Source organism: Ixodes scapularis, unplaced genomic scaffold (genome assembly GCF_016920785.2).
Source record: "Ixodes scapularis isolate PalLabHiFi unplaced genomic scaffold, ASM1692078v2 PGA_scaffold4__175_contigs__length_147842914, whole genome shotgun sequence".
NCBI classification, from domain to species: Eukaryota; Metazoa; Arthropoda; class Arachnida; order Ixodida; family Ixodidae; genus Ixodes; species Ixodes scapularis.
In genome coordinates, this window is record NW_024609879.1 from 142,855,815 (window position 1) to 142,923,941 (window position 68,127).

General features: G+C 45.0%; 1 protein-coding gene and 1 non-coding gene across 2 annotated transcripts; one reads left to right on the forward strand and one right to left on the reverse strand.

Annotated features, from left to right (window-relative positions):
• Positions 1 to 1,055: 1,055 nt before the first annotated feature.
• On the forward strand, positions 1,056 to 1,128 carry Trnas-gga. The gene has a single exon. It is a non-coding gene; the product is annotated as a tRNA-Ser (tRNA).
• A 1,046-nt stretch (positions 1,129 to 2,174) lies between these two features.
• On the reverse strand, positions 2,175 to 52,111 carry LOC120844278. The gene is made up of 4 exons (XM_040215978.1): positions 52,063 to 52,111; positions 35,343 to 35,497; positions 21,765 to 21,887; positions 2,175 to 2,303 (listed from the first exon to the last, which is right to left on the reverse strand). Exons 1-4 carry the CDS (start codon positions 52,109 to 52,111, stop codon positions 2,175 to 2,177), a joined length of 456 nt encoding a protein of 151 aa, XP_040071912.1.
• Between the last annotated feature and the right edge of the window lie 16,016 nt (positions 52,112 to 68,127).

The window sequence follows — 68,127 nt, forward strand, 5'->3', positions numbered from 1 at the left end:
AGAGGACGGGCTTAGCGGAGCGGGAAACACAGTCTACTAAAACTCGCTAATATCAACGCAATGCAAAAGTCACCTCTATGACCTCTAGCTTATCTCTGCGTAGTCTTGCCTCACGCCCAAAGGTAGCCCGTTTGTGTCTTTTCATGAAGTGTTTCACACTAACTTCTTCCACTGTCAACGTCTCCTCGCACCACCTCTCTATGTTTCATCTCGTCTTGATCATCCTCATAAAGTAGGTGCACCACTACGTAGCACGAACACATTTCAACAATCTTTCATTCCCAAAACTTCTTTGGATTGGATCCGCCTTCCCACCACCATCGCCATAATCCAGGCGGATGATTTATTTAAAACTGCTGTTTCTAACTTATATTGTTCATAACTAATATGTGCTTTGCCTTTAAGTTGCTCATTGCATACTTTCTTTTGTTGAATACAACCCACTCCCCTCTTTAATGTCGTTGGCCTTGAGGGTATTGAAATAAATAAATAAATAATTAAATAAACGTATTAGACTGTAATAGCCAGACAAAAAGGATAAAACATTGACTCGCCTAACTGCACTATGGATTGTGAAACAAATATAACATCTGTGGAATAGGTATAGTTAAAAAAGCTACGCATTTCCAGCGGGAGAGCCATGAAAACTATAAGAATATAAATAAATATATGCAATAGAGTGTGACATTTATGAAGCTGCTGTCAGACCTAAGAGGAGAAGAGAAGAATTCGAGATATGTTTGAGGCACACAGACTCACACACCATGTTGTATTTAAGAGCTAGAAAAGGTTGAAAGACCAGCAGTGTAATTAGCAAATAGAGTGAGTAGGCAGGCGAGCTGGTTGATGTTTATAAGGCAATTAAATGCAAAGGTGCGAGCGAGCTCGACAAAAAATGACGAAAGTAATCCCTGGAGAAGGGGAAAAAGAGGGACAAAGGACAAATATAAATCTCCAAACACAGCTAGGCGACTGGTGCGCAACCGAAACGCCTTTCACCTTTTTTTTTTGGTTTTAGGCTGGTGGCAGCTGATTTTGCTTTACTGACGTCTAACCCCTGGTTAGCTCAGTTGGTAGAGCGCTCCACTGGAAATGGAGAGGTCCCGGGTTCGATACCCGGACCAGGCGGAGTTTTTCGGTCGCGCACCAGTCACCTATAGCTGTGTTTGGAAATTTTGTTTGTCCTCTGTCCCTCTTGTTCCCCTTCTCCAGGCCTCATTTTCGTCATTGTGGTTGATGTTACACATTTTTGAAAAACCGAAGACAACGAACGGAAAAGGGATTAAACAGGGAAATTTTGTGTTGTCCCCTTTTTCGTCCGTCGTCTCCGGTTTCTTAAAAATATGCTATTTTCGTTTAACATGTACTCATCTTATGCGTCACCTACTCAACTTTGTATTGATGCGGACTTGGAAACCTTTCAGGAATAGAGGAGAGCTAATCGTTTTAAATTCCTTTATCTAATTTTCTATGATAAGCTTGAAGTACATATAGATAATTGTTTTCAATATGTTCGGCCTCAGGTCTACCAGATATTCTCACAGCAGAACAATAAAGCCAGAGACTTATATAAAAAAAAAGAAAACGCATTCAAGTTTTTACTTTCTTTCTCGAACAATGTTGACTGGAATAAATTAACACCCGATGTTGTGAAGACCACACATTTTTAAACGTTTTTCAATGTTATCGCGGCAAATGCCGCCTTTTTGATATAGTTTCTGACTCCTGTTTTGGAACAATTTACAAAGAGATTAACCGTATTATTAAAACAAGGTAAGAAAATACTGATTTTTGCAGCTTTGTTGGAGGATCTAATGCGGGTGACAACGAATACATAATCTTTTTTTTCCCCCACGGACAACGATATAGGTGAGGAATGGCTTCAGCGAAGCACAGGTAACAATTCATGGAGGAGGCGGCTAATGGTTTATAAAACAATAGTGGAAATTTCATTTATAATATTATCCAGAATAACTCGATGTCGTGAGTTCAGATCGACAAGTCCTGCACACTTAAGCTGAGCCAATACATGTTTTAGAAAAGTGCATCGTATTGAGTGCCCACAACTTGTTGCATCTTCAACACATAAGTGAACCCTCTAGTAATTGATCTTGAATGTGTTTGTTGCAATGCTAATTTTAACGCCAGTGTTATGGTATATTTATTTTTTGTGTTTACTTTTTCGAAGGGCCAGAAACCCACTCAGTATGATTTACAAAATTGTTCCAGTCACGTGTAACTGTTTCTTCTATTTCTATTGTTCCGTTGGGCTTCGGAATGCACATTTGTTTCTTGTCACAAATCTGTAAAAGGAAACGTGACTTCGTAAATAAAAATATTAAGCGCCCGTGAGAAGCTTATCATTGTTTCAGTTTTAAAATTGTTTCGTCCTCATTTGGTTTCTCATACATACTCGTTCAAATTAACATGACAGTATGCATGTGGTGGGTGCCGTAGTAACATAAACCACAAGCCCCATTAATGAACTTGCCTGAATTTCATAATGACCCTAAAACACCCCTATAGGCATTCACGGCGTCTTTTTTTATAAAATGAACTACAGTGAATACGAAAGGGACATGACATTCACCCGCAAAAGCACTTTTAATGTGGTTCTACATAGGTTCTAGTTAAATTACCGTTAAATATGTTCTTTCTGAAATAAGTCAAATTTTTATGTGGATTGGGTATTGTATGCAGACCGCCGGTGCTCTTTCCGTTATTTATGCCTCTTCTATTTGAAACATACTGGTGCTGCATAGATTGTAGTTCCACTTGCATGCCGTTCCACTTATCCTATTTCAATTAACCGACAATATGCTTCAGTTAAAACTTCCAGAACGATTTTTGTCTAATTATTGTTTTTAGAACCCTCAATTATTTGAAACACTACAATGTACACACTACAAAATGCTTCGAACTTTCTGAAGACTGCTCTGTTTAAGAAGTTACGTAGAACTGTGTTCGTCCTGGTTAAGTGGAACGTTTTGGAAAATGTTTTTTGGTTATAACGGAAACCTAAGTGAAACCAGAGTTGAATGACGTTCAACACGTCATGGGGAGGGGGGATATCCGAAGCCAGATCGCGTCTTTAAGAGCCCACTATTTTTGAGGTTTACCTCCCATTTGCTTCGCGTTTGTAAAAAAGCACACGCCTAGATTCTCGAAAAAAAGATGTGGTTACGCCTTTTATCGTAACTGCGGTTACTTATTACAAAAAATGTAAGGTAGCAGAAATGACGCTCTAGGGCGTGGCAGTGTGAGCTGGTTCAACAGCATTCAGGCTGGGGCAGCGCACAAGTCATGCAGGGAGCACCGGGTGCGTTAACCTGTAAAAAAAGATTAGCCGGGACTGCCACCATTTTTTTTGTCGTATAGTTTAGCATGCCGGTGTCAACATTTACGGCATTTCATGATAACACTAATGCGGGCCAACTCATTTTGCCGCTGAAGGTACAACTGTTCGCAGATAATTATAAAATTTTCCTAACAGTGAAACGTGAGCCGCGTCTTACAATCGCTTTAGTTGCTGAGTGTAGTTTTTTGTAGAAAAAAAATTATAACCTAAAGCAAGTCTTACATGTAACATCCTGCATACAAAACATTCTAAACTTTCGAGGCTATAAATCCCCTTGTTTTAGGAATTATACCCTGAAGATATGAGAGCAGCACCATTAGGAAGCTTGTGGACGCCCTAAAAATAGGATTCTGGCAATCTTGGCGGCCTCCCAAGGAGCGCGCTTCAGTAGTCCGACCTTGAATCAGCCTACAAGGGAAGTCATTGAAGCTGAAAACATTGCAGTTCCGTTCACCCTTAAGCTGAGATGAGAAGCTCCGCCATTAGCGCGAGCTCGCTTGCTTCCGCAGGGCTTTGCATGCGCGTGCCTGCGCATTCACATCTGTGTTAGCAAGGGCAGAAAGCTCGCGCCGAAGTCGGAACTTTTGGTCTCTGCTTAAGGGGGAACCGAATATAGGCGATAGATGTGTCAGCCCTCGTCTGTAAGCTTATCAAAACATTACACGCACGTTCCTTTGACCAAACGCAATAAAATATTGTAGCTTTACAGGAACATTGTTAGTGAAAGAATTAGAAAAGGAAATGGCTGTAATATACCGTGCAGACATCATGGACGACTTCCTGGAGGACGACGTCAAGAACGATGTCTAGGACTATACGACAGCCACAAGGAATACGTCCTATAGAACGACGTCTAAGACGACTTCTAGAACGACGTTGAGGGCGACGTCAAGGACGGCGTCTAGGATGGCGTCTAGAACGACATCTAAATCGGCCTTTAGGGCGGCATCAAGGACGACGTCGAGAATGACGTTCTAGAGAAGGACGTCAAGAACGACGTCAAAGACGACATCAAGGACGACTTCAATAAGGACGTCTAAGAAAATGTCTAGGGCGATGTCGAGGACGACGTTTAGCACGGCGTCTAGAACCTCCTTGAGGACGACCTCTAGGAGGATGCCAAAAACAACGGAAAGGACGACTTCTATGACGAACTTGAGGGTGACGCCTAGGACGGCGTCAAAGACGACCTCTAGAACGAATTTGAGGACGTCAGGACACGTCATCTTTAGCTAAGTAGTGATGGCCTCGAGCTGAGCCGGTTGGTTAGACATGCTTACTTGAATACCAGCTGAACGTTAGGAAAAGCGACGGAGAGAAGAGAACAAAGAACCACACTGCTGGACTATCAACCTTTTAATAAAACTTCCTTTTCCTCAACCTTATCCTAAAAGGTATCTTCTTCATCAGTCAGAGCTTAGATCTTAGACAGAAACTTCCTTTTCTCCACACTAACCGTGGAGTTTACCTCTTCTTCAGCTGTCGGATCTTACAAAACTTCTTTTTTTTCCTCTATACTCCCGGCAGCGACAACTTCTTTTTACTCTGTCGGATCTCGGACTCAAATAGTCCCGACTTGGTTGCTCCGAGGGTCCGCTCTCCTCAGATGCATTTTTTCTTTGGGCAAGAGTGCAATGGAGGCAACACTTACGCATTCCGCCTCCCTCTCCTCAATGGCCAGCGACTCGAGAATCTCCCTTCCAAGCTGCTTCCGGTGTCGTGCGACGACGCCTCATGAAGCAACCTCACAAATCATCAATGAGGGTCTTGAGTGTTTGGCAGGCATACAAAGCTCGGGAACTCCAAAGATGAGCTTCGCCTCAACGGTGGAGGAATTTCGTCACGAAGACCTTCGAGTTTGTCTCTCGGACAAGGAGGGAGGGTCTGTAGTTCTGGACTCTGGGTCGTTTGGGGACAGAGCAAGACAAACCTTAGCGAAGAATTTCAAGCAAGTGAATCCAATACAAGTTAAACCAGCCACACGAGCCCTACTCAGAATATTCGAAAAGGAACAATGCCGTGGCCTTGTCACAAAAATCAGAGGATCACAACGAGGGAACCTAGGGGTTTTCTTCTCGGCAAAAACACATAAAGAAGGGGTCCCTTTTCGTGCCATTTTCTCAGAGAGACACACCTGGCAAGGGCAAGTGTCACCTTGTTTGGCGAAATTTCTATCACAAGTTGAAGTAAAAGATTCTTTCAGGATACCAAACTCCGAAGCAGTGATTGGCCTTCTTCAGGAAAAGGGATCTGATATTGTATCAGGTTTTTCCTTGGACATCCAAGACCTTTACTATTCAATTCCCCATGCGGCTCTCCTCAAGATCCTCCGAGAAACCATAGGGGAGCAAGGTCTTCAAAGCTTTCAAAATTCGACAGGAATGAGCCTCGACAGCTTCTTGGAGCTCCAGACGGCTTATATTTCTGCGATGGTGGTGTCACACCAGGAACAGCAATTTTTACAGAAAAGTGGAGTGTGCATCGGTTCTCGAGTGGCCCCATACTTGAGCGATTTGTACCTAGCATCGTGCGGGAGGAACATTCAACACCAGTTAAAGGATCAACGCATCGGGGCCATCTTTCGATATGTTGACGACTTCCTCATACTATGCAACTCTGATGCAGATGAGGAGAGTAACTGGTGCTTAGAAGTGGTCATGCGCAGCTTCGAACAAAGCTGCCATGGATTGCCTTTTACCCATGAACTTCCCGTAAACAGATCCATACGTTTTCTGGATCTCTCATTGGAGTTTCAACCTTCCCACGTGTGCTGGATTTATGAACCCCGTTCATGTAAGGGGTTCCTTCCGAGTAACTCGGAGCATTCCAAAAATGTAAAACGGGGGCTGGCCATCAAAGCTCTCGTCTCGGCGGTACAGAAGTCCTGCCCTCATAAGGTGGGATGCAGCTTTCAAAGACTGCTTTGTAGACTCCAGGATTCCGGTACTCGAGTACCCTCCTCATACCGATATGTGAGAAGCTTTGTAAGCAAGTGCGACATAATCCTGAGAAAAATCAAACAACAAAAAAGAAACCCCCAAAGCCTTTCGTAGCGGTACCATATATACACGGCATCACTCATCGTTTAAAAAAAGATCGCCGGCCGACAAGGCATCCACGTTTTGTGCTCCGCCCCCAACAAGGCGTACGCCATGTGCCGTAGGGTGAACCGGGAAACCGACCATAACGGGACGACGACCTGCGGCACTGCGCATCGAACACCCTACGCCCCATGCGAAAAAGGAGTCGTATACAAGATCCCTATGTCATGTGGCAAAAGCTACATAGGGCAAACAGTGAGGTGTATAAACGACGGCACCAGAGAACATGCAGCCTCTGTGGCCGCACTAACGTCGGCGGGCCACCTTTCGGCCCTTTGTCGGGACTGCAAATGTGCTCCTGATTTCACAAACATTACCGGCGTCGCACGACACCGAAAACAGCTTGGAAGGGAGATTCTAGAGTCGCTGGCCATTGAGGAGAGGGAGGAGGAATGCGTAAGTGTTGCCTCCATTGCGCTCTTGCCCAAAGAAAAAATGTATCTGAAGAGAGCGGCCCCTCGGAGCGACCAAGTCGGGACTATTTGACTCCAAGATCCTAAAGAGTAAAAAGAAGTTGACGCTGCCGGAAGTATAGAGCAAAAAAAGGAAATTTTGTAAGATCCGACAGCTGAAGAAGAGGTAAACTCCACGGTTAGTGTGGAGAAAAGGGAAGTTTCTGTCTAAGATCTAAGCTCTGACTGATGAAAAAGAAGATACCTTCTAGGATAAGGTTGAGGAAAAGGAAGTTTTATTAAAAGGTTGACAGTCCAGCAGTGTGGTTCTTTGTTCTCTTCTCTCCGTCGCTTTCCCTAACGTTCAGCCGGTATTCAAGTAAGCACCTTCAGCTACCAGCGCTTACGCTTCAGTTACGGGCATTACGTGACCTTGATTACATGACCTTGCACTTAATTCATGGGCGTTCATGACCTTGATTACTTAACTGGACCTATAAAGCGACCGCTTTAAAAATAAGTACAATACCCTGGCTAATGGTAATTTAGTTTCGGCATACAAGTACAGGGTGTCACAAAAGAAAATTTGCACGGTCTTTTTTACCGCAAAAATAAACTAGGCATCGCCGAACGCTCATTCTCCGCCCAAAGGTAGAGCTAGAGGTCACACTCAGATGCCAAAGTTTCAGCCCAATCCGATAACTTAATCAAAAGGTATAAGTGATTTTCTGAAAATTTCAATGGAAAAATAGAGCCCATCTTCGCTCGTTTTCGGTTTCTGGTGCCATAGAGCCCCGTGTGTTTGAAAACTCCGTCGGCCTCCATTTTCCCATCAAAATTTTCTGAAAATCACTTATAACTTTTGATTAAGTTGTCGGATCAGGCTGAAACTTTGGCATCTGGTTGTGATCTTTAGCGCTACCTTTGGACGGATAATGAGCGTTCGGCGATGCCTAGTTTATTTTTGCGGTAAAAAAGACCGCGTAAATTTTCTTTTGTGGCACCCTGTACATAAAAACTAAAAAAGAAACTGTCAGCTTTTCCACTCTGGTGAAGAAGGACGATCAGAGGAGCTGTACAATGTGCTGCCATCTATGAGCTTTGGCGATAGCTTTCCAGAAGGTTGTGACGAGATTTATTTGTCCACGGACACGAAACTGGGGAAACTAGCCCTTAACAGCTCCGCCGTAAAAATACATTTACTTAATCTGGCTCCTGGTCCATACAAGTAAAACTTTAAAACGTAGAAAACACTAATACTCCATGCACACGACCAGGAAGGTCCACTGATCTCCACTAGAGGGGGCTGGATGGCGCATTGAGCAAACAGGTTTGAAGCCACCGTTAGTGAGCGGCTTGTCCCGGAAGTGAGCGCTTGGCAGGCTTTGTAACCCTTCCGAGTGCTGGTTCGAAAAGCGTCGAGGGTGCTGGGTTTTCGCTTGTTCCCTCAAGAGAAACTGCTTGTTGCGCAGTAAGAGCGCATGCGGACCCGAGAGTATCATGGGAAACCAGTCAATGTAAACATTTTGAGATTCTAGTTGATTAAGTTGTGAATATGTCCCAAGTTCAAATGCCTTATTCTCGGGATTTAATCCAGAACGGGAGTATTAAAACCCAATCAAAGACACAAAAAAAAATGAAAGCTGTTTACAACTCCCTGTAACACCGAATTGGAGCGCAGCTCTTGAGGAGGAGGAGGGAAGGATGCTGAGGGTTACCTGTTCTCGGGGCGGGGGGTCATGTGACCTTGGGGGGTTACGTGACCCCCCAGAAAAATTTTTCCGCTAGATTTAGCGGGGAATTTTTTCCGTTAGATTTAGCGGGGAAATTTTTCCGCTAGTTTTAACGAAAAATTTTTTCCGGTAGACAGCGGGTAATTTTTTCCGCTAAATCTAGCGGGGAAAATTTTCCACTAGATTTAGCGCGGAATTTTTTCCGCTAGATTTAGCGGGAATTTTTTCCGCTAAATCTAGTGGGGAAAATTTTCCGCTAGATATAGCGGGGAAAATTTTCCGGGAAAATTTTTCCGCTAGATTTAGCGGGGAATATTTTCCGCTAGATTTAGCGGAGAAATTTTTCCGCTAGATTTAGCGGGGAAATTTTTTCGCTAGATTTAGCGGGGTAATTTACCCATAATGCACCGCGCAGTTACGCCGACGGCGACGGCGACGGCGACGCCGACGCCGCTCAAGCCGGAAACGGGCCCCTAAGAGCTGCGCTCTAAAAACATGGTCCAAAAAATCAACTGAATGCACTAGGAAGCCCAGCGCACGCCCGACTTCCGGGACAAGCATCGAACTTTAGGTGGCTTCATTTGCGCCAGGCTCGGAGAGCAGCTAAGCGTCACCCAGCCCCTTATAGTAGAGATCAGTGGGAAGGTCCCTTTAGCGAAAGAACCTTCATTGCCAGCGGCGAATCAGTTGGCGATCTTCAACGCTTGGAATATGCTCGTGACCCAAGAGCGCGGGCTTATTAGCCGATTGCAATGGGACCTGTGTTAAAGATACCTTTATGCTACCCGTGTTAATAGAAGTTCTAGTCAGCGCTGTACGTATTAATACGAAAGCATTAAAGGGATACTTCAACAAAATTTGAAATATTCCCGTCGTGTTCAAAAATAGGTTGAATATGATCCATAATATCCGTAAATGACAATCGCACGTTTGTATTTTTAGCCTGGTGGCTGTAGTTTTCGTTATAAACGGCCCACTCTGGCAAGCACTCAGAGAAGGCCCAGCTTAGAGCACGTGACATCCGACGCAATCGTGACGTAGGTCGTCTCGGGACGAGCAAAGCTACGGCGAGGCTGATGTCGAGGGGATGGCCTAGTCGTTCCAGCCACCGAAGCGGCTGCTTTTGTACGAATTTTGAGTGACGGGTTAATCTTTTATAATCTTGTAGGGGGACAATAGCGACTTCTGGAACACACAAAAGGGATTCTCGGGAAAACGGGAGTTTAACCTTCTTCTCATCTCTAGTCGTGGCCGGATGCGAGACACCGTCACTAGCTGTCAAGGTTCCTAGACGGGCATTACAAGCGAGGCGTTAGCGACATCCACTAGGCGCTCTTTGCTAATCATTTAATACGTATTAAAATTCCTTTTCGTGACTTTTTTAACAAGATATTGGTGTGTTCAATGTGATACTTTTCCTTTGAACACATATAGACCATAAAATAAGCGCCGAAATTTGGTTGTAGTATCCCTTTAACTGTCCCATGGAGTAAAGCTGGCGAAAAACATCACCTAAATTTCCATTGGCTGAGTGTAACGAGACCTAAATTCTCTTTGGGTGCAACGCGTTATGTGGTTTCATAGCAACGGCGTCATCGTTGCTAAGGGGTCAACCGAACTGCTGGCGGCGCAGCGGGAGTCAGGGACGCACGTAGGCTAACGTCGCCAACCGGTACGCGCAGCTGAGCTGTTTCACCGGGGGGGGGGGGGGGGGGGGGGAGTGGGGAGGGGACGTGTTTATGCGCTTACCGGACGCTACGCATTGACGTCTAACGTCGTCAACCGGTATTTTGACGTCGTCCTAGACGTCGTTCTCTAAACGACGTCTTTGAGGTCGTCCTAGAGGTCGTCATAGACGTCGTCCTCTAGGCGCTGTTCTCGACGTCGCCCTAGACATCGTCCTTGCAGCCGCCCTAGAGGTCATCCTAGACGTCGTCCTAGACTTCATCATCTAGGTGTCGTTCTCGACGTCGTCCTACGCGCCGTCCTTCAGGTCGGCGTAAGGGTCGTCCTCGAAGTCGTCTTAGACTTCGTCGTAGAAGTCGCTTAGGCTTCGTCCTCGGCGTCGTCCATGAGGTCGTCCTCGGCGTCGCCCTTGACGTTGTACTTGACGTCGTCCTAGAGGTCGTTCTTAACGCCGTAATACCTCCTTCTACCCCCCCCCCCCCCCCCAAGGGGCGAGCAGAACATCCCTCGAGCGGGATGTTCCACGTTGCTTCACGTCACTATAGATTAGTTGCCGCGAATGCTACAAGTCCAGTGCTCACCGGAGAAAGCCGCGCGCTCCCCGTGTTATGCAGAAGTGCGATTACAACTGTACATGCTTGTTAACAATCAGTACACCGCACAATTGCTCGGGTGGCCGAAACGCAATATTTTAGAGCGCAGCTCTTAGGCACCCGTTTCCGGCTTAAGCGGCGTCGCCGTCGCCGTCACCGTCGGCGTAACCGCGCGTTGCATTGTGGGACGTTTCCCATTATGACGTCACGTGCGACGTCATCAAGGTCACTCGTAAAGGTCACGGCATTCACTGTGACCTCCATGAGGCCTTCACGAGTGACGTCACGATGGTCATTAGGGTCATAAGGTCACTCGTGGAGGTCACAATAAAGGCCACGACCTTCACAGTGACCTTTACGAGTGACCTTCACGAGGGTCACTAGGGTCACGAGTGACGTCACTAGAGAGGAGGGAGGGATTTGGAGGGAGGGAGGAGGCGGAGGAGGGGGCAAAAGGAGGGGAGGAGAAGGAGAGTAGAAGGAGAGGAGGAGGAGATGAGGAGGAGGGGAGGAGAGGAAGAGAGGAAGAGGGGGTGCGGAGGACGAGGGGCATATCTTCCTCTCCGTACCCTCCTTACTCATCCTCAAGAGCTGCGCTCCATTACGGCATTACAGAGAATTGTAAACGTCTTTCATTTTAGAGCGCAGCTCTTAGGGGCCCGTTTCCAGCCAGAGCGGCGTCGGCGTCGGCGTAACCGGGGGGGGGGGGGGTCACGTGACCCCCGAGGTCACGTGACCCCCCTCCCCCGAGATCACGAAACCCCCCGGGGTCCCGTGACTACCCGCACGTGACGTGACCCCCCTCAGTACCCTTCCCTACTCCTCCTCAAAAGCTGCGCTCCAATTCGGCGTTACAGGGATTTGTAAACGGCTTTCATTTTAGAGCGCAGCTCTTAGGGGCCCGTTCCCGGCTTGAGCGGCGTCGCCGTCGGCGTCGGCGTCGGCGTAACCAAGGTCACCCCAAGGTCACGCGACCCGCCAAGGTCATCCCAAGGTCACCCCAAGGTCACGTGACCCCCAGAGGTCACGTGACCCTTTCCCCAGGGTCACGTGACCCCCAAGGTCACGTGACACCCAAAGTCACGTGACCCCCTAGGTCACGTGACCCCCCAGGTCACGTGACCACCCCCTAGGGTCACGTGACCCCCTCGCCGAGGTCACGTGACCTCCCCGATGACGTCATCGTCACTGATGATGTCACCGGCATCCACATCGTCATCGTCATCATCACTGATGACGTCATCAGTGACGTCACTGATGACCTCACCGGCATCCGCATCGTCATCGTCATCATCACTGATGACGTCATCAGTTACGTCACTGATGACGTCACCGGCATCCGCATCGTCATCGTCATCATCGCGGATTACGTCATCAGTGACGCCACTGATGACGTCATCGACATCCGCATTGTCATCGTCATCATCGCTGACGACGTCATCGGAGTCCGCATTGTCATCGTCACTGATGACGTCATCAGTGACGTCACTGATGACGTCACCGGCATCCGCATCGTCATCGTCATCATCACTGATGACGTCATCAGTGACGTCACGGATGACGTCACCGGCATCCGCATCGTCATCGCCATCATCACGGATGACGTCATCAGTGACGTCACTGACCATCATCGGCATCGTCACGTGACCCCCCCAAGGTCACGTGACCCCCAAGGTCACGTGACCCCCCCCCCAGGTCACTTCACCCCAGTACCCTTCCTCCTCCTCCTCAAGAGCTGCGCTCTAAATCGGTGTTACAGGGAGTTGTAAACGGCTTTCACTTTTTTTTAATCAAACAAAAAAGTCAATGTCCCCATCGAGCGTCTAAAAATGAAACATCTCATACTCCGTTCCACATCAAGTCAGACCGAAGCCAAACCCTACGGCCTAATGGAGGCAATCAGGTACTGCCAAAAGTGCTTCGTCACGGCGCTCGTCTCGTCGGTACGTTTTCTACCACCGGCTAAACCAATCACGGCGCGCAAAGAAAAGCGTAGGTTCACGCTGCATTCACTGCGAGCGATTGGTTTAGCCGGAGACAGCAAACGCACAAGGACGACACGAGCGCCATGACGATGCACTTTAGGTATTGCATGATCAGTAATATCTGGCTCCTCCAGATACGCCGGAATGCGCCAAAAAACGCTGCGTTTCGTCCCGGCGCCGGAAGTGACGTCAAAGCGTAGGCGCAGACGCGGAGAAAAGCGCGCCATGTGGGCTAGCCTTTACACTCTCAGAAAAAAAGGAGCCAAATGAGCAAAAAAGGGTTCTTTTCGCTAAACAAGAACCGATTTCGGGGAAGATCCTTTAGAAGCGTGCTTTCTCAACCAAAAGCACCCCTCGCAAAGTAAAAAAAGAAATGCAGAGCTAGTTTCCGGCCTGGAGAGAGCGAAAAGGGTTCTTGTTGCAGCCAGGAAAGAGATAAAGCGATCTTTGGAAAAAGGAGGTCACTTAAGTCTTCTACCGGATAGAGGGACACAATGACCAGGCTCGAAAGGCTTTGCACGCGAGAAATTGGGTGCGCCATTCTGTGGAAACAAAGCTGCCCGTGCGAGCTGTCAAGTCCTTGAAAGCTTAGAGAGGTGGAATGTCGTAGTTATTTACCAAGTCGCGTTGTGTTGTTTACCACACCGAGATAATCTTCGCCTCGGACCACAGATGAAACAGGCTTCGATGCCTTTGACTCCCGGGCCACCTGCTTCAGCGGTTTGAACACTGGCGTTCGTTTGCAAGCGTAACTGCTCGCCGTGTTTTATTTAGTAAGAAATGTTAGTATAAAGCTACTCTTAGGTACTCATTTGTATAAACCAAACGGGTCATTGAATTAAAGTTTATTTGAAGAAATCTGTACCTCCGGAAATCGATTGTGTAGTTTATTTCCCCCAACCCCCAAAAAATGCGTACAAATTTTCAAAGGTGCAAAACTTCGATGAATGAGCAACACACACAAAAAAGTGCATGTTGCGATGAATGAGTGATACGGTGATTAAGCGGTGTCGTGTTTTTTTTTTGTAACAAAAGCTATTTTTTAACTTGCTTTCGTGTTTAAACAATATACGTGTAACTGCGCGTGTGAATGAAAAAAAAAATAGACCAGAGGAACGTTTTTTGTTTTTTTTGTTTTAGTATAGAATGCAGTTGTCCTAGCTTGTGGTCATGAGTCATGACACCACCCGTCTCCCAATACGGCGCCTCTGATTGTTTCGCGGCACGCGTCGAGCCGCAAAAATAGAGTTGGGACCCATCCGCGAGGGGCATCAAAAATCCTGCTGCGCGGAAGGTTCAAGTGATGTGTTGCAGTCATCTTTATCTTCAAAAATAAATCAGTCTGTAAATGGTGGTTTTTCGATTTCAAGGAGCAGTTATGTCTAGAAGGATACCCCGAAATAATCCCATAGGCATATTCTAGAAGTGCGTTTTGAGTGAAGCAAAACTAAACTTCGATATGCTGTGCGTTCAAATTTATGTGCAGTGTAAGAAATGAGTGCTCCGTCCGCCGTTGAACCCCGCTCGCTACTTTGAGGTCGCCCACCAAGAGTTAGGAGAATGGGATGGCATGAGGAAAAAACAACAACACAGAAACGTGGTCGTTACTGTTCTCGTAGTTTTCGCGAGCAATATGGCATGATAGGATGCAGAACAGATGGCCTCGGACGAAATGGCCCTGGACGAAACGGCCCCGGACAAAATGGTCCCAAGTGCAATCCCGGAGAGAATGGTCCCAAGTGATTTTTAGACACTCATCTTTTAATAAGGTGCTACTCTGAAGTTCTGTTAAGTACATTCAATGCTCTTATAATGCAACTTTTGTAGAGACTATAAAAAAAAAAAAGAAGCTCAATATAGACGCGACAATGTTGGAGAAACACACACACAGGGCAGGCACCTGTCTCGTGCGTGTTTTTCTTCGACTTTGTACCGTTTATTTTGCATTCTTTTTCATTATGCCGATCAACCAACTAGCCCAACAATCTATTTTACTGTTTGATACAACTCTTTCCGATCTCCCGCTCAAAGCTTTAAATTGATGCCGTACAGTTACATTTTGTGAACTTGATGTTTTACTTTAAAGGAGTTCCCTCTTCTAGCTCTGTTGAAAAGAGCTACAAGAAGACGTTTTGAGTGAAGCCAAACGTAGCACACATTTACAACTAGTTTCTTTGTGTAATGAAATGTTTATTTCACAAAAAAATGTATTGCATTATACGAATATTTATCTTTTTATATGTTGGGATTGTACCAATTAAAGTTAATAAAAATAAGGAGCGAGAAAAAATACGAAAAAAATTTATTTGAACCATTTTGTCCGAGTTTTCTATTCGAAAAATTTTGTCCGGGGCCATTTTTCGGGTTTTTGGGCTGGTTCTATGTTTTCGATTCCCATTTCTAGTGTAAAAGGGATAAGCGCCGCCTGCACGCCCAGCATTTCCGTGACGTGGCGCTTAACTGAGCGAATATTTGTTCAGAAATGGCAATCGACGGTTCGGAGGTGGCTCCGATTGGAAGAAAAATTCTTTGTCAGCGACATCAATTCGCTCTCTCTGATTGATTTATTATCACTTCTCCTTCGAGTTCCAAAATAGGCTCGATTATCATTCAATCTTGTTTCCAAGCCCTCTATTTTGATAAATTCCTATAAAAAACACGTCACTGACCGGACACTGAATCATCGAATCTAGGTGCGTTGTCGTACTGCCGGCACAAAAGTCGCTCAGCCACCAAATAGGCCAACACGCGTTGCTCAACACAGTGTGTTGATTGTTTCCCTTGCCGGAAGGTGTCACGCCGAATCGAGAATTTCGCTCTTGTTTATTTTGTGTTTATTTTTGGCAAGAGAGTGAACTGCCAACAATTTTACCGGCGGCTGACGGACATGCTTGGTGACGTGATCGCCGTGTTTCCTGGCAGACAAGGACGGAAAAGCGATGACATCTGCATATTATCTTCGCCAGCGAACCATGGTTCAGGCAGCTCAACGGCACCCCAGAAGATAAGCCGTAATGTGTTCAAAAGCGACGTTTCGGGGGCTAATCTGCTCACCACTAGGCTGACAGTTCGTTGGGAACGTCATGCTCGTTTGACCAGTGAACCTTCTGCCTTGCACCATGTGATCACAACCGCAGAGAAAGGTGTCAGGTGATAAAAACCAGGCGACTAATTGGTCCGGCAAGCACGTAGCTTCCACCGCGCTGTCAGCTTAGCGGTGAACAGGAATGGGTCGCTGAAGGTCACTGGAGCCAACAGGATCTAGTTGTTGTTGTTTTGTCCGTTTTTTTATTTTTCCGTGTCTCCGGTTTACGATGGAAGTTCTTCACCAGCTCGCCTGTGCTTTTACCCTTTCTTCGGTAGGATCTAGTTTCGTTGCTCGAGGGAGTGCCACACTCGCTCGTACGAGTGGCGGATCGGAACAATGTTTGACCTCCTCTCCCTTTGGGTTTGAAGCTCTAGAAGGAAGTACCTTCCTCCCTTTCCTCTTAGCCATCACTTGCAACATGTCAGCGGACATGAGCACATGGACGATTGGAGACGTCTGCTGGTGGCTTTTTGAAAACGAACTGCAATCGGCCTGTTCATCATTTCAAGGTAAAACTTCTTCTAATCAGGCAATATTTATAATTTATCTTGAAAATTGCTATAAGTACAGTAGTGCTCAAAATGGCCGGAAATTGCTTGATGCATAGGCAGAATAAGTAGGACAGGGGGCGGCTTCTTATTAATTAAGCTACTTGTCGTTTGAAATTTGTTTTTATGCTATTTTAACTTGGAGTTGTCCAAACAAGCACGTTGCAAAAAAAAAAAACATTATTTTACAGTCTTGTATGTTGAACTACACAAGAAAAAAACGTTTTTGAAGCGAACACTGATTTCATTACTACAATACTGACTATATATAATATGACAAAATGCTGAGTTCAAGCTTTCCGCCAGAAAGATCTCAAGAACAGAACTTCGAATTTACAGCGCGAATGAAATGAGCAATGATATCTCTTCGTAAATGTAACAACGTATGTTACCGGGCTTTAATTAGCTAATGTATCCGTATTTATGGCCCCAATAAACGTGAGCGAATAGGTGCTGTAAACGTTTTTGTTTTTTGACCGGCCAGGGACATGGCACTCTGAGAGCCAATCACTGCAATTTACGGCACCGCTCAACTAATGAGGATGCCGAACATTTGGTTAGACCCAAAGATGCTGTCTGCGACATCAGGGAATGCAAAACGTCCCGCTTGCTTTGCTTAATGTAACAGCGCAGATTGCATTTCTTGGTCTAAACGTATGTTCCGCGTCGTCATTCGCTGAGAGGACTTCGCAGGTTGCAACGATTGGCTCTCGGAGTGTTGTGCGGAAATCGACAGGCGCGAACTTTTTGTGCATTTTGTGTTTGCACAAATGTGGATGTATGTTTGATAAAAATAACTGTTATATTTGGTCCTATATTCAGTGCTGCAACTATTATGTAAATAGCTTACATGCGTAAACGGCGCATCAACGTAACAAATTGTTTTTGTTTTAGGGATTCGTTGATACTCACAAATGTGAAGACGCCGTGAGTGCTCGCCGTCATGTTTTGCTCATGAACGAAGAGATAACTAAAGCGCCCCTGAACGTCGACTTGATACAAGACCGCATGATGCAGACGTTTCAGTCTTGCCAAGAATGGATCCTCAGCGATGCTGGAGCCCTCACAGTCCTTGAGGAATTTCCGGCAATGACGATTCCCGGAATGGTAACTCAATATTATCTTCTTTATATTTAGTCTTAAAGTTTCGAGATTTTTACAGATCATCAGGACTTCAAAAGTTTCTTACTACCCGTTTTATCGCCTGTGAATGAGATATGGGCTTTTGATACGTGCTAAATTAAATAATTTTACCTCGTAATAAGGCTAGGCAATCAATTAGTTAACATTCCGATTAATTAACTATTGTTTTACTCTGAATCAAGTGAGTTTAACAGGCATATTGGTTGGATTTAGAGTTACGAAGTCTTATAAACAAAAAAGTAAAAAGAATATTCATTTAATTCTTTTTTTGTGTTTATAACACAATTGTCTCTCATGGCTACTTAAGTGTTTTATATGATTATTATCTAGAGTGGTTTTGAAGTTTAAATAATAACGTACAAATATTTTATTTTAAATGTTTTCCATGCTTTTCTTGTGTATGAGCACAACGACAAGTTGATATTTGAACTTGTTATTGTACAAATATGTACATATATTTTATTTTAAATGTTAGCCATGCCTTACTTCTGTATGAGGCACAATGACAAGTTGTTATGTACTAAGCCTTATAAGACGTAGTAAAAACTTGTCAAAGAAAAAATCGGTTGTTCTAGGCCCTTTCTGGATACAATATCTTTCCTCGAGATCAGCGCGACCTATAAATTGATTAACTAGTCAATATAAAAGAAAACGTAAATCGAAATTATTTTAATTGACGCCAAGCCCTACTCCACTATAGTGACAGTAAGTGGTAATTTAGTTAATATATATATATATATATGTGTGTGTGTGTGTGTGTGTGTGTGTGTGTGTGTGTGTGTGTGTGTGTGTGTGTGTGTAAACAATCATTGTGTACAAATTCATAGCGCATAAATGTACTTTTGTAAACCAGCAACACTGTCCATTCGTTGTTTATTTTTCAGTTACTACAAGACGTTAAACTGCCGTTCGGCAAAGACATCCGGAGGACATGGGAGCCAAGATTGAGGCATTTACAGCTTCTACACAGGTGCTCCTCAAAGGAAAAGAACGTCACTCTGAACCTCGAAGAGCTGCTTGAAGGTATACTTTAGTTGGTGTTTTTGTAATCTAGCACAAGTTTCAGACTGCGACGACGCAGAGGTTTACCTTCGTCCACCATAAATATGCTGGGTTAACTTACTACATCATTACGAACTGATGACCGCTTATCGGGGCCATTCGCTTAAGACAGGGTTAACTTATACTCAGAAACAACTTCTGTGGCGTTTCTGAAGTGAAGAGTGCGTGTGCATAGCCTTGATTGCTTAAGATGCGCGGGCGTTTTTAACTTCGACTACACATTGCCAAAAAGGTTGCCCAAGTCACCCCCGAGTATAGTGCATTGCCACAGATGGTAATGCAAACTTGTCAGGGTTATATCTTCAATATACGAGCCAGTAATATAAAACATATCCTTGCTTTATTTTTTAAAAATAATATAGAGGAAATATAAGCGACTAAAGTCAATGACAGGTTAAGAAAAATCTAAAAGAAGAAAGCCGATGGACGCTTGAAATGGAGAGAAGGTTTCTCCTCTCCCCTACAAGCTTCTGTCCGCTTCCTCCTCTCCAGCTCGTAGATTTTTTCTTAACCTGTTACTGACTGTAGGGCAAGAAGGATTAAATATGGGTAGAACCAACGTTTCTAGAAATATGCTTAAAATTCCTGTGCATCTACTTCCCGCAGAACACTCGAGAAGCCAATCACACCAATCCACATAGAGAGCTCGGCGAATAAAAAGGCCAAAGCATGTTTAGACATATGAATGAAGCGAGAGATGTCACTGAGCATGGCGGTTCACGTACTGACTTCATGCTCAGTGTCACGTTACAGACTTCATTTTTAAGTCAAACATATTTTCAGCTTCTCCATTGGCCGAGTTTTCTTCGTAGATTGCATTGATCGGCCCCTCGAGTGGACGCACGGGCATTTTTAAAAGCAGAGAAAATTCGGTGGCACGTTGGGCATTGTTTTACGTGTGTACTGCACATATATTGTAATTCATTGACTTCCGATCTTCTTCCTTTACTACTTCTTGGATGGAAAGGGAACGCTTGATGCTGCGTACCATTTTTCGCTTTTACACATTGTTGTAGCGAAGGGGGCTTCGAAGGGGACGCTTCGTCATCCGCTGGTAGCGCTCTCTAGATCGCACTGATTGACCCACTAAATGTTTTGAAGGAAATCATATCTGCGGGTATGTTTTAGAGCGTAAGGCTAAACGAGAAATAAAATGCTTAGTGAAACCTATACAATTATAATTGATCTGAAAGCGCGGCGAATGAGCAACTCGCAGCATAATAATACAGAGGAAAATACATGTGTTCATATTCTTGCTTTCTTGTTGTAGGAAGTCCGGACACTGATGCCACTCATCCATCTCCAGGAAAATGAATTTGACAACTTTTTGGACGGTGTCCTGACAGTGAGCGACATCAGAACGACAGTAGAAGCTGTGTGCACATTGCTGGCAGTGATACCCGTCTCGTCTTGAAACTGTTTCGAATTTTGTTAGCTTTTTTACTGCGAACAGAAGAATCAATTTTTGCTACTCCAATAAAGTATATGATTGGACATGATGTTTACTGTTCTGTCTGTCACCTAGTTAATTACGTACAGGAATGAAGTGTGTTGACTCTGGCCAGACTGATGTTTGTCAACCTGTCGAAAAGGCCCAGTGCTAGCGATTAATGAACAATCTAAAGACACTTTGGTTGGTAGAAAAAAATGCACCTTGTAAAGCAAGAAATACGAAATACGATTTACTAAAAACTAACTAGGAATGTAAAAAAAACTCATTTGTCATAAGAGAGGGTTAGAAGTACAAAATATGGTTTACTAAAATAACGCCAACATAATCTAAAGAACTCGGGATTTATTAAAAGAACCAAGGAGGGTTCCAAATAAAACATGAAATAGGGTTCATAAAGAAAAACCAAAGAAGGAACCGTAAAGAACCTCGAAATAAGGTTCATTAAGAGCACGAAAAAGGGTTCTGGAGAGAACCCAAATGGGGTTCAATAAGAAGAACCAATAAAGGATACGAAAAGAACCCTGAAATAGGGTTTATTTAGAGCACCAGAAACGGTTCTGGAAAGAACCTGAAATAGGGTTCATTAAGAGCACCAGAAACGGTTCTAGAAAGAACCCGAAATGGGGTTCATCAAGAGCACCAAAAAGGGTTCGGGAAAGAACCCGAAATAGGGTTGATTAGGAAGAACCAAAAAAGGATCCTAGAAGAACCCCTAAATAGGGTTCGTTAAATAGAACCCAGAAGCGTTCTGAAAAGAACCAAAAATAGGGTTCATTAAAAGAACCAATAAACGATCCGAAAAGAACCCCGAAATAGGGTTCATTAGAAAGAACCCTTTTTGTGGGTTCTTTTCTGCACCTTTAAGGGTGCCGCCCATTGGACAAGCGAAAGAACCCTAAAAGGTGCTAGTTGGCACGCTTTTTTCTTAGAGTGTATAGGACAAGGAACGCCGGCGTCGGGCGTTTGGCTTACGTATTCGAACACGTTTAACGAGTGCAGAGGAGTCAAAAGCAGCTAGCTTTATGTCTATCCACCAATCATTTGAATCAGAGCACTGCGTTCTGAAGTCCCGGCGCGCTCTCGTCTCCTCCTCTCCTTCACTTTCTCGGCGCATAGTGAGCGTCGTACTGGCGTGTGCTCCTGTAATCAATTTTGTGCAATGCACGTTAAGTACCCCAGGCTAGCTGTGACACTGCTCTGGTAAAATAGACCGTTTTCGAAATGATGCATAGATTATGCGTTTCCGCCATTAGTTGGATCATCCACTACCAGCACGCATTGGACAAGAGCGCTTCTTCAGCATTCAGAGTGTACTTGGCTCGAAACGCATTCCTCACAAGAAGCGCGTCAGTGTTCGCTGCGAACTCGGAACCAATCACGGGCTTTCCGTCGCCAGAAGGGATGAGACCAACTAATGGCGGTTGCGCATAATCTATGAATCATTTCACAATTTCGTAAAGGGTCTATTTCTCAGCTGCAGCAAAAACTCCTGATGCCCATTCAGGTTGATAACTCCCCGCCGTCTAAACAAGCACACAACGCAGTTACTTTTTAATAGGTGGCCAGACCTGTGTTAATATTCGCGCCCTTTAATTTTGTTCCTAATTCCGTTTATAGCACACCTTGTTATCACCACACGGAAATCCATACGGTGCTTTCTGGTCAAAGAGGAGGTGCTTTGCGTAAGGTGGGAGATACACGGTTATGTTGCAACACACCCTGCAGCACTTGTTTTCCTTGAGGGCCTGAAAGTTCGAAAGGAGATATGGAGTTCAGTGAGCAATCACAAAAAAGAATGAAAAAGCGGCTGGTTTGATAGCAAGCGAGTAATTATGAGAAAAACGGAACGATGGAAAAAATGGAGATGACACGGGTATGGTTCTAAATACGTTACTTTACGAAAATACATTCTGCTCAGCTCATTTGAGTTAGACAGGGCACCTAGAGCGACTACTCCTCCCCTAGTGGAGGGTGAAATTCCTCGACTAAGTGAACGCATGTGCATTTCGCTGTCCACGCTATCGCGCTGCGCAGGTGAAGGGGTCTGCCGCCGACACAGTTTTATTTATTTATTTATTGCAGTTCTTCCAAGGCCCAAAGGGCGTTACAGAGGCAAGTGGGCAACTAAACACCGTAAAAATATAGGTCTAGACCAGGGGTCTCCAAACTTTTTGGCTAAGGGGCCGGATGGAGGCTCTGTCTCTGTCTCGAGGACCGGAAATATAAATGGGCAGATGTAAATGAGGAAAATCTAAATAAATATTCCTAGATATTTAAGCATTTAAATATACAATATTTAAAGTGAAAGTGAACATGAAACAAGAAGGTTCTAAGGTGGATGAATGCATTCATTTTGTTATAAAATTTAATCATTTAGCTGCTTATGACATCACACAATAATTGGAGCCCAGAAAACATACCAGCATAAACCAGAGCGCATAGGAACTTTGGCACGTTCACACAAGCCAGAAGACTAGTGAGAACGATAGAAGTTATGCTGACAATATTTAATAGCTACGACACAGTACACCAAGCAAAATATACATAGGGGCGTAAATTAACTTTAACGTACTTAGTTACCCAGATATGGAACAGGGGACTGGGAGTGTGGATTCCGCTAATGACAATGTCCAATTACTAATATGACCAGAGGACACGCCTTACGGTAAGCAGTTTTCTCTCGTTTTTTTTTTTTTTTTTTTTTTTCTGGTAACTGCGCTTACGCGGTTGGTGCGCGCCGCGGTGCCGTTTAACATGCGCCTACTTTTCGCCAGTAGCAACGGGCGTGCTGGAAGCGGGCCTTGGGCCATGCTCCATAGGGAGGACTGCCGCCAGCCACGGGCCGGTCGGAAGACCTCCGCGGGCCGGAATTGGCCCGCGGGCCGGGGTTTGGAGACCCCTGGTTTAGAAGAACTCGTCACAGCCAACTCGTCCTAGGGAAACTGGTCACAGCGGACATCTCGCCATAGACCATCTCGTAACGGCGGGAAACTCGTAATGGCGGAGAACTGGACTCTTTTCAATGTCGTTATATCTCGTTAGAGGCACATCCAGCGTTTATCGCAGGATGTCTGTCCAAAGCTTCAATATCGTAAATTATATTAGGCTCTATTCGTTTTTGATTACTTGTTACACATTATAACAAGTAGAAAAACGAATGGAATTGATATTGGACTTGGGGCTCTCTGTTCAAGCGATTAAAGTCTGCTCGGCTGACGAGTATACCAATTTGATCGCACCCTTCCGGAAACATGCATGTTTCCGGAAGGGTGCGGTCAAATTGTATACTTTGCTTTGCTGCTTTGTGCGCATTATGTGCGCCATGGTGCATATAATGCGCACAAAGCAGCAGGAACTTTGGATATGACGAAAACTGTAAAAACATCAATACAGTTTTAGTACAGCAGCATAGTTGCTCCACGCTAGGTTTTCAATAGCCCCATCGTACAGTCTGCCAATGTTGTTTGACAGATATTTGTTCCTCTAGGTATATATACCATGTCTTTTTGGGCTGTAGTTCGCACCCGCTGTATAGCCCGCAAAGGGAATTTGGGGTCAAGAATAAAAGGTATTGCTTAGATAGTCCGCACGCCATGCATAGTCCGCACCTGGTGCTTAATCGACACGAAAATATTCTCAAGGCACACCTTGACGAATTTCTGCTTTCTTAGCTCACGAGGAGCTTGTATTACACATAAATCATCAGTGACAAACTCTTTCATTCACAAAATTCATCACACCTTGACATAAGTAACGATCTTGTAAAACAATATTAATGTATAGTCCGCACAACCTAGAATTTCAACTTTTAAACATGTATAGTCGGCAGACTATAGCCTGTAAAATACGGTAATTCTAGCTAGCGTTCTACCAGGTTCGCACTTCTAGTTCCAAGATTTCAACCGGTAAACCAAATAACAAAGCATTCTTAAGATTGAAAGAATAAAACCACGAAGGGTTCAAGCAAAATAATGCTTCGGGTGCGCACCAGACTTCGGCGGCACGAAGATAAAGGGGGGGGGGGGGGGGGGGGGGGGGGAGGCACCGAGACCTCTATGGACGCGAAATCATCGAGTCATTCGTCATCAAGAACGCAAAAAAGGACGTCTCACCGGAATTCTTTGTTCTATCAAGATGCGGAGTGAAATTTCTCATGACGGAACTGCAAAGAATGTGAAACTCCCTATAGAAATTGGACAGTCGTGGATTCCTATAGAAATTGGAAAGTTATAGATCCTCCACCCTTGCGCCCTCTTTCACCCACTGTACCTTTCCCTGAAATCTCTTGATGCATATTTTTACAAGTAACGACGACCAGCACGAATGACGAAGAACATTCAGTAAGAACAAAATAGCTTCATTCAGTTCACTCTTCTGCTTTACGCCGCCATTCGCTTTCTGAACTTTGCAACGTCACAAAGTCGTTGCTTTAAAGAATGTGGATACTTTAAGAACCTCTTATCTATAGGAACTTTACCTTCCCTGGTTTCCCTCCCCCATTCCGCTGTCTCCTTAACACCCACTTATTAGGGTGATCTCGGGCACAGCGCAAATTTCGTTTCCATAATCAGTAGTTGCTAATTGAAGGAATTGTCTTGTTGTCGTCGTTCGTCTCCTTATTCTTTCAATTTTAAGTATCTGCATTTCAACACACTGGCATTCTTCAGTTAAAAAAAAAATTCTTATTTTCAACCTTAGCATCCCCCTTACAAAAGGCTGCTTTCTAAAAGGAACTCTGAAGAGTGCTAATGGAAAAGGGGGGTCACAGCGAAAGACAATTAATACTCCCGTGTGTAATGGTAGGCTTTTTGACGACGACAAAAAAAAGGAGTACGAAATGTGACAAACAAACTGAAAACACTTGACCACATTTCCTATAACAACAAGGTCAATGCGACTACTCTCCTTACTGATTCCCGGAGAAAATCTCACTGGCTTAAAGCTCATCGCAAAACCGGCGGATGCGGAGAAGAGTTCACCGGCCTTTCGTTATTCTTACATATGGAGGCTGTGGGATCATGGTAATATACATAAATTTACTATCACCGAAATTCTTTAGTTTCGTAAAAACAAATTGTCTTTTCTTGTAATATTTGTGATGCTTATGGTGTATGCAGCTCTCAAATCATTAATTGCGGGCGAGTGTTTTCCGTGGTTTACTCTCTAGACAACAGAAGTCTAACTGAAAACTTTATGAGGTTGAAAAACAAAAACAAAAAAAAAAAGGTTAGAAAACTTGATGTCTGCCTGGAACCTGAAAAGCAAAAGTGTAAATGTCGAAAATCCGAAGGTGCATGCGCAACGACGCGGTGCTGGAAATTCTCTTTGAAGCTTTTGTTAACCTTTGAAAACAAGATAGAACGGTTAGGGCACATATCGAGGTTTCTTTCTTCCACGGACATGCACGTTTTCTAGCCGTTCGTGCTGGTTTTTCTCCACGTTGCCTTGGTGTGATAGTGCCCTTCTACGGCGAACTACCCATGACTTAGAACTGCACAATGCCACCGTTGTTACTCGTGACCTATATAAGAACTAGTCTTCTGTAAGGTAGCGAATTGGGCGAGTTGGTAAACGTTTTACATGATGAAAACAGCTGAAACGTCTTAGGCGGAGTTAAGACAACAAACACGACAGGACGAAGCTATTCTCGCAACCGAAGTTTTATTGTTGAAAAAAAAAAGCAGAAAGCGATCATCGTAGTCGACACTGATTACACCAACAAACTCCTACTCATATATCTATCAGGCACCACACAATCTTCGGAGCTGAAGCGGTTCACACACCGCTATTGATAGTAGCTTGCCGAAACAAACATATTTATCTGACAAAGCTACCCACGGCGCAATGTCAAGCTGTCAATAAATTCTTTTCTACGGGTGTCCCATGTTCTGATTATATGCTGGCGGCGTGATTAATGGACAGAATGGGTGATTACTAATTTCTGAGGAATTAGTAAACATTCCCAATAAACTCCAAGAATATTACACAAAAACAGGACAATTATTTTTATTAAAGTGCCGAATTCTAATTGTATTACATTGCCACAAGTGACGCGCAATTCGCTAAGCTAAGAAACAATAAAAATTTCACTGAGGATTTCTTCGGCTTCTGCTCAAGGGCAGGTGAACTTTTCTACCTATCTGCCGGTTTTGCGGTGTGCTTTTCTCCGGTGAGCTTTTTCCGCCGCCCTTACTACAGGATCACCTAGAACGAGATGCCTTCTTTGACCAGTTCAGTTATGACACGTTTTCCTATGACAAGTCGGCTGTGACGAGTAGACATGTTCCCTCAAAATACATAAATGAAACTTGAACATAGTTCCGGGACACTTACGAAGAAATAAATACTAACAGCAGATTTAAACAAATCTAATGATTGTGATATTACAGATGCAGGTAGGTATTTCAATGTGAAGCTATTCTAGGCACGAAGGACTCGTTATAGGCAGATGTTCGACAATGAATGCCAACTTTGAACCGATGGTTGATGCGTGAAGAAAATTCAAGAAATGCAATATGGGTTGAGGAGGAGTGTTTATTTAGGGTTAGTATTACTGAAGTGAATATAAGGGCACAAACAAGCTGGTTTAGAACGAACATGACCTAAACAACGAGACTGCAGGCAAAAAATTACAGGAACACTAAAAGTTCTCGAACACGGCTGAAGTTTTTATTTCCGAAAAGAGCTTATATAGGCACCTTGACAAAAAAAAAAAAAAAAAAAAAAACAACGAGAGAAGCCAATGCACCTTCTTTTCACTAGTAAACAATAAAATGAAGCAACTCAACAAAGATACACGAAAGTACGTCGCCAAACCTTTCCTTTCTTACACCGAACCTTCGCTAACCGAACACAAGACCCTCCGTCTGCAGTAGTACCTTTAGTATGTCCAGAAACACAGAGTGTATCACCAACGAACACGTCACCGTAGCGTCGCGCAACACGAGAAACACTTGAACCCTCTAAGAATGAAACACAGTATCTGCGCAACTGACACCCTTTTTTACTCTGAATCTCCGCTAACAGAACACTATAATCCTCGATATGTACTAGTAATACGAAGACTGGTAAACCAAAGTGGACCGCAATACAACACATCACCGACGCTTCTCGGAAACACAGAGACAGTGGCCTCACAAGGACACCATATTTTAGGGTCTTTAGAACCCTCCCAGTTCCAGACTTAAGCAATACGGAGGTTTATTAACAACGTTTCCATGGTTTAATATTGTCAATGCCTCTTTCACCAAGCGATTGTGATCATTCTTTTCAAGTAACTCCACTGAGGTTAAGCTCCACAGTGGCACACAATTGTTACATTCGGCAACATGTTTGAATAGTTTCAAGTATGGGTTCTTGTATTTTATACATATTTTGTCTTCTGTCAGACCATCATTTATACATCGTTTAGTTTGTTCGATATAACATTGTCCACACTCAAAGGGTATCTTATATACAATCCCTGATACAAATTCCACTTCTTCTTCTCTGTGTTTTTTTAGACAACCTGTACTTGGTGATACACAGGTGTCGCGCGGCTTAGCCTATAATCTTTTCAGAACGCTGTGCCAATATTAAACTTGTTGGCTAGCACTTTTATGCTGTGGGAGATTTTGTGAAAATATGAAAAGGTTTAATGCCATTTTTAACTGTATTTTTTGGAGATACCAGATACAATATTTTATTGTTTACCTGTAGAAAGAAAGTGCATTGACTAGTCACTCTCGTTTTTGCTTTGGCAAAATGCCTATATAGGCACTTTTTGGAAATAAAAATATCAGCTGTTCTCAAAGCGTTTCGGTGTTCGTGCCGTTTTTTTCTGCAGTCTCGGGGTTTATGTCCTGTTCAATCTAAACCTGCTCGTTTGCGCCCTAGCATTCACTTCATTAATACTCCAAGGTGCAGTCTTCCCGCCCATTTGATGTTTTCTGTTAATTCACCCCACTTTCCACAATCGTTTTCCAACTCGTTGGTTACTTGCAAGCTTGGACCACGGATGGCCCAGATGGAAGTCGAGGTCTCATACATCGGTATGTGCCTCAGACACAAGTACGTCAACCCAACACGATTTGGTCATCTAGCAACAATGCAAGTTGGATGGCACCGTAAAGAAGCAAATTTTGAAAGGCTAAGGGACCGGCACAAGGAAACTGCCCCAGACCGTGAATCGTCCCTGCGACAAGATATATACACTGCTCCTATAGGTGGGAACTTTCGCTTTTATCCAAAGTTCACGCAGTCGTTTGAATTAAAGAAAAAAAAAAGGACTATGATGTCGCGTATAGAACTTTAGGACTTCAGATTTATTCCTGGAAATTGTCGGATCCAGTTCTGTCATCCGCAATCTCTGCCCCAAGGCGTTTGTCAACCCCCGCATTGCTCAGCTGTCTAAACCGACGGGACGCATTTTGGCCAACGGACCTAAGTTTTGTGCTGACGTCAAGCCATCTAAGCTGGATACTGTGTCCGCGATCCACACTGTCTTAGGCGCTTTGTCTGGCCATGCAGAAAAAAAACAATGCTATTGTCGTAATCGTTACAAAACATGTTGGGTTTGGTAGATGCTCCACACAAAAGCGACCTCATAACTTCAATAAGATTATAATAGTAAAGAAGGAAGTATAAGAGATTGAGATTATACTTTTCTAAACCAAAAATTCGGACTTGTTTGCAGTATTGACGAAGGTAGAGTCTAAAAATTAAACAAATATAGCCATTTCGGGCTTATTTAGGAATTTAGATGACAATTTTGAAGCAGTCTAAAAAAGAAATTGTGGGGGTATTGAAGGACGCCGATTTTACTTCGGCAGCTCCCAAGTTTAATGGTGTGTCAAAGGACACGTTTGGCATTAGTTTTGTTTTACGAAAGACCACAAGGTTGATATCTCCCTTCGAATGGTCGTAAATGAAAGGTGTACATGGCAAAAAATGGTGTCATCCTTTTTACAGAATGCTCTAACTATTGTTGATACCACCACTCCTTTGCCTTTGCGATGCTCCGATGATCCAGCGGGTGGCTTACAACCATGTCATGGAAAATGCTGTGCCGTTTTTACTTTAGCGATAAAATGTTTATACTACTCACTTGAACCCAATATTTGACTTGCTAGGGTTAGCAGTTTTTTTAAGATGATTTGGTAAGATTTCAAGCTCAGGTATAGTCGGGTATAGTCGGGTATAACTGTTCCTGAGTTTCTTTGGATTTTGGAGGTGTACCAAAACTCAAACGCTGTACAGTATGATGCTCCAAATTTATCCAACAGCAAGGTGTGTCCATTGGACTAGCGGTAGCCCCAGCTCTTTCTGAGATCTATCTAAGCTTTCTAGATTTGAACCTCTTTGAATATGTTAAGAGTAAATAATAATTCTTCCAACGAATTAATTGAAGAGATACCTCGACGATATTTTGGTATATACTACAAACGTCTCTCTAGCAGATTGCGTAGGGAAATCAGTTTTTGACATGGCTCCCGAGCTAACGTTTTCCTTAGAAAGGCCGGAAGACGGTTGCTTAAAGTATCATGATCTTCAAGTTAAAGCTGATTTAGGTATTTATTGGGAGTATGAAAAATTTGCAGCAAAACCACTTCTTCCATTCAGTAGCTGCCACTCAAAGCATGTGAAATTAGGATGAATTCGGAATCTAGTCAATGCAGCAGTAACAAATATTGTTTCCATTGAATAAGTAAACCTCCTCATCGTTTTATGAAACATTTCAGAATGGCAGGATATCCCCAGGAATATATTTTAGGACAGTTGTTCTGCCTGGTATCTCCGAAAAAGGCAGTTAAAAACAGCACTAAACCTAAGCGGGTAGTCCTTCCATACTTTCACAAAATCTCCCACATCATAAAAGCTCTAGCCAACGAGTTCAATGTTGGCATTGAACGTGGTTAATAAACTTTCGTTTTGCTTAAGTCCTAAACTAAGACGGTTTCTATGGCTCGGAAGGATGGTGACCTTGTGAGTTCACCGTCTTTGCGCTTCCGAGAAGCTATGGTGACGTGTTGTTATGTGGTTCGCTTTAGTTTCCCAGTCTTTGTATTACCAGTACAAAGGGAGGATGACAGTGTTCTGCTAGCGATGATTAAGAGTAAGAAAGAAGGTTGGGGTCGCGACGATTTTCGTGTCCTTGGCAGGTTACTGTGTTTCATTCTTTGTTGGCACCACTGTGGGTTGCGTTGCGCGGCTTTAGGGTAACGTGTTCGTTTGTGATCTGCTCTGTGTTACCGGACATAGTTGTACAAGTACAGAAGGACTGTCCCGTGTTCGGTTAGCGAAGGTTCAGAGTAAGAGGGGAAAGGTTTGGTGAGTTTCATTCGTATCTTTGTTGGGTAGTTGCATTTTATTCTTTACTTACGGAAAGAAGGTGCAATGACTTCTCTCTTTCGTTTTTCTTTTGGCAAGGGGCTTATACAAGCACTTTTTGGGGAAAATATCAGCTGTTTTTGAGACCTTTTAGCGTTCGTGTCTTTTATTGACTGCAGTTCCCGGTTCCCGGGGTTTATGTAATGTATTATTATGTATTTTGTAGAAAAAAACACTGACTGGAGCGTCAACGGCGCAATGAAAGAAGAGGTACAGTCGGACACAAGACTCGCTAAGACAGTGCAGACGACTGTCTCCTTTGATTCGACGGGTTTCCACAGTGATAAATGACCGTAATATAAAACTAAAGAGTAGCGTATAGTTATCAAAAAAAGTAACATCTGCCAGACCAACACGAGGCCTAATCGTAATTGTTTTTTATTTATCCTGATCTGAAATTCCTTTCCGTCGAGGTATTCAGGGGCTCACATTTATTGCACGTTTCCTGCCCATCACAGTAGACATCACAGCACACTGTCACGTACGGATCATCATTAGTTTGGTCAGGAGTCACATCAAAATAAAAAAAAAAAACAATTTTGACGAAACGCACTACGAGTCTCTGCAGCTATTGCCGAATAACTGAAAAATAGAGGGGTTGACATAATGCCGCTGCTAATGATGATATTGCTGCTCTTTCCTATTGGAACGGGCGGGCTCAAACTGAGTTCGTGCTCAAGCTTGGGACCCTGTGGGACTTAATGGCCCTCGATGTGAACTTTTTTCCTTTAGCCCTCAGGCCTTTTTCTGGTCGGCTCTACAGTAAGCTTGTGCAGACAGGTGGAGATCACGTTCGGCTTTGTAGCAGGCATATATGCATGTTGCATGTTTTCTCCGCCTTGTTTTGCCAGGTTGTTGCGGCTGCCCTGTTGGCATAAAAAAGCACAGCGCCTCATCGAGCGCCAGGTGGTTCCGAGGATGTGATCCGTTGTCCTGTGGTCGGTCGGAGTAAAGCTTGTTCAATGTAGAGCGATGCATGATACCGTTGTTTCGTGAGCCCCTCACGCCCCGCATGCTCTGCACAGGTTCGTTTTAGTCTTGTCAAACCGCTGCTCGTAATTCGGAGTCTGGAGGGTCCCCACTGGTGCGTTAAACAGTAGGCGACTGCCTAGACTGTTGCCGTACAGCCGGGTCTCCGAAGTGATGGTCTGCTTGTGTATCACGTACACATTTAGCGTCAACTTGGTTTGGCCGTCTTGAAGCCACTGCTGGGCCTCTTGGTCACGAACCCCTCTCTGGACCTCCGACTCTCACTCTTTCGCCGCCAACGCTTGTATTGGATTAGAAAAAGATATGTACTTGCATTCGAGCTGATTGAGGCGCGCCTGCCAAAGGGTTTACAATTCAGTTAAGTGCCTGAATGCCGGGCGGCCCAACACCACCTGGTGACCGGGCCGATAGCGTGACGTCTTAGGAAGAGTGGAGAGGCCTTAAAGTCTAGGTTTTGTTTATCTGACTCGCTGTAGTCCGACTCTATTCAAACTACGACCGGCTTGAAGAAAACACACATCCTTCATACACCACAGCTGTCTACCGCACAAAAAAAGTAACCCTGGAACGACGAAGGAACGAAGGGGAACCAGTAGATCCATCAATACGACTTCAGCCATTCACGAAGAAAGAGTCCAGTTGAAACGAAGATGCCGTACCTTCATTCGAGGGGTGGGGTGAAGCGGGGAGGGGGCTTTGGTTGTTTTCAGCATTGATATCACCGCCCACGGTTAGGGAAAGATTCACCTGACTCATACGCGAAGAAAACATAGAAGGCCGAGCGAGTGCTGTTTCTTTACTTTTCGCGGTTTTGGGAAGGAACTTGATTCCCCACCACCGAAGGTGCACCGCTCCTTCTTTGATTTGCTCTCAATGTGCTGCTAGGTACCAGGTATAGAAAACACGGAATCGTTGTAGTCTTGCTTTTTTTTGCGGTATAACTTGACCATCTTTGCGCTGTTCCTCCCACGTGGCGAAGCAATCGTGGTGGTGCACAATCCACCATAAACAATGTGAATTGAGCTTCCTTGTACTGAACATACTCCGAACGACTCCGAAATTGGGTGGCGGAGAGAAGGATATGGAATTTTGCGCCTTCTCGCCGCAGGAGCGGCGCTTCGAAAGCAAATGAGAAAACGGCCGCCGCGGGCAGAGCTAGATGCAAACACTTCCTGTTTTCCGCAACCACCAAATTGGCTTCGGTGGCAGCGATTTTTTTCGCAAGCACAAAATACACCATAAAGACCTGGAGCGTCTTCATTCCGCAAATCAATTGAGAAAAGTAACCTATCGAGGGAGCTTGGCGAAAACGTTATTCACAAAGTTTCCTCCGTAGACTGCAGCGATTGGCTCACCAAAGTGTTTTGCAGGAACCTAGATGCTCCTGAATTCTCAGAGTGTAGGCTTATGAAGGGATTTATATTTTTATGCCTCTAAGATTCATGAGTAAAGGACACTTTATTAGTTAAGTGATTGAACGATGCATTAGCTGCACATTTGTTAGAAAGTGTGAACTTGAAACATTCAAAACAAAAACTAGCACATTCGGATAAATGCGCGCAGGTCGTTCAAACTGTATGAAATGGAATATTCATTGACCAGGGCTCACGAATGTTTCCTTGTATATCAATCAATGGTTACACAGGATGTATTTTTAGACTTTACAGATTTGTGAAAAAAGCCGTGAAAGTCACATTAATGTGGTCTGTGAGTAATATCATGAGCCCCCTGCGTTATAGCGAACTCATCATCAGGATAAGTGGAATAATAGACTAAAGTTTCTTCATGACTTTTGATTAGTGAAAATATACATATGGTTCCAATTAGAAACTTGCTTGTTGCCATCGAAATCAACTGAACCATGTCGGATCGTTAGACCTTATACTACGCCCGATTTAATCAAGCCACGGTCGAGTCGTTGTCATGGAAGTCACCCAACGCAGCAATTGCAATCAAACGGTTCGCTAACTCCCATTCAACCGCCCCAAGTCCCGTTTTCCTCCAGTGGCGGCTGCAGCTGAACGGTTATCTCCATAAAGACTTCAGTCGAGGTCCTCTTTTAAAGACTACCTATGAGTTGAGAATCTCTCTCCTCAAGACTTTCATGAAGTTTCCCGATAAAGACTCCATATGGGCCATGGGCGAGTGCTACGGCGCCTGTCTGGCGAGAAATCCCGGCTCAGTTCTGTAAAGCCGGGGTCACACTGCGTATTCATCACACAAAAGACAGCCTGAGTACAGATTTGAACGTGAGTTACGGCGGGGTTCCTACTTTGAACCACGAATAATGCGGTGACTCGTGTTTGCGGACTATCGTCTGTATGATGTATGAGGAGTGTGACCCGGCTTAATGAGAACCTCAACGGATGTTGTATAATAGGCAAGCGATGCATGCCATCCCCGACGCTGTTTACGTGATGGTGTTCAAAGGGCTCCAGACTGGCGGGCCGGGAATGTCGGCTTCGGCATCGGATACGCTGGAGGAGTCAACAAGTGTTCACACCGACGGGAATGTGGGCTTCGAAACCGGGCACGTGGAGGCAAAGCCAAAGATTCTCAGCAACCAGTAAACTGTATGGAAAGACTTCGAGCGCGTGGCAACGCAGTGGTGCGCTGGAATTACCACTCGTGCGGCAGGCACAATACTTGCGGTGCAAAAACGCGGATAAGAGACAGAAAAACCACGAGGACCATTTGTTCACCGCCAGCCTCGAGCCTTGAGGCTACAGTTTTGGTTTCCCTCCTTTATGTGTTCGGAACGAACTGACTTAGAATTGAGTAACCTGGAAAACAAAGCCCATCTGTGTGTGTGTGTGTTATTTTGTTTAGCATGAAAGCGTTAAGAAGCTCGTGTTGCAGAAAAGCCGGCGACGGCGTGAGTGTCGGTGGGTCGAGAAACTTCTGATTGGTCGAGAGGGTCATGACGTCACAGACACATGGCCTCGCGCTTCAGTTTTAGACAACCCACAACGCTCACGTGAAACGGGACGTAACGAGTGTAATAAAAGTGATTAAAACCATGACATGTAATTCGATTAAAGGTCGCCAAACGTCTCCGATTGTGTCACTTTATGATACAATTAATTTTCCTTAAAAAAAATTAAAGAATTTTAGGCGAGATTTCAACCCACGACGCTTTGGTTGCCAGCCAGAGACTCTACTGACTAGGCCACACAGACTTATTTTTTATTTATTGCAGATTTTTACATGGACAATACGGACACTTCTGACCCTCTAAGAAAAAGTTGCATGCTGGCAACGTTGAAGGGTTTAAAGAGCGCCACCTCCTGGACATTCGGCTCGAGGGAAGACGTTAAAATTGTATCAGCATAGGCCACGCAGACACGCTTTCACTGCTTTTGCGTTTCACTCTCGAAAGCGAAGCTTAAGCGTCCTCCTGAAATTTTTTTTGACGTTGTGGACGATTTTGGGGAAAGGGTATAAAAGCGTTGTATGAAATACATTTTGTTCGCTGTGTTTGAGACACTTGTCTGTCACCTTTCTTCTGTCCCTTCTAATATATCTTTAAGTTTCCTTCCCAGTCTGAGGGCTAACATCATGATTATTACGCACCAGCTCGCCTGCACGTTGACTATCTTTTATATTCATTTTTACCAATTAGAAAGTTAATGAACATTTTAGGTAATTATTCGACTTGTCGCGACAATTAGCCTCCTTTGCATCGTCGTGTAACTCACCTGCACAGCCCACATTGGTGTAGCTTTCACGTTTTTTTGTTTATTTTTTTTTGTTTTATTTTTAAGAACTATCTGTAGAGCCTAGAAACACCGTGTATGACATGGCGTCGTAGGCTTCGCGGAGAAAACAAGAACAGGTCTTACCGTACCGGACACCCCAGTTGAAAGGCTAATATGATGAGCGTTACAATATTCATACAAATATCTCTCAGCGGAAGTATTAAGGGCGCCTGAGTCTGCATGGTAATTTCCGCCCTCGATGATGGAACACGCATTGTATTTGCGAGTTCCGCTTGCCCCTGTAATGGAATACATTTTTTTATTTGAATCTCCAAGAGCGTGCCAAAGTACCAAAAGCCTCACCGAAAGTACGTAATAAACACCAGCTAGAAGACGCGATTTGCACTTTTAAACTCATTTGATTGCCGCATACTTCCTAAAAGTTGTGTTAGCTGTTTGATGTTTTATTTTATACAATACTACCTCACGGTAAGGTCAAAGTATATCACAATTTGTGTTTCACCTGTCAGGCTTCGCCAGGGTAATAAACTTGTTTCGCGTCCTATTCCGCCCATACATCAAATGTGCTCCTGAAGTGGCTACAGATGACGTCACAGATGCCTGAGTGTCATCACTGCTGCATGTCGCGATGCTGGCGGTTGGTCGTGGAGATGCTGGCGAAAAGCACGAGCGAACGCTAGTGTCGCTGTCGTCACGGCGTCCCAACTTCCGGCTGCTCTAGCTTCCGTGAACTGTCACAATGGAGAGCGTAGCTTCCGTGGACTGTCACAATGGAGAGCGACCTGCAGTAGAACAGGCGTCTGCTACATACACCACAGCTGCTACATACACCGCCAGGATCGCGACCGGCGACAGCATGACACTGGTATGACGTCACCAGACAGAAATCGAGGGACCACCCTTTTGGGACGCGGTAAACCACTGCGGTCGCAGACGATTCCAGGCCCGCTCTCCATGCAGAGCTGCACGGCCGGTCCCTTTCCCACGCGCTCGCGGCAGCGCGCCAGCAGATTCCTTGTACCGGCGCGCTGGCGGCGCGGTCACGCAGCGCCATGGGGTGGCCCTCCTTGGAACTGACGCGCAGTGGCTAATGGGAGCCTCGTTCCTTGAAACTATGACACGCGCCAGCCAAATGAACCGAAGCCGAAATTAATCCAATTTCGGCTTCACTGCATTTCAATGGGAGAACGAAAACTAGGTGACGTTTGGACATTTTGCGCGGCTTCAAAGCTGAAAGCCATCAGATCGCGGCTTCACTTGGAGAAAGGAGTTTAGGTGCCGTTTGGCGGGGCTTCAAAGCTGATGACGTCGGCTCGCTCCATGGGACAGTTAATGATTTCGAATTAAAATTAACCGATGTTTAATAAGTAAAGGTAACTAAAGGCGTTGACTAGCCACAAAAAGAATAAAACAAACTCGGGACAAAGGACGACGTCGTCCCTTGTCCCGAGTTTGTTTTATTCTTTCTGTGGCCATTCAATGTTATCAACAGGCTCTTCAATTAATGTGGACTAAAGGCACCTCGGTGAAATAAAAAATAATACTAATATTTAACTTTTATGGCACAAAACGTACACTTAAAATATGTTTTAGCATACTTTCAATATCTCAAGTATACTTTTCAAATACTTCTCGTGTAATTCAAAATGTAATGGTACGATTCGTGCGTCAACCCAGTGGGGCATGCTGAGGCCTGCTTGCTTAACGTATAATGTTTAATATAGAATACATAAAAAATGTACTATATACTATGAAAAGTGTCGCACAAAGGTGCAAAGTCAGTATATTTTAGTGTATTACGTTTTACCGTCTGTAGCATCTAAAATAGAGACAAAACAAACAACCAAAAGAGCTCAGTTAAAAGGAGTTGACATCAGTAAGCAGTAAACGATACTGTATCGGTTGCAAATGATATCTGTACGAACCCGAGTTGTATCGGTGCCCGTCTGAGCATGACATCCATAAAGCCGTGAAAATTTATTTAGGCGCTAAAGGAAACTCAAATAAAATATGTGGCATCTAAAGTAATCGAGAGGTGACATCTTTAATTAATGCTATATTTAATGAAGACTAAAGATATTTGTTTCGTGAAATCGCTCAAGTACTTCCAGGACCATTGCCAAAAAGTAACGCACCGCCATTATTGAGACCCATAGTTTACGACTTACCATTTGTTTTATTGTTTGACGAGACTGCAAGCAAGCTGGAAGCTGTAAATAAAGCGGAACGTTGAAGTTTATAAATATAAAACTTTGGTAGGGGCCAGTTGGTACGTATCAATTAAAAAGTTAAAAGGCGATTGTCCTTGCTATACGTGTGTATCCTTTCGTCCTGTTTCAGTTTGCGCCTTTTCACTTTTTAATTAATAAATACTTCAGCAATATGGAGGCAACGTCAAACCTGCAACCGGCGAAGCTACAAATGAAGAAACGCGAACAGCCCGGCCCATTTTTAAATGTTACTATTGCTGTCAAAACCACCAGAAACAGGCATTCGAACAAAGTAAGCCTAACCACATCTCACAGGAGTAAACAACTTTGGAAAGCATAAAAAAGGGTTCTTGAGCTAAGAAAAAAAAACAAAAAAACAAAAATAAATAAAGTCGCATATATGTATGTATATATATATATATATATATATATATATATATATATATATATATATATACATACATATGAATAAACTAGTAATAGGGTTGTGTTACATTAATTATTTACCAAATGCCTGATTTATTCTGTGCTCTGTCAACTGCTCTTTTTCATAACAAAATAAATAATACTAATACTCTTACAGAATATTGCTGGAGACAATACAAAAATAACTTGCGAAATACAGCATGACTGCTCGTTTCAGTTAAAGACGCTCCCAAAAGGGAAATCTTAGATCAGCTATACTTTTTTTTCGAGAATAAAATTGAGTGTCACCAGGAGTAGAAATTGCTTTGCTGACTATTTCTCGAAACAGCAGAGTGCTAATCCTCCTCCCTTCGCCTTCCTCCCCTCCCGATAGCAGGCGGCTTTCGCATACTGCCATCCAGGGTTGTAAAGTACCTAGGTACAAGTAACTGTAAATCGGTATCTAGGTACTTTGGTTGTACCTGAGGTACAAACCTAGGTACTTTCATTTCTCAGTATCTGTATCTGTATCTTAGGTACATTTTCCAGTAACTTGTAGCTAAGTGAAGTTACTTTTTACAGGTACTTTTCTATTCACTTCGTCAAAATCGTAGAAAATACAATATAACATAGAACTTAAAATAAATTATAATTACAGTCGTCAAGCAATTTAACTTCACGTAGTGTTTCCACGCAATAAATCAAACTCAAATTTTGCACTTTACAAAACTGAAAATGTTTGTGAAGAAAAAATAATGGGAGGACGAATAACCTTCGCCTTTAAGAGTTGAACGCGATAAGGTTATCGGGCCCCGTTCGCATGGCCTTCTCAATCGCTTCTCCTGCTCTTGAGTCACACAACGACCTAGTTTTTAGGATACAACACTCCCGGCGATCGAGGAGCTTTTGCCAGTGCTTTGATGCCATTTTACCCCGCAAGGTTTATTTATGTGTTTGCTCGGCACGCGCTAACAACACTCGATGCGATAATGCCTTTACCCTGACACAGACAGACATCGAGGCTCTCTAATGACGGCAGGATCGCAGTGCCATTCCCAAGCCCTCTGTTGCCTAGTCGGTAGCATGTCTGGCTTGCAACCGAAGGGTCGTGGGTGCGATCCTGCGTAAATTCTTCAAATTTTTCTTTGAATTAGTTTATGAAGTGGGATCATTTGAAACATGCGGTGACAATCAATTCGTATGTATTTAACCACCTTCATTCCACGCATGACGTCATGTTTCACATGAGTGTTGTGGGTTGTTTGAAATTCCCGCGCAAAGTCATGTGGCTGTGACGTCCCGACCCTATCGACCATTCAGGAATTTCCCGTCACGCCACCGACGCCACCGACATCCGACAGATTTTCTGTGACCCGAGCTCGCAAACGCGCTCGCCGTTAAAATATTCTCTGCCTTCCTAAAAACGAAAGAAAAAATGTGAAAGCTTGAAGACTTTCGCTCGTCGTTCCGTTGCTAAGGTTAGGTGCGTGTGCACTCGACTTTTCGTTTCTCCATGCCGCCGACGTCTTCTGGGCCCGCCAATGGCTTCGATGCCAGTGCTGGCGCTGAAGGGCAAGCCACGTCAACAAGCGAGTTTGAGCGGGACGTCGTAAACAGTGGAAGCTGTGTCCTCGGTGAGCCAATTGGAGCGTGAGAGTAAGGCACGTGAGGACTCAACTCCAATCCTTTCAGCAAGTGCTCGGCATTATGGAGGAGCAAGCGAGGTCTAATGTGGTTGCTGACGCCATCTCTTCAAGCTGTGAAGGATATTCGCCCACGCCTGTCTTCACGCGGTGAAACTCTACATACGATTGCCTCAAATCGCTTCACGGAATGCTTGTTCACAGTGAGGAAAAGTTGAAGGAAGTTTGTGAGAATTTTAAAATTTCGCGATTCACGAAGTCAGACATTGATTTTATTGATGAGTATGTTCAGGTGTTTACACCTCTCGCACAAGCCATAACTTGCACAAAAACAGCATGTTTATGGCATATCTCCTGCCTACAGTGGCTTCACTTCACAAAAAATGTCCGCGTTGCTGACGGAGAACTTGAGGTACTGCCGCCCGGTGGTCGAGAGCTTAATCACGGCGATCAATAAGAGGTTTGCAGGTATGGAGGAAGAAAAACATTTGATAATATCAGCCGTATGCCATCCAAAATTTAAGGTTGCATTGATAGACAACGAAGTGGAACGGGAAGCGGGCCTGGGATTATCTAAAGAAAGAACTTATGCGAACATCAACTATAGAAAAAGCGTCGTCAGGCGAACAAAGCGGTGAGGATGAAGAAGACTGTAAGCACTTCATTAACTTCGAAACATCGTCCTCATCTGCTTCATGAGGACAGTAGTTTGTACAGTACACCGAACTTGCTCCGACAAGAAGTCTGGACTGTCTCAAGCACATGCCGCTTCTGAGACGCGTGTTCTTAAAATTCAACACGGGGCTTCCAAGCAGTGCGGCGCTGGAGCGCGTTTTTAGCATAGGAGGAACAATTGCTACCAAACTGCGATCGAAGATGTCGGATGAACATTTCGAAGAAGTCCTGATTCTGAGGTCAAATCGAGCACTCAAGTGAAAAAGACAAAGTCTTCGAATGCTCTGGTGAGAGCGTTTTGCCTTATTTCTCCCATTGGCACCAATAAAGCACGTTTATCAAACTTGTTTTGGTGTACATCCCAGTATACAAAGGATTCACTTTCAATATTAATGTGACAAATTTGAGAAAAAACTTGACGTGAAAATAAAATGCACCTTTGAAGTAACTGTGCCGGTACCTAGGTACATTTTTAAGCAAGTAGCTAGATACACACCTAGGTACATTTTCGTATGAGTAACTGTAACTGTATCTTAGGTACATTTTTGAAGTAACTTTTACAACCCTGCCATCGTAGCCCCCAGCCCCCAGCAACGACATTCTCAATTGGCAAATTCCTAGGTGGATGAATAGCGCTACGAAGGACATATTAAAGTTGCCAAAGCAGGTTGTGGTGTCTGTACTAGATGACTCAACAACAACGTGTTGAGTCATCTGATAATTCAGCTACAGTAGCAGCACAGTCAAGCGATCGCGCAGCAACCCTCAAAAATTATGGTTTGTTCAGATTTTTTTACATGCGTTAGTGCACATTCTTCAGGCTGTATTTATAAACAAGCTACAGAATCCGAGAAGTAGAACCCTCGCCAAGCCACACTAAAGCCGTAGCCGGAAATCAAACGAGCAAAAATGTCGTTCTTACTTTATGTTTTAGTTATTACGATGTTCACGACAGCACTGCAAGAACAGCTGCATTAATGAATTCAGTTTGATCGGAAATTCCAGAAAGACAGTGAAAAGGCCAGAGTATATTATACCCTATTCTGGAACATCTGTTCATAATGCATTTAGCGTGTGACAGATTGAAGCAAAGCTAGTTGGTTCATTGCTTAATGTAAAATAAGGGTTAGAGAGAGATAGAAAAGACATACACGCCGCTGGACTAGCAAGTTTAATGAGATCGTTGTTTTCTTAATCTATATTGAGTTTCACCTGCTCGTTTTCCTTATCTACACCTACATTACATTAAATTTAATCGAGAAACTTCTTCCGCTTCTTCTAGTCTTATAACCGAGCATCTTCCTCGTATTTCATTTGTCCTCCATGGGTGCGGACCCTCTAAGACGGGAAACACTCCTTGTAGTAACTTGCGCAATTGTCCGTCTTTGCGTCAATAGCAAGGGCCTCCAGGATTTGTCGGGCGAACTTGTTGTGGTTTCTTGCCTTGAAGTTAGACTAGAAAATTCTGGCACATACTGAGACGTTCCGCAATGGGCGGGTAGGTGCCCTGCTGCTGTGATGGACCTCACTGAAGCTGCATGTTCCCTCGTTCGGTCATTAATGCACCTTCCAGTATGCCCATGTCAATGTTATGTTGCAACATAACATTGACCACATCACAGTGGGATTTAGTATAAACCACTTTCTCGCATTTCGTGTGCTTGATCTTGTGAGATACCTTGCAGTTTGTTTTTTCTTTGTTGATTTCATTGTTTAGCCTCCGGCTCATGAAATTTGCCTTATTGGGCGCAGAGCATATCACCTGAACGCCCTGCGGGCCAGCAATATTTTTTTCTTATATTGATGAGTGAGCCCTTTGATATAGGGCGTTACAAGAAAAAGTGTTCGAGGCTTCTTCATTGGTGCTTTGTCATTAACCTCAGGTCGGCACCTGATTTTCTTGAAAATATTTTCTTCTATTGATAGCAGGAGTTCTCTGGGCCGCAGGGGTCGGCGACCTTTTGCGACGGCGGGCCACGTCATCACGAAGCCGATACGGAGGGGACCGGACGGCAAGTTGCTAAGGCGAAGGGGGGGGGGGGGGGGGGCGGCAACTAAAACAAAAAAAAAAAAGGCAAAAGGAAGTGAGGACGTCCTCTGCCATAAATTGAGGATGCCTGACAATGCAAATTGGAATCGCTGCTTGTCCCTGTTTGACACCGTTTGTGGTCCTAACTTCCGAGTGGTTCTTGGGTCTGTGAAAAAGCTACCGGGGGCCGCATATAGCTGCCCCATGGGCCGCATGCGGGCCGTGGATTGCCGACCCCTCCTTTAGGCTAACACGCATCCTGGAGCCTAGAGATTTGCGTGGCAAAACTTCGCCCCGCCTGATGTTAGCATGACCTTCTAAGGTCAGAATAGAGTGCTGTGGTGGCAACTCCTCGTTTGACATTTTTTTAATGTTCGAACCCAAAATGAAAAAAAGAAAAAAATCTTTTGAAGACCTTGCTAGATATCTCCAGCACACGTGTCCTGGCGTGACGTCTAAGGGTAGATCCAAGAATTTAATGGATTTGTGCACAAGTTCACGAGTGAAGTCAAGATCCGAGCAGCTTTGTTTGAAACATTGCATCGCGACTCCTTTCACCCGTTGATTAGATCAATTACCTCATTGTTTGACAATATTAGAAAATCATCTACATACCTGAAGATGGACTCAACTTTGGGATACTTTAAGCGTTCTTGGATGGCAAGTCTGCATGCTCGAGGTACAAATCACTGAGGGGCTACCGGGAATGCTATGCAGATGCCACTTTTTTACATGTTGTTGGTTTTTGATGTGTAACTACCGTCGCCTTAGGTTGACGCTTAAAAGTACTAAGAGTCTGTCTATGTTAATGCAGGTCTCTTTTTTAGCGGTTAGGGTACCTTGTTCTTCAACGATGTTTCGAATAACCTTTAGAAGGTTTGCATGCGGGATGAAATAATACATGTCCTGTGTGTTGATGGAAAACCCTGAAGCGATGTCACATCCATATTCTTGAAGAAAAGTGATTACATGCACTTTCCGGGTAATCAATCTTGAATGTGTCTTGTACTTGAACAGTAGACAGATGTTTATCTAAAGAGGTCGACACGTGGGCTCGCCAGCTGTTCCTTTTAGAAACTATGGCGAAAAAAAAAAAAACACCTTCGTGCGTTTTTGCAGAGAAAAATACCGATAGTTGCTTTCTTTTGTTTTGTTTTAAATTCTGGAAATGAAACTGCACGCCTATTTTGTTCTTTTGTTTGTGGTACACAAATATCAATACGGGGGCCTGCGGCTTTATCAATCTGTTTTTGTCCAGCTTTTTCTACACTCCTCCAGTATCATGTACATAATACCTGATGAAAATATAAATAAAATAAAATTCAAATTCAGGGTTTTTAATCAGCATTTTAAAACAAGATCACACAGATTTTATATCAAACTTACATATAGGCCGTTTATGATTTATTTACGCTCTGATGTGTTAACTGCACAAATCCTGATAACGTAGAGTCTTTACAATAGAAAACTGCTTACGACTTTGCGCTGACCATGATAGACGAACGCCGTTATTTGTGTATGCGTCTAATTTCCAAAAACTGCAGTCAAGCTATTGGCACTCGCCCATTGATTGAGTAACTTATAAAGGAACAAAGAAGCCTATATATAATTTTAAGAAATAAATAAAAGAATATAAATTATGCGATCAAAAATGACTGGTTGACAAACTCTAGTACGTCCTATACTTAAATACGTAAACATTGGTTTTCGCACATGTTGTCAACTATTCAGTCTTGGGTAAGTTACTTTTAAAAAGTAATTCGTTACAGTTAAGTTACTTTCAGAAAAAAAAGTTGCGAAATTACCGTTACAGTTACCGCTACAAAAAAGTAACTCGTTACAGTTACAGTTACTTTTAAAAAGTAACGACGTTACTTTTCCGTTACTTTTCTATAACACCAACAATTTTAGGAAACACTAGAAAACGTCCCTCACCAAGTTTTATTACATAAAATTAAAAAAGTATGCTTTTTACTTCATATCGTAACTTTTCAGCGGTTGCTTCTCGAAATTAGTGTATGAAAATTTCTTTCGTTAGATTGCGAACACGTCCCTGCCCTTGCTAAACAGACCCCGCGCAACCAGAGCAACAAGCAAACCCCGCGCAAAGAGCAGTAAATCTTGCCTCGACTTCTGACACCACGCCGGAGTAGGGGCGGAGATCGAAATACGAAACATTCGCTGTGCCCTCCTCGTATATCGTTGTTTCAGGGTTGATTCACCCAATTAAAAACGTTTCTGCAGAAAAAAAAAAAACGCAACATAGACAGTGTTTCAAGATACTAAGATGTAAGTGTTCAGTCACAAAGTACTAGCGCTTGCGTAAAGATAACTTGATTTTTTTTTTCTTCACATCTACACGTGGCTGTATTTGGGCCGTGACTCGTGAGGAAGAACGCGTTCACAAGTTTGTGCAAGCCCAACTTGACACTCCAAATGTCGGAACAGGCAATTTGGGAAGTGTAAGGAATTGCTTTATTGTCCTCGTTCAATGATATATTATTCATAAAAAAAACTAGAAATTAACGACAGAAGTAACGCCGTTACTTTCGTCGTTACCACAGAAAAAAGTAATAGAACTACAGTTACAAGTTACATTTTTAAGAGTAACTCGTTACAGTTACAAGTTACCGAAAAGTAACGAAGTTACAGTAACACGTTAGTAGTAACGCGTTACTACCCAAGACTGCAAGTATTACCAGTTGAAAAGAATATAAAAATAGCCGCAAGATTCACATGCGAAAAATGAAGTAGAAACTCTATTCCCTGTCTAAAATTTGCCAGCAGTTTATAGATGTGACCCCTTGAAAGCCGCTCATGGTCAAGAAATCCAACGTGTCAAGAGATCCAACAGTCCCGTGAACGCAAAGTCTAAAGTCCAACAAATAAAGGGATTCAGCATGGGTCAAGAGGTCTAACAAGTGAAAAGATCTAAGTAAATATATTCAATATGGGTCAAGAAAGTCGGAATCCTAGAAATAGGAGGGAGGGATCAAATCTCAAGCTTTTATTCAAAGTGGTTAACGAAAATATTAATATTTTAATAACCAGTATAGGAAGAGCTAGGTACGATCACGGCAAAGCCCCGAGGTAACCATAAATGTTATACGCTTTTTTTTTTTTTTGGTGCCATATTTAATTTTTTTTCTGCCCAGTTCCACTAGCACGTTCGCTCTTTAGGGGGAATGAAACATCGCTTTAATCTAGCTTCCTCATATATTCCAGAATAACAGAACTCGCGTAGCGGGGGGGGGGGGGGGGGGGGGGGGGGAGGGGGAAGTCGAACCAACCCTTCCCCTCTCCCCCGAAATGTCAAAGTAACCCCCCCCCCCTCCCCGCACCCGAAATGTCAAAGCTACCCCCCCCCCCCCCCCTCCCCCCCTGGAGCCCGCTCGCTCCCCTGCTCACGCAGTCGGTTTTGCACGGGGCACGGAGCAAAGGGGAAGCGCGGACTGCTTCAAACTTATATGCTTTCGGGAAAAATGTTTGTGGGGTAGAAAATTCTAAAATAAATAAATTATAAAATATTTCTTCATTCATGTTTATTTGATGGGATGCGACACTTGATCTCAGATATATAGAGAACGGGTATTTCGAAATATTTGTGGCGTAAAGGATGGCAATTTCAAGTCAAAGTATAAGAAACTATCCTCATTGGAAATACACAGTTCAATCAAACCAAAGTGAACATAATAAAACGAACGTATGGTGATATTCTAAAACGTCAGTGTTGTAAGAAATATTAAATTAATTGTAAAAAAAATTCCACTGTAAGCCACGGCTGCTGCTGTGCTCACACACACCTTTTGCACTGATTAGAATTACGTGCTTCCGACTAGAAATTACTGCGAAAAAAAAGTAACTGTGACTAGTAATTTCAAGAGGCGATTTACAGGCTCTCTGGCCATCTTGTGCAGCCTCCTGCGTTCACGGCAACGAATATCCAGGACGTCCTCCGCTCGTACTTCACTGTCGGTACTTCACTGTCGCAGTGAACATTTAAAAACACTAGACCGAGCAGTAGCTCATTCAAAGTTGACATACACGGCCACCAGCCATGCAGCATATCCTTTGATTTCATTTCTGCAATACTTTGACTGAGGCGCTCATTTGAAGTAGATGCTCTGAGGTATGTTTAGAACTGTCGTAATGAAGAGACCGAGCGCTCAGCTTCCGTGTTTCTTTCGTTTACCATCGCCTACTGATGCAATGTACTGGGGGGGGGGGGGGGGGGGGATTGGGCCTCGTTGGGCAGAATGTATCCCCTTTCGCCCTTTTTTCCCAAAACCTTGTGTTCAAAACAAACAAACAAACAAACCAAGAAACAAACAAACACACTTGGGGGCTGTTTATTAAGATATCCCACAAAAAAGAATAACAAGTGCGACTGAGTTGGCAGTGCATTTTCCTTTCATGTGGAGATCCAGGCATTGACTCTTCACGCGGAAGGAATCCCGTGATAAAAGATAATTTTAACCTTTGCTAGCTGTTCTGGCAATGTTTGATTCCTTCGTACATGGTAAAGGGGCGACGCCACTATTTTTGTACTTTCGATAAATATCGCTTAAAATGATTCATTGACATTTAAGACATAGGAAATACGCGTTTGATATTTTCGGCTCGCAATGGCAGTCGCCAAGAAAGATTGAGAAAACCGAGTAGCGTTCACCGCCTCAACTCGTAGCCAGAACAAGCGGTCATGTGATGCGGAAGCATTGATATGCCGCCAGTGTCTATATACCACATACCCACGCACTGAGGCTGGCAGGGGACTGGGCACGCGCTGAGTTCCACACATTAGAAAGTTTTAGAATAGGGAACAACAACACTAGGGGGCCTTTGCGCATGCGCAGAACCCAAGCCATTTTGGGGGTTAGCGTTCGCCCCTAACGCAGAATTCTCGAGACCCTTAATGGGGCCCTGCAATTCTATTAAATGTCTACCTTTTTTCGCGGTTTCTACATTTCTTGTGGTTCGGGCAACCCACCGGGCAAAGAGAGATTAACTAAATATCAGAGCGGCATATTTTAACCGGACGACGCGAGCCTTCTCCTAATACGGGGGCGCCCCGTAGTGTCGAACGTGCGCGGGACGTGACGAAATTGTAACGTTGTCGGTCCTGGTCAGCTCCTGCTTTACGACTTCTTTGAGACGTACGGAGAATTCTCTGGAGCGGGAAAAAGGGGGAAAGATCCGGTTAGGCTGGCTAGGTCAGGTCCGTCGGGCAGCCGCGTGTTTGCGTGGCGTGGTATGATCACCACATGTCCTCGTACGGTACTACTGCATACGATGATGATGATGTAATGATGATGATGTTATGATGGTAATACTCCGCATTTCCATCGGGGATTCGGAGCTGCAACTCCGACAGACCCGGTAAATTCATGCCGGCAAGCGCAGTGGAGGGCTGAAGCAAGCAACGAGCCGTTGACGGGGACGCGGCAGCAGGGGAAGCGGCTATCAGCGTAAGGTACAGCCGATTTGCCAGTCGCTTCGCTTTTACCATTGGCTACCCAAGCCAGGACCAGGGACGTCATGAAGGAGGTTATTTTTGCTGTTCTTTCTAATTTTTATGCACATATAACTTTTAAAATAAAGCGAATTTCGAGAAAAGAAGATTTTCACTAAGTTACTGCGTTCGGTGAGCTCAGGTTCGGTGCTAACTAAAAAGCAAGCGAAAAGTCGTTGCAGGGTCCTTGTATGGCAAACAAACCTGGCGGCATCCTGCATCGCTCGCTTCAGAACAAATTTGTAATGGGCGCTGCAGTATTAACACATTAATCGGCAATGAATGGTGAATTAGGCTTTCGCTTTGGACTTACCTCATTTAAATCATAACGTATGAGCGATAATCCCGCCCTGTTTTCGAAGTTGTCTTCCGATTCTGACCGTTCTTAAGCATGATTAGACGCGGTAACTGTTGACATGACGATAACAGCGCCTCGTGAAGGAAAACGGGGAACGTTCAATATATATTTGACTCGTATTCTTGACTTTCAACATCCAAACATTAAATAATTTGCAAAATTTGCAAAAAGGAAAAAAAAAAAAAAGAAAGCAGATTGGGTTTTACCTTACCCAGTATTCGTGACACGAGCAACCCAGAGTGTTTCTTAAGCGCGAGTTTGTTACGCTTTATTATATTTTTCGCTGTATTCATTTTGCTTGTTAGCCGTATTGGCGTTGCAAGCGTGAAACGCAAGCATATGTTACGTTACGTATTGTAGACCATATTCCATAAGCCGGCAGCGCGAGTAACACTGCGCTCGTGCCCCCTAGTAGGAGGTCCCTAACGTTGGGGCCCCCTATTATAAAACTCCCTACTGTTAGTGTTTCGCTATCCCTGTCATCGCGGTGATTGGGCGCAAGCCACTAGACAAATGCACATCGAGGTATCGGTTGTCACGAGCCCGAAATTGAATGCTCACGGAGTGCTTGTGCACACTCTATGAGTCGCATTTAAATAACGTCACCACGGGGATCGCAAAGCTCGATGACCGAATCCTGGAGACAACAATGCGATCCTCGCACCTTCATCACCAAGTTTTGCGAAAGAGAAACTGAAGGATATCGTCCGCTTTTATACATGAAATTACGCGGCGAAAATAAGATTTTTGGAAAGTGGCGTTGCGTGCGAGTATGGTTGGGTTCCCCTACCCTACCGAAAAATCCGGTATAACCTTTCCCTATCCGGATTATGGAACCGGAAATTTGTTTCTGGAAACCCGAAATCCAGATTGCAGACAAAGGAATAATTTTTGAAAACCTGAACTCCAGATAGAATCCAGATAGATTTCCGGTTCCATAATCCGGATAACGAAAATTTATACCGGATTTTTCGGTAGGGTAGTGACAGTAAACTTGAGTTTGGTGAGAAACATTCCTACCCAATATCGTTGCACGGCCTCATTAATACTTCTGCCTTCTTGATTCGTTATTTTCCCTTTCACTAGCTAATGGCGCAATATCATTGGCTGCATGGACATAACTAGATGCCGAGGACTCCTCAAGCCCCGAATATCTTAAACTATCATTGATTAAGGTGTCTGCGGGCAGTCAGGTTTGCGCTAGGGTTGCTATCCAGGTTCCACGCCGCTTTCGAATCCGCCGACAACGATTAAAGTGCGCAGTTTTCTTCACGGCCGAAGCTTTTTTTTTTAGTATTGCTTCTTTTAGCACCAGCGTCTACGCTTCGTCAGATCCTTACATTACTTTTATGTCACGCCTAATGTACTCAAAAAGTAACCTTTTTGTTCCGAAACGCTCAGGACTACATCCCAGACATCAGGAAAATAGGGTTTATTTTGCAGTCTCATTATTTCGAACCCTTTGTGCCCATGAACCTCCACCTGTCTCTTGCTTTAAAATGCCACAGCATTTTAAAGTGAGACTTCTGGTCGTGACATCGGAAGGCACGCGCCGACATCACTTCCTTATAACGCGCATGCGCGGGTGGCGGGAGAGTGCGGTAGTTGCGTCGTTCTCCTCTCTTCGTTGCGCGAGTTCGAGTGTCGTGGAACGAGGCGCTCTATCAAAGTGCTGCAATCTTCTTCACAATGCCTCGCAAAAGGAACGAGCGGCCTCAAGAGGAGACAGCTGAACAGTTGCGGCGTCGTGCTGAGTACGGCCGTGCTTGGCTTTCCAAAGGGACACCCGTGAGAGAGAAAGAAAGAGAAAGAGAGAAATATGAAGAGAGAAAGAGAGAGAGAGAGAGAGCGACGTTTGGCTAGGGAGAAGGAAGCAAGGCGAGCTCGCTCTACAACAACAGAAGGTCGTGTGAAAAAACGAGAAGTCGACAAAAGGCCCAAACTACAAGCAGCAGGGCGCCACTATGCGAGGACTTTGGTTTGCTACCAACTTCATTGGCAAGCATTTTCAGTGAATGAAAATTGGCTGACATTTAATGCTTAGCTACCCGCCATGTACGGTCCGGCACAATTTAATAAGCAAAATAAAGCCTTCAGAACACCAGCAATGCTATCACATTTCGATAAAGTCTAAAGGAAAGTATGGTTGATACACAGCCCCGTTCCTTTACACCGCGCAGATTGGCCCATTCCCCTGAAACCCAAGAATTTCCGTGTAACAGTATGCTGCCTTTAATACCAGCTGAACTTACAGGAAAAACGAAGGAATGATGAAAGCCAAGACACGTACTGCTGTTTTCTCCTCTCCTTCGTTTTTTTTTTGTCTACGTTCTGCCAGAGGTCGGCATTTTAGGTCGCCCTCACTCACCCTCACCCTCACAGCCACACTCACCTAAGCCCCTCACTCACCCTCACCCTCACAGCTACACTCACTTTCAGCCCCTCACTCACCCTCACCCTCACAGTCACACTCACCTTCAGCCCTTCACTCACCCTCACTGAACCTCACGGCTTTCACGCACACCGCCCTCACGGTCCTCACGGCCCTCACGCCCCTCACGGCCCTCACCGCCCTCACGGCCCTCACGCCACTCACTCACTCATGGCCCTCACGTCACTCACCGCCCTCACGGCCCTCACCGCCCTCACGGCCCTCGCCGCCCTCACGGCCTTCACCGCCCTCACGGCCCTCACGCACTCATAGCCCTCACGCCACTCACCGCCCGCACCGCCCTCATCGCCCTCACGCCACTCACCGCCCTCACGCCACTCACCGCCCTCACGCCACTCACCGCCCTCACGCCACTCACCGCCCTCACGCGCCTCATCACCCTTGCGGCCCTCACACCCCTCACGCCCCTCACGCACTGATGGCCCTCACGCCACTCAGGCCAGCTTCAGATGGGGCAATTTCGCCCAGAAACTTTACGTCCCAAGACCAGCAACACGGGCCCCCCGCGGTCACACGCAGCAACAAATTGCTGCAATTTGCCATCGTCATCATAAAATTTTATTTTTCTTGCACTATTCAGACACAATTACGCGTTATAAACGTGTTTTTATGCATTTAAATCTCGTTAAAAATACTAGTGCACCTTTCTGAAACAGTTTATTTTAAAAAAAAACGATCGATTTCAAGCCAGAACCAAGTCTTTCGGTGTCATCATCACCGGCACGAGGTATCACGTGAAAATTTTGCGTCCCTGGTTGGATGCAGCCGCTTCAAACGCATTCGAATTGCTCCGAGTTGCTTGCTTATTTCGAGCCGGACCCGATCTCAGCAATTCGTGTCGTTCTAGGGAAAGCTATAGAGAACAACCCGCCATTACCACCAAAATTGCTGAGAAAGATGCTAGATCTGAAGGGGGCCTCACGCACTCACCGCCCTCACGAACTCATGGCCCTCACACCACCTCATGTACTCACCGCCCTCACGGCCCTCACGGCCCTCACGCCTCTCATGCCACTCACTGCCCTCACGCACTCATGGCCCTCACACCCCTCACGCACTCACCGCCCTCACACCACTCACGCACTCATGGCCCTCACGCCACTCACTGCCCTCACGCCCCTCACGCACTCATGGCCCTCATACCCCTTACCGCCCTCACCGCCCTCATGGCCCTCACGGCCCTCACGGCCCTCACCACCCTCACGGCCCTCACGGCCCTCACCGCCCTCACGGCCCTCACCGCCCTCACGGCCCTCACCGCCCTCACAGCCCCTCACGGCCCTCACTCACCCTCACACTCATGAATTTTCCTGGTTCAGAAACTCACTCACCCTCACCTCACCTGTGAAGATGAGGGTGAGTGAGGGTGAGTGAGGGCCCTCATGAGTGAGGTTTGCCGAGGTATGCGTTCTGCTGGTATTCAAGGAAGCATGTAAAACCATCCAGCTAAGCTCTAGGCCGTAACAGTATGCTGGTAACACTAGCTTGCACTGGATGCAATTATTGCACATTCGCTTACCAGTACCAAGGTGAGCATGCTGAATGTCGGAATTGTTACCTACCTGCCAACCACGTGGATGTCAGTAGAACCAGCGGCACAATAGGAGGCATCATTGGAGCGACTCTTGTACTCTACAACCAACTTCGTTAACCTTATAGCTATAAATACGTTCATAAGCCGTGAGATTACACATGGGCTGATGTCGCAATCGACGCACTTTCTTCCAAATGTCATCTTAGTTTATACCAGCTTGCGTATTGTACACGTTTCTTATGATTTATTAACCTAAAAGGTCAAAATGCAATTTCATTTAAGGACAATCATAGCGGCAAATAGACTTTGCGGTTTGCTCACCTTTTACGTCATTGCCGAAAAAAAAAAACACGTATTTTTATAGTTTCTGGTTTTGAAGCCCGAAATTCTCTATATGGCTGCTACGCATTTTGTTGAACGCTGGGTGCCTCTTTCTGCGCAAAAGGTATTGCACTATCTTGTCGGGAACATGAAAGGAACGGCGTTTGTCAGTTTGGTATGGCTCTAAAATAAGCTTTTTCCTGGAAGTCCCGTTTGCGTCAATGTCAGTATTGGATAGGGAGGGCTCAGTGTGTGTATTCTTATTTCACTGTGCTTAATGACTTGTCCATGAGAGTTCTATAGTGCCAAGCTTATTTTTTTGCCAAGTTCCGATTAATACGTAAGGAAAAAAGAGTGAGTGGCAATTTTTAATACACTCATAATTTGATTATCCATACATTAACTGCACAAATGAAGGCAGCTATAAAGCGGAACAGGCTTTTGGAAGGCCTTCCCAAAGAGGATTGCCTGTCGCGGTTTCAGTCATTCCATCATGCATCAGCAAGACCGTCATTCGGCTCAGACGTGTAATGTGTAGGAAGAACACCGCATGGAGCTTCGTGAAGAACGGGCTTATGTCGTTGATGATTAATGGGGGTCAGAGAAAAATGTCTGTGGCGACTGAAGCTTTCGTTAAATTCGCGATGAAATGATTGAAAACCCAAGCAGCTACCTTTTTTAATGCGAAAGCATTAACTGGTCCCATGGAACGAAGCCGGCTGTGTCTGTAGCAGCGAAAAACCGCCCCCAAATTTCCATTTGCCCATTGGCTGACCGAAATGGCACCTAATGTCCCATTGGCTTTGACACATCATATCAGATGCTTCGTCAGTCACAGATATGACGAAGGATGTAGAAAAGACATCTCTGTTATCGACTTTGCATTGGTTAAGAGCAATCTGGTCTGAACTGTTTTTATATCTGGACATAGGACAGACGATGCCCGACGCGCAGTATGCATTACCGCACTCGGGAAGCCGACGATGAAGGCCTGCGCGTTGTCGGCGGTTACCGGGGTAGAAGTAGAGTGAAATTAAGACGCCGGTATCCGTACACAACGTAAACACGATACGCATGCATGGAAGTCAGGATAACGTCTTATTCAACTGAATAAAACGTGTTTTCAAGAGAGCCGTGAAGATCTTGCCGCGGCGTATCACACCGTTGATGCCTCGCTGGCGAACGCCGGCGTGCGTCACCTACGAGACGGGCGTTTGGAGGCATGGTTGGAGAGGCTTATCATTAAAATATGTTTTTCAGCAACAGCAGTAGGTACTTTTCTAATTTTTTGATATATTGAAGAGATGAGGTTGATTGAAGTTCTGGCTATTTCGAAAGTTGCGGGCACAAAAGCCCACATTGCTCTTTTTTTTTTTTTTGACTCTCCATATGCCCATTTCTGCATAAACTGGAGATTTTGTTGTTTAATTAAAACGCAACAAAACGTTGCTTTGAAAATTTAATACCAGCAATTCAATTATTAGTCTTAAGAGAACAAAAAGGAAACGCATTGTAGCGAACACTCAACTCAAGGTTGACTAAAACAAATCAAATAAAGAAGTGTGTGTTCTTCCTGGAGCTCATATTTGGACGCAAATTGGCATCTTTCAATATTTGTATTTTACTCTAAGATGGGGCATTTTATTAGGTAATTAGGCGCCCACATATATTTCTGTGGTATGCAATCGTTTTTTACAATGTTTTTTTTTTTTTTTTTTAACTACACCGGTTTTATGTCAATTCCAGATATTTAGAGCATGACATTAGCAAAAAGAAAACAGTTTTTGTTGACGAAAAACTATTCTTTCTCAGAGTTCAGAGCCTCCTTTATTTAACTTATGCTTCTCGTGCATATCCCAGGCATGCAAGAAATTACCGCGCCTCTTTCGGCATGGAATGACGCAGTGGAGACAAAGGTTGCCTTTGTTCCCAACTGCACTTGCTGAACGCATTCTAATACAAAAGACAAACGCTGAGCGCAGGAGTTCCGCGTTCTAGAGCATTCGACGTGTGCAGACTCAGTGGCGTCGGAACAGGGGGGGCAGTGGGGGCGACCGCCCCCCCCCCCCCCCCCCCCCCCCAGGGATTTTTAGTAATGGCGGCTCGCGAGCTCGATATTTCGCAAATTTCTCAGGGTGGGATTTTTAAGATATTTCGCGGGCATGAATTTCTCACATTACGAGTGGCATGATGATATTCATCATCATGGGATTAGTTATTCGAGGGCTCAATTATTTGCGGTTATTTTAAAACCAGAAATAAGCAGGAGCTTCTCCATCTCTGAAGCCAAATAAAGCAGTCGATACGCGCCTTTGCAAGACCACGCGATGCGGTCCTCCAAGAAGGTTCGAACACAGCAGCGAGCCCTGTCAACCAGCGTTTCTAGACGCGGAGACAGGCCTTCAGAAGCAGTTCTGCGAAGCGTTAGATTGTGTTCGCGCCGAGCTTGCGAGACGATTCAAGCAACCAGGCATGCAAAGTCTCGCACAACTAGAGCACATAAATTTGTGCGCTATTCAAGAGAAGCCACAAGCTGCAGAAGAACTTGAAAGGAAGTTAGGATCCCACGCTACTGATTTTCACCTGGAAAGCCTATTAAGGCAGCTGAACATGGTTCACTCGCTCTCAAGCGGTCAGATCGGCTCCGTACCCGAGTTGTGCCGTGCTCTGGGCAGACAAGTCCCAGAGGTCAAGAGGATGATGACTGAGGTGATGTGACTTGCGGCACTTATAATGACAGTGCCAGCGTCAGCGACATCAGCTGAACGAAGTTTCAGCGCACTTCGGCGTATCAAGAATTACCTCAGAGCTACCATGTCACAAAAGCGACTGACTCAGGTGATGCTGCTGCACGTAAATAGTGAGCGAGCAGCAAAACTTGATCTGAACTCTATCATCAGAGAGTTGGTGTCGAGGACGGCTGAACGACGAACCGTTTTCGGGCACCAGTGAGCTCTTTCTTTTTTCACACTGTTTGAAGACGTCAACATGGGAGAAAAACAAGATCACCACATTCTAAAAGGGGAAGGACATATATTTGTTCTAAATAAACGTTTGTGAGCGTTTTGATTTTATATATCTATATTGTTCTAGATGCTTCATCCCCCCCCCCCCCCCCACCCCGATTCCGTTGCCCCCCCCCACCTCAGAAATACTTCCGACGCCACTGTGTGCAGTGGAGACAAAGGCAGCTAGCTTCCGGTCTACCCACTAATCCCTCCAACCAGAGCTCGACGTCCTGACATCCCCGCCTGCTGTCGTCTCCCACTGTCCCTCCGTTTCTCGACGCATACGGAGCGGGCGACGCATAAAAGGTACGCGCCGATCCGCCTTAAAAGCTAGACAAATGACAGCGTCCGGGTTGCGTCTGCCCGCTCAGAACTTGACCAGCAGCGTCTCGACCACGTCTGTGCCTTCCCGCGCCCGCGTTTCTTCGATCTCGATCTCCTTGACATTTGAAAACCTATTCATATCCAACGTTGCTCTGCTGCATGTGTTCTCACGCCATTCGACCCGCGATAGTTGTTCGGAGCTCGTATACAATGGGGAGTTTCCGTAGACCGCGTTTTCCCATCCGCTAAGCCCACCGCAACGAAGAAGACGCTACGAGGCCTGTGCGCCGATGGCCTTGGCTGTAGAGGTCCGGGTATCATAGAGGGTTGCGGAGGGCCTTGCTGGACGGCGAGAACGATCTACGAAACCTCCCTGATAATGTCCTACGCTATACGGGGAGCAAGTCGTCTGCTTCTTGCGTAAAAGTGGCGGTGACGTCGGAACGACGACGAACTCTCATTGGTCGATCGAAAAAAGAAAAAAAAAACGACAATGGGTAGACCTTAAGGCATCGAGCATTGAGGTATCCCCACTATTTTATTCAATCAGCCAATAAGAGCTCGGCGTTGTTCTGACGTCACCGCCACTCCTGAGCAAGAAGCGGACGACTGGCTCTTCGCACTGTTTTTCGTTTGTCTGCGCTGGAAATTGCCTCTACGTAGCGTTTGTGCCTTTGGGGATCCAAAATTCACTGCGGGACGAAATTCATCAGTGCCACCAAAGGCTGGTTCACTTCGACGTAAGTGTACGTAACCTTCACGACATAAGAAGACGGAGGCCTTGGAAATTAGCTATATGGTAACTTTACACTGGGGGATTCTCTGGGGGATCGGCGCCGGCGGCCAGCAACTTTTGAAGCCGGGTGGCGAAATCGACTCGTGACAGGCGAAAAATTTGGATTTGGGGTCCGGACCGATTCAGATTTTCCACCAGCGACGAGTCGGTTTCGCCACCCGGCCGCAAAATCCGCTCGCCGCCTTCGCGAATCTGCACGCGAATCCACAAGTGTAATCGCGCCTTTACGTGATCAAATTCGCATTATTTGTCGCTCCTCTTATTATCAGATAGCGCTTTCCTCGCTGGCATGGATCGAGTAGATGTGCTGGGGTTGAAAGGATCACATTTGTTTTCACCAGCGTGTTCGCAATTTCTGGGTCTTGTGTAAAAAAGTTAGCACCAACTGTGGCCTTGCGCTCAGGCAAGCTGACATTGATTAGAAACTATGGTTGGCTGCTACACGCAATGTCTAGGCGAAATACTTCTGAAAAGAACCGCGCCGGGACGCCTCTGTGTTCTCGCAAGCTTCTAATAGTGACTGACAAAACATCAAAACATGGTTGTTGTACACAGCTCCATCTAGTGACCAAAGTGACAAAGTTCGCTCGCTGGCTCTCATGCCTCGTGCATCGCAGTGAGCTAGAATATATGCGGACTTGCAGCACGCGATTAAAAACCTATCTTGTAAAAAGCTTCCGTCTCACGGTTCCCTAGAACAACATGGGCAGAAATTTTACCAAAACGTCCTCTACGAATATATTTCGAGATTCATACGATTTCAGTGTTGCTCTTTTACTCAAGCAACAAAGTAGAAAAACCAAGTGCGGCCGAGTAGGCAGCTCAATTTCCTTCGTTCCTTGTAACGTCAGTGCCTGGATTTCCCTAATCAAGATATAATAAGTAAAAAAGCAAAAAAAAAAAAAACGCGAAGAATTTTAAGCGCCAAAGTTATTTTTACGCTACCTAGAAAAGTAGTTAAGAAAACTACCTTGGTCATGAAACACTAAAGTGATTTGTTCAGACCATGGGAGCTATCGGCGCCTTTAGTTCTTTCTTTTGTACGTCCCAATTTGTTTAACTTTTTGGTGCCCATTAGGAAAACGCTGTTCTACAGTGACAGCATTTTTGGTGCCCATTAGGAAAACGCTGTTCACCCTTAAAGGAACCCTTCAGCGATATTCCCTTGGAAATGTTTTCACTTCAAACAAACTTACTGGCACTTGTGGGATTGAAGTACACTGGCCCGCAACGCAACTGAACAAGAAACTTCTTTGTTGCGTTGTCATTTCAAGGACAAAAGCGAGCGTTCTCTTTCAATCCCTCCTATACTCAAGACCTGACGACGTAGCTGGGAGGTGGCAGAATCCCTCAGTGACGATATCTGAATGCGGCTCATAGATTGGACCCGAGCATTGCGTGAGCAATCGATTTGGTCTCGTGATTATCGATAGCTCGACAAGCATTCGGGTAGTGGCCCGCGTCCAATCGCTGCAAAGGCGACAATAGTCGAACCATAACAATGTCTAGAACTCAGCGCTTTCATGTGCTTTGCCAACCCCAGCGAGAGGCTATGACCAATATTGGTGGCATATAATCGGCTCCAGATCAAGTGGCCGCTTGTTCCGGCTTAGAGTTGGAAGGGTGAACGCTCCTCTTACATTTTCACTTTTAGAGCGCAGCTCTTAGGGGCCCGTTCCCGGCTTGAGCGGCGTCGGCGTGGCCGTCGGCGTCGGCGTCGGCGTAACCAAGGTCGTCCCAAGGTCACGTGGCCCCCAAGGTCATCCCAAGGTCACGTGACCCCAAAGGTCACCCAAAGGTCACGTGACACCCAAAGTCACGTGACCCCCCGAGGTCACGTGACCCCCCGAGGTCACGTGACACCCCCAGGTCACGTGACCACCCCAGGGTCACGTGACCCCCGCCGAGGTCACGTGACCTGCCCGATGACGTCACCGATGACGTCACCGGCATCCGCATCGTCATCGTCATCATCACTGATGACGTCATCAGTGACGTCACTGCTGACGTCATCAGTGATGATGACGATGACGATGCGGATGCCGGTGACGTCACTGATGACGTCATCAGTGATGATGACGATGACGATGCGGATGCCGGTGACGTCATCAGTGACGATGACGTCATCGGGGAGGTCACGTGACCTCGGCGGGGGTCACGTGACCGGGGGGCATCCGCATCGTCATCGTCATCATCACAGATGACGTCATCAGTGACGTCACTGATGACGTCACCGACATCCGCATCGTCATCGTCATCATCGCTGGTGACGTCATCGGAGTCCGCATCGTCATCGTCACTGATGACGTCATCAGTGACGTCACTGATGACATCATCGCCATGGTCACGTGACTCACCAAGGTCCCGTGACCCCCCCAGGTCACTTCACCCCCCAGTACCCTTCCCTCCTCCTCCTCAAGAGCTGCGCTCTAATTCGGTGTTACAGGGAGTTGTAAACGGCTTTCACTTTTTTAGAGCGCAGCTCTTAGGGGCCCGTTTCCGGCTTGAGCGGCGTCGCCGTCGGCGTCGGCGTCGCCGTCGCCGTCGCCGTCGGCGTCGGCGTAACCGCGCGGTGCATCATGGGAAATGTCCCATAATGCACCGCGCGAGCCCCCCACCAAGGTCACGTGACCTCGTGGGGGGTCACGTGACCCCCCGAAGTCACGTGACTCCCCTGAGGTCACGTGGCCCCCTCCTCGAGGTCACGTGACCCCCGCCGATGTCGCGTGACCCCCCGATGACGTCATCGTCACTGATGACGTCACCGGCATCCACATCGTCATCGTCATCATCACTGATGACGTCACCGGCATCCACATCGTCATCGTCATCATCACTGATGACGTCACCGGCATCCACATCGTCATCGTCATCAAAGATGACGTCACCGGCATCCGCATCGTCATCGTCATCATCACTGATGACGTCACCGGCATCCACATCGTTATCGTCGTCATCACTGATGACGTCACCGGCATCCACATCGTCATCGTCATCATCACTGATGACGTCACCGGCATCCGCATCGTCATCGTCATCATCACTGATGACGTCACCGGCATCCACATCGTCATCGTCATCATCACTGATGACGTCACCGGCATCCACATCGTCATCGTCATCATCACTGATGACGTCACCGGCATCCACATCGTCATCGTCATCATCACTGATGACGTCACCGACATCCGCATTGTCATCGTCATCATCACTGATGACGTCATCAGTGACGTCACTGATGTCGTCACCGGCATCCGCATCGTCATCGTCATCATCACTGATGACGTCATCAGCGACGTCACTGATGACGTCACCGACATTCGCATCGTCATCGTCATCATCACTGGTGAAGTCATCAGTGACGTCACTAATGACGTAATCGGTACCCGCATCGTCATCGTCACTGATGACGTCATCAGTGACGTCAGTGATGACATCATCGGCATTGGGGGTCACGTGACCCCCAAGGTAACGTGACGCCCCCCCTGGTTAGTTTAACCCCCCCCCCCCAGTGCCCTTCCCTCCTCCTCCTCAAGAGCTGCGCTCTAATTCGGCGTTACAGGGAGTTGTAAGTGGCTTTCATTTTTTTTTTCCTGCGTCTTCTATTGTGTGTGGTGAAAAACGAACCCGTGTTTCATACGTCATTGTCATCAGGGATTCGTTCTAAGCAGTATTTGTGCAGAGAACAAAAATTGTTGCATCGCCAAGCTGAGACCATAGAGTTATTATAATATACGCTAGAGGTTCAACTGGCGCTAGTATCTATGAGACTTCCGTGACGCAAATTGAAGCAGACAACAACCAGTCTACTTTTGCAGTGCTCCTGTGCATTCCTGGGAAAACGCGCGTGCATTTTGTCTCTTCGCCGGAAAATAACACGAAATACTTTGGTTATTTGAGTTGTACCGAATAGCATGTACCTTGATTAACACTGTAAAAGTGTAATTGCTTTAGTTAGCGCATTTTTCTTCATCAGTGAGCGATGTTTAACTTCGCTACATTTCAATCCCAGACGTGTGTTCCGCAGCAGGTGTGTAAAAACAAGCGACGATTCAAAGCAAAATTACGATCGAAACGAATATAGAGTTTGTTCAGGCTCGCCAGCATTCCGGTGACGCTTGTATATTGATAATATACCAGTTCTGTCACTATATGAAAATGATCCCGTCGTGCATGAGCGGATAAAAACCTTCAAAACGTAGAAATGAAGTTCGGGGGGGGGGGGGGGGGGGGGGATTATGAAAGGTGTCTCCTTGTATTGTTTTTTTCTGCTGGGCAGCTTTTATCACGCACTTGTTCTCAAAGATATCGAGCTCACGGGTGATATTTTGAACGTCGAACAAGCAGCTTCGCCCAGGGCAGAAAGAATAAAGCAGTACTTTCTTATTTAAAAGCGGAATAGATTACGTGGCCCTCAATTTATTTTGATCGTACATGCACTGCGAGTTACTGATCCAGTGTTACTGCGTAGTGTTTGCCACCGCTTTTGATTTTCCAGGTGTCCTTCATTCGTTTGACATGTCTATCCCCCATGCTGGAAATCGCCGACGCCGTGTACGCGCTGACAGTGTCCGACAGTGCACATAAATACACGTACGAAGCGGTTTTAGCACCGTTTTTAATGCGATGAACTCGAAAAAAAAAAAAAAAAAAAACGCCATAACTGACCACTTATTTTGTCAGCCTGACTGAGAAATGTTCCAAGCTATCTAACACGTACGAATTATTTGGGATATTTGCTCTTAGGATCGAGCGCAGGGAGAAAACGCACTCACTTTTTCCCATAGAAATGCATTACCGGAAGTCAATTTTTGACTGGTTGGTGTCTGCTTCAATGTGCGTCAGCACACTAGCGCCACTTGAACCTTTAGCGTACACTGTAATAACTACTGTATATGGGTGAGACTGCACCCCACAAGCACGGGAGCACAATGTTGGTAGTTTGAAACGTTATCCCGCGGACCGGGCACCGTCGCGCTAGAAATGTCCTTCTCAAAGCCAGCGGCGTGGGTTTACTTGAGCTTGTAGCTTTGGCCGCAGTCTCAGCTGAAGGGTGAGCGTGGTATGGACAGGAGATCAAACTACAGGGGGCGCTTTATAAAGTTTGTTGTGCCTACAGCTAGGTGTTTACAAACACAGCCGAATAAAGACATTGAACCTCACTAATCACGGTCTGGGTGCGAACGCTTAGCCCTGACCAGTGCTTTAGTCGCATGAAGAGGGGCCTTCGCAACGTCATATTTGTTTTATTGGTTCAAAAACAAACAAGAAAATACCAAAATCGTGAGGGTGCAGGCGAGCTGGTGAATATTAACCATGTTGAATTATCATGAGACTGGGGTAGAGAAGAAACATCAAAATGTAGAAGGGACAGACGTCGTCCTGTCTATTTTCTGTCCCTTCTACGTTTTGATGTTTGTTCTCTACCCCAGTCTCGGGTTAATTCAACATGGTTAAGAAAATACAGTTTGTTCTTGCCACAGCCGAAAGATGCCGCTAGAGACGTGACTTCTTGCTTTCCTCCCCAGTAGTGCTAACTATACTCCGTCTCATCCCACTATGAACTAAAGCCGAATGCTACAGACCGCCAGGTCCAATCACGAGCTTGCTAGAAACCACGAGGTATATTTGCTCCGTCGTACCTATCAGTGCGCAATAGAACACGCTTCATGCGGAGGCGAGTTTTTCGCCCGTTTGTCGAAACCTAACGGTGGCTTCCTCTGCTTGCTACTGGTGAAGACTACTGAAGGGGTTAAATAGCACCTGGAAGCGTTGTGGCGAAGGAAACCTGGGATCAGAACCAGTGGTCATTAAAAAATGAAGATGAGTTGGATCGAGTGTTCGATATTAGATTGGATTGTTATGGCTAAGGCGAAACGACTTTATGTCAGCATTGCCTGCGCGCCCTCCAACTTGTCCAGACAGTTAACATGTTTTAGAAACATGGCATAAGTTTGTCATGGGTCTAATTTGCGGCGACTTCAGTTATCCAGCCGTTAATTGTCTCGAAAAAATATTTGGGGGAGAACATTTTTTTTATCAAGCTAATTTTAGTTTATACTTTTACAATCAGATAATCCAAGTGCAAGGTATATATTTATGTTTGCTTGTGTTCTGATATGGTGGCATAGATAAGTTACGTTTTAAATAGAAGAATAACAATGAGGAAAGTGGTTTTTACACGGGTAGGCTTTCAACCACGTATTCTCAATGTTGTCTTAGAACCTATCACATTTCTAGACCTACACAAACCTTTGTGAAATATTAGATTCGCAACGTATTTTTTAAAATGGTATGTCCCTTTCAAGGTCAATGTACATATGTATTAAGAAATAACGATATTCTAGATATTAGCATGCATAAATTCGAATTTCCGATTGCGGAAGTGTCCTATTTTCCACCTGACCAATTGTTTAAGGGCGACCATAATAGACGATAGGAAAATGTAGAATAGCGTAAAACATTTTATAACACGCGAGTGCTAAATTTCCCGCTTGCGTTTGCGCACGCTACGCAAGGTATATCTTTAGAATAGCGTTTCTCCGCCGTTACAAAAACCCTGGCATCTCGTGCTTGCAAAGCCACGAAGAAATAGTACACATCTTATTAAACAATCCAAAAAGGTGCAAGATAAAACTAAGGGATTTGGTCCAATATTGCAATTTAGATTTGCTTAACTATGAGAATGCGACGTGAGTGGTCGATCTGTCGTGCTCGCTCGCGTCGCCCGGATAAGACAGACCTCGTGCATGACCTTTACATATCCTACATTCCCCGAGAAACATTCGTTCGTCGCAAGGAGCAAATTGTCGGAGATCCCCCACCCCATGTTGGGCCTTCTAAGCCGTTTGTGACCTGCACTTTCCGTACAAGTGCAATGTTGTCTTGTATTCAAAATCGGAGCGCAATAATGCCGCCGGCGACACGTTCGCGTAGGCCGCAACTGTGGCCTCTGCCGCGGTATCAGAAAACATCATTTTCAACGAACAAAACTTTAGGGCTCAAACAAGCTGGTGAAGGTTTAACATTTTAGACAGAGCCCAGAGATGGGGGGGGGGGGGGGGGGGGGGGGGGGGGGGTAAAGGACAGCACAACACGGAAATATCAAACACAGCTGAAACAGCTGTGTTTGAGTCTCAAACACGGTTGTGTTTGAGACCGTGTTGTGTTGTCTTCCCCCCCCCCCCCCACCCCCCCCCCTTCCAGTCTCGCAGTTTTGTCTAAAATGTCAAATCATTTTCAAACTGTGCTCGACTTGTCTTTAGACAATTTCTCGCGCCTCACGAGTCTTCCTCGGAGGAATGGATGAACTATTTGCGTACGCACGCAATCTAAAAAAAAAAAAAAAAAAAAAAAAAAAACTGGGTAGGTTAAAAGCGCGCTTGCATAGCGGAAATCTCAATTTAGGTTCGGCACATAAACAATGGCGGCGACTCTCTTTTTTTTTTGCCTACGATATTCTAAAGCTCCCTAACTGATGTACCTGAAACCAATATATTTGATATAGGAAGTTTTTAATGCTACGTCTAATGCTTTAGTTGACATTTGGTGAAGTTCATGAACGAAGAAATGAGCAAGCTTGAGGGTTAGCGCAAACAAAGCGAACAAAAAGAAATCCAAGATACCGGCGCCCGTGTCCACACGTGGATATCTTTATGGTTCTTTAAAATATCAACGGTTTATTAACTCTTCACCGCAGTCTCTCACTGTTCACGAGAAAAAAAATACCGATGTTGCGACAGAACATGCGGAAACGAAGGTCATGAAAACAGTATAATCAATTGACTAATTGTAACGTTTTGAATGCAGGGGCAACCCTACGGAACAAACACTTCCTAATTTTGCCCTCGTCTTCTGATTTTGTTTTTGTTCCGTCATCTTCCGGGAATTTTTCATATCGCCGTGTTTTAGTAAGTATTCACATAATGTATCTTGTTGGTTGAAACATACATTACTCTGTCGTCACTTGGCTTATGCGCTTTAATTTCCTTTTTCCAGGGCAACATATTGGATGTAATTTTTTTCAATGAGGCTAGGTTTAACGTAAAATATTTATCCGTTCCAATGCAAGAAACAGGTTTTAAAACAAAAAACTTCTACCAAAGTGGGTATTACCACTTCCATTCACAAACACAGAGATTATTTTTAGATGGTTCAATATTGTGCGTAATCGACTGTGACGTCAAGATTATCAATATGTGGCAGCTTTAGCATTCAACATCGTTTCCTTAGATGTACCAAAAAGCAGTGACATTCCCGGTTTCATTTTTTTTGTTATATAAGAATAATGATACGTTTTGGTATTATTAATAAACATGTGATAATTGTGTATCATGGTATACAGATTCTTATCATGGCGGGCTCTTTTTGCATGCTCTGCTTTATATTTGGAATTATCCGGGAGTTTTCGGTGTCTAAATGCATAGTACGATTACACTTCATGTTCATTGGGTCCAAGATGGAGTTTTTCTTTTTTTTTGTCCAAAACTGCATTGTGCATTTGAGCCAAATGATCTTAAAAAGCGTTCAAGAGCGTCCATTCCCCATGTTTTACGGATGTTATAATTGTCGTACAGTTTCCAATGAATATAGGGTGTTTCATTTTAGCTTAGATTTGTTTAAAACAAATCCACGGAATCTGCTCCAATGCGGTTTGTGCAGGTGAGATATTTGTCCAGGAGAATGATATAGACGCTGGGAAAAGTTTTAGAGCGCGTAAACGTCGGTTGATCATCAGGACAATTACGGCTAAATAGGACAACGCCGGGAAGACGCAAATCGAGAGAGCCGCCGGCGTATCCTCGGGAGATTGCGTTACTACCAATTCCGAGCGTTGTGTTTTCGCGCACTACATTAGCGACCGTTTCCGACATGTATGAAACATTAAATCTAGTGATGTGTATGTGTGTGTGGTTGCGCAGTTCTATCATTAGGGAGGTTAGCAGGTGCCTCCCTCGATAGGTTGAGAAAGCCCAAAACGGAAAGTAGCAGGACAAAATGGAACGTCCTGACATTACGGACCAATTTCAGTGAAACCATGGAGACAAGGGCAGTTTTCTTTTTTGTTGTTGCTTGCAAGTGTTTCAAAATAACAAAAGCGAGTAGTTCCTCGAGCTTGCCTCCTCTACAAAAGCTGAACTAAAAGTGCCTCCCGCCCTACCCCCCTCATCCTCAGCTATATCTTTTTGTTTTTGTCCAAGTGAACTCCTACTGAATGAATAGCTAACCTTATTTGGGCTCTCAGCTCGTCGGTTGTCCTCTCGCCATAGTGTTTAAGATGACTGTGTAGTTCATTGAATGTTTTTCGATCAAGCTGGCTGTACTTTCGAGGGTGTCTTACAAAGTTGCGGGTCGCAAGGTGATGCTTGTTCTCGTTGATTAAACGTGCTGTTCTTTTTTCCATTGAACACAACAGACAGCGCATGAATAACCTTTCGTAGTGGGGTACGTGCAAGTTTTTGTTTAATTTTTGAACCGATTGTTTTTTCGCAGTGGAGACAAAGTTGCAACCGCATAGACTCGTGTACAAAGTGAGCAGCCATCTTGAGCAGCTACACGACAACACTAAGGGGCAGTTGGCTCTGTAGCCGGCGAAGCGGAAAAAAACGCTAAATCCGGTAACTATGCTCAAATGTCCCCAAAACGTGGTTCGATCAAAACGTCCATAGAGCACAGAACAGTGAAAATTCCGAAGGACAAAATTAACTATAGAGATTGATCGTATCGAACCCAAAACCAACGCTGCACTTCGTGCACTCTGATTCAAAATATTGAGTCCAATGACACATATAGGAATACATCTTGTCATGTAATGTGAAAGGTATACTTATTTTACACGTTTTACGGCACCTAATAATCTCCCACGGCGTTGTATTTCCCACGGCCTGCTAGCTCGCTTGTCCTTGCTATTCGCCTCGAGATCCAACCGTGTCGCCACCGTGCGACCGAAATTGAAAACATGCGAAAGCGGGAATACCGCCGTGTGTCATCTGCTACGGGCGCATGTTCAGAAGCATGGACCTCGGCGACGCAAGCCTGTTTCCGGCTGAGCTGAGCTCTTCTCATTAAACGCCTGTTGTTTTTGTAGCCGTTTCTTCCTAATAAAGGTTCTGTTTTATCGTATCACATGCGGGGAAATTCAGCGAAGCGATTAATATTAAGTAGGAAGCTTCCATAATCTTAGTGTTGTGGTTTATATACAACCACTGGTCCCACATATTTTTGTCATCTCCCACAAATCACAGCTTTCATAAAACATTGAATGTTGACCGGACCTTCGGTTTGATTAGAAAATTAACCGCACTGATCGGTACCCTTTAATTGAATAATCAATAAAGAAATTCGTTAGTTGACTGACAACAATATCAGCGCAAGTTGAATCAATAAAATTCTGCAACTCAACTCGTTTTGGCAGAATACCACGTGCGTTAGTGAGAATGACTGATAGTTCGGGAGCGTTTAAAATATGAGCTTGCTTGTTTGCTAGCTATTTAGGCACTAGAGCAATAGAACGGCTGGTTATGTCGTATAAAGTGTAACACCTATTTGCCAGAAACGTTTGTTAAAACGCAGCTTTAATTTATTAATCTAAGCTTTTGCAAACTCGAGAAGCTTCCGTCGGGAATCTCGGACAGCTTGTGAAAGGTCTTAGCTGGAAGAAATTTACTATCTTTTAGTTTATGGGCGACCCCGAATAAAGACTCTTTGTGCTGAGTATTTGGGAATTTGACGATGATTGGTCGATTTTTGTACGATTAAAATGCCTAAGCCAGTGTGCTCTTTTTATACAGTTGCAATCTAAGCTTACCCGAAGCTGGTGGTGCACATCTCAAGAACAAGCTCCTCGGAAATCGCCCATGTTTTATTTTCCGCGTTTCGTAGCCCGAATGCCATAGGGTTAGACCACCAATTAATCGATACTCCGCGTCTTCACATCGGGATTCCGCAACAGTTAAACGCATGAATATTTAGAAGAGGGAGCTTCCCATAGCCGTAAGCTCATGGCTCAACTGATTCAAGCCAGAAATCCGTGTCTCAATAGTTGTTAAACTTACAGCTAGGCCAGCTGCTGTGGATTCTCTTTGTTTCTGATCTCAACCTTCCTGAAGTTGTTGTACCATTGATAATAAAGATCCTAGCTCGCTTCCCGTTTCTTTGTCATGGGGCCAGGGTTATACTTGAATATCAGTTGACATCAAAAGTAGGATGCTTATAAAGCAGCAGTACGAAAAAACGTCGTCGCACTGACCACTAAACACTATTCGGTCGCTCTGACTTATTATCGCTGCACACGACGAGAATTCATGCGCGTAGAGCGCTATGAATTTACGGCGAGAATTCAGACCACGCCGACCACGTCGGCGGCCATCACCACGCCATGTTTTTCAGCAGATGGCTGGAACCATGACTGGCATGCAACGCGCGGCCAATCTCTCCTCGACCCATGACATGATTGGTCTGTCCGTGTGGTCGTTCCGTTCGTTCCAAAACCTAGTGAAGAAGTTCAGCACGGCTCAACTTCTTGTGCTGCGAACGAACATGAAGGACATGGCCCTTTGGCGTTTCGTTGCCACGGCAACTCGTCGTTCTTATCGGTTGAATAGACCGATCTCACCAGCCAGTTTGACTACGCCACCGCTGCAGA

Excerpts from the sequence above, each read along its gene's own strand:
- LOC120844278 (XM_040215978.1), bottom strand. The coding sequence starts at position 52,111 with ATGCCTCCTATTGTGCCGCTGGTTCTACTGACATCCACGTGGTTGGCA. Across the intron at positions 35,498-52,062 it reads GACATCCACGTGGTTGGCAG|GGGCAAGCGGAACTCGCAAA; the intron begins GTAGGTAACAAT and ends ATTCCATTACAG. Across the intron at positions 21,888-35,342 it reads CAACTGGGGTGTCCGGTACG|GCCCTCAAGGAAAACAAGTG; the intron begins GTAAGACCTGTT and ends TCGAACTTTCAG.